Source organism: Rissa tridactyla, chromosome 25 (assembly GCF_028500815.1).
Source record: "Rissa tridactyla isolate bRisTri1 chromosome 25, bRisTri1.patW.cur.20221130, whole genome shotgun sequence".
Lineage (NCBI taxonomy): Eukaryota > Metazoa > Chordata > Aves > Charadriiformes > Laridae > Rissa > Rissa tridactyla.
In genome coordinates, this window is record NC_071490.1 from 1,623,755 (window position 1) to 1,694,492 (window position 70,738).

Sequence of the window (70,738 nt, forward strand, 5' to 3'; positions counted from 1 at the left end):
CACCTCTCTCCATTGGACAATGGTCCCCCTGACAATGTCCTTGAAGAAGAAAATGGACTATTGTTACTGTTTGGGGAAGGGTCCAGTTTCAAAGTCGGTTTCTCCCATCTACTTTCTCTTTCCCTGTGCAGCGGAGCAGAGAGGGATGCAGCCGGGTGGAGTGGCTCTCTGCTGCCTGGAGCTGCCCCTGCCAGGAGCTGCTGCTCTGTGCCCACGTCTCCTCCCTGTCCCTGCTCCCAGAGCCCATCCCACGCGCTGGGGGCTCAGCTCTGCCCTGCAGACCCCTCCTGGCAGCTGGGCACTGCCCAGGGGCACCTCCCTCTTTGTGGCTCCTAAGGAGGAGATGAGAGAAAGCCCGATGCTGGAAGCAAAGGTGCTGCTGGTGCTGTGTGTAGGGAGAGGGGTGGGCGAAGGCACTTTGTGCGGTTTCTGGCAGATCTGCTGATCCTTTAGTGTAAGAGTTTAGTGATTTATTAAAACTAGACAGCTTCTTTCCCTTTTCCCTTCAGAGAAAGCTGTAGCACAGACAATGGAAAGGTCTTCATCTTTAAGGTAGACCTGCCCTGGGCTTCCTCTATAAATGCTGCCTCTGCCAGTGTTCTGGGGGTGATCTGGAGCGGTCGGCAGCCCTGACCCATGCAGCACCCTCTTGAATGCAGTAGGACCCTTCCCTGACAGCAGTTGCTCCTTCCACCCGCAGCTTTTCCCTTCAGAATCTTCATGGAGAGGTCCCTGCGCTGGACGAGAGCTGACCCTGGCAGGAGATATGTCCCTGCCCCAGCACACAGCCCCTGGGTGCAGGGACCCAGCTCGGAAGGACAGCCCTGGGCACCCCTGGCTGCACAGCCGGCTTTACACCCTGCAGATGTCCCTGGAAGAAAGGCAGCCGTCATGCCCTCTCCCTCTGACAGTGCAGCAGAGAATCCCTGCTCAGGAGCACGTCCTCCTCCTCTATGCTATGGAAACTGTGAGAGTTACTCTGACAGATCCTACGAGGGAGGAACCAGCTCTAGGAGGTCCCTCCAGGAACTGCATCTTTACTTCCCTGCAGCTTGAGACTTACCGTGTCAAGGGCTGGGAAGAATCCACCGCCAGCGAACTCTCAGCACCCTCCCGCTGCTGACTGCCTTTAACCTTGCTCTGCCTCACTCCCCTTTGGTGCCCGCAGGCAGCGCCCGCAGCCCTGCTCCTGGGCAGAGCTGTCTCTCTGCAGTGCTGCCCGCTTGCCACGAGCTCCCTCCATGCCAGGAGCCCAGCCCAGCTCAGGCACAGAGGACCAGCCCAAGGCAGCCCTTCTCTGCCCCCTCGGGGCTCCCTCCAGGTGTCTATGGGGCTCCAGGGAACCTGCTGGGAAACAGGATGAAGCAATCACTAAGCTGGGGAGAGGCTCTTCCTTCCTGCGCTGTCATTTCATGTATCAGGAAAACATTGAGTCTCAAGAATCATATTTTCTCATCCCATCATTTGTCAGGACACCCAGACAGGGATAGGGAGTAATCGCATTTATCCCTCCTGCTGAGGGAAGGAATTCAGCTGAGTCAATCAAGGCATCTCATCCCGGCTCTGTAGCCCTGGGGCCAGAAGGGGACTCAGCTCCCTCCCATGCCTGCTACAAACCCACAGGAGGTGGGATTCTTCTTGCCTCAGTTCAGGTGTGCACAAGATGAGCACCTGCAAGTGAGCTGTTTGTGTCCACTCCCTTGCTAATTGATGGAGAGTGAGGGAGTTGTTCAGGTGGGAACACCTGGTGACATTTGAGGTGACACCAGAGTTTGCCCAGGATATGTGCAGGTGACTGCAAGCCCTAATGCAGCAATGCTGAGACACAAGGCAGCATCTGGGGGCAACATCATGGAGCCTGGTGAGGAATTTCTTTGGTAGATGGAAATGAAAGTAGATGTTACATTTTGGACAGATAAAACCTTCAATATTCCTTACATCCACAGCACCTACAGAGGTAGTCATCTGACCAAATGCAGCTAAGTCCCTCTCTTTCTCTTCTCCACCAGCTGTATTTCCTAGATCTCTGCTGACTGTAGTGGCAGGTGTCTCATGGACCTTCCCCCGTTGCTCAACCTAATTCAGGACAGCTCCTCAGTGGCCATATACGGCTTGTTGTGCCACCTGAGATGCCAGCGCCCCCCAGAACAACTGCAGGTTGCTGGCAGGGACAGCAGAGCACCTACGGGAAAGCCATTCCTGATCAGAGCAGGTGCATGACAGAGACCCCAGAGAGCATTGCAGATTTGGTTCCTTTGGGCAAGCCTATGTGGCAGCCCAGGCAGGTTTGGTCTCTGTCGATCAGCAACCGAAACCCACCACTGCAGTGAGGCCCAGTCTGACCCATCTCCACCCAGTTGATGCAGAGCAGGTCATGAACAAGAAGCCCATCACACTGAGGGCTCAACTCATTTGGCTGCTCCCAGACTCTGCTGGGTCTTCTTCCAACAATCCTTTGCTGAGCCCCTCGGTGATATAACCAAGGAAGAGGCAACTGATTGTCACAGTGCTCCTCGATCACAGCATCTCCACACCCAAGGACATTTTCAGCAGCACCTTGTCCTCCTGGAGATCAACTTCCCCTCCAGCACAGCCCTTTGGGAGCAGCAAAGCCTTTTCCTGGCAGGGCTACGGAGCCCAGACCTGCTTTTCTGGCCTCTGGGTGAACAGGATTTTCACTTTTGGTGCTTTCACATTGCTGCCCTTCGTCCACTCCAGCATGTCTCTGGTCTCAAGCAAAGCATTGCACATACTGGGGCTTGGGGACTTGGTACTTAGTGACAAGGCTGAGCGTGGCCCCACTGCTCCAGCCAAAGTGATGCAGTGCACCAAAAGTGCACCAACACCCTCAGCCTGGGGCACAGAGCCGAGGAGCTGGAGTCCCATGTACTACCACAGAGTTTTGATACTGGTGGAAGAAATGGCGAGGAGTGCTGGGAAAGCTCCGGCTGCTAGTTGTAAGAGACGGACTGTAAATTCCCTGCTAAGGGGCAGAATGCCCTCCAAGCCTTCAATGGAAGGCCTCCAACACTCGCAAGGAAATAAATAATGCAGGCCTGGCCTTCAAAGAACTGATAAGGCTCACAGTTCTGGCACCGGAAAGTGTGGGAGAACCGTCTTGTGAAGACAAGATAGCTCTGCCACTCGTGTGGTGAGCTTGCTAGTTCTCAGTTCTCAAGGCCATTGTGTCTGAGACGTGACCTTTGCTTCATTATCCATGAAATACATATGAAAGCGCACACCCTGCATATGCTAATGAAGATTATAGAGATCATGCTAAACATGTATGACTATAGTTCTCTCCCCACCCAAATGATGCTACACATCAGCCGGGAGGGGGAGACGTCTGAGATGGAACTGCCCCATAACAAGTGGGGTGGGCCGTGCTAATTCGGCAAACATAAAAGGGGAGGGAGACGAGTATGATGGGGGTGGATTTACAGAAGGTTGCTCCTACAAGACTTCCCCTGAGTTTTGGCTGGCTCAATGCTGAAACTGGGATTGGTGAACTCTTCATCTTTTCCTGCTGTCTTTTCTTATGGAGCTCCTCTATGGGATGTGCAAGAGGTTGGGTGAGTCCTTTGTGGGTGAGGATCAGAGGAGAGGCCTCTTAGTGTGCCACCCTGGTGGGAGACAAAGCACCCGCAATCAGTATAAGGAAGCGGAGAAAGGCTTATTCAAGAAACCCAAAGAATTGCCAGGTCTTATTGGGGATTTTAATGACCGTGGCACGCACTGGAAGGGGAGCACAGCAAGATGCACACTGTCCAGCAGGTGTCTAACCCTAACCCCACCCTGCCCGAACCATAACCTAACCCTGCTCTGAACATAACCCTGACCTTATCTTAATCCTAACCCTAATCACTGCCTGACCCTAGCTCTACCCCAACCCCAGGTCATAACCCTCAACTCTAACTGTAACCCGCACCCCAACCTTACCCTTACCCTAACCCTAACCAAACCCCAACCTATTTGAAATCTAACCCTAAACCACATGAACTCTAGCTCTAATTTAAGCCTGAACATGAACCTTAACTAACCCTGACCTAACACTTATCTTAACCCAACAGCACGTGTGTAATGAAATCTGTATCATCCTATCAGGCAATGATTACCATAGTAAGTTTGTCACAAAAGAAACAAACTTGAGCATAGTGGGAGCACAACTGGGATGGACAGACAAGCTGGTATCACCTTGTCAGTGCTGTCTCAAGGCCTGAGCAGTCGCCTTTCGCTTCCTCATGATCTGGAGGCTGGAGGCACCACTGTGTGTCACCCAAGTCAGACCCTTGGGTCAGATGAACTGTTTTTCAGTTCTCATATACTGTGTTCCTTGTTTCTCCATTGACCCTGACAAGAGCTGAGTTACCTAGATATCCAGGCTGCAAATGGCATATTCCTCATGCAATGACCACTTGACCCCACCTCAAACTGAGGTTCTTAAACATCTCTCAGCTGAGTCCCTTCTCCATAAGAAGCCACCTGCTGTTGTGGTGCTGCTTGATTGTAGCTGACACCCTTCAGGTGTGCCCAGCAAGAAGCCCTTCTGCTCTGGGAAGGGGGGCAATGTGAAGGGAGGGCTGAGCTCCCCAGGCAGCAAGAGCACTGCTCTGCTTCTGTGAGGGCTTGCAGGGTTGGGATCAGAGCGAATGGGCCCTCGGCTGCATTTGTAAGCTGTCAGAAATCCAAGCGACAGAGCAGCAGGTTTGGGAACGCTGAATGATTCGGGACTTATTCAAAAGTTATAGATGCCTGACCTGTGCGGGAAAATTGGGTGTCATGGGGATATCACACGCTTTTAATCACTTTCTTCTCCGTATGATTGAAACCTGCATAAAGCAGTTTTCTTGCTTGCACAAAAATGTCTTTTAGCACCCTGAAAACTGGTAATTTAAGCATAACCTGCTGCTTCTCTGTCTTGTTTAAATGTGCCATGGATGCATCAGTGTCACTGGATTCTTTGGCAGAGAGAAGCCTGTGTTACTTCTGATGGGATTCACCCTTCACTAGGCAAAAACTGATGATTCAGATCTAAGATAGTCTCCCAGATCTTTGTGTGTGGATGCAGTGTCAGGGGATGAGCTCTCCCATGTGAGGAGAGCTGGGATTAATCTCTCTCACTAAGGTCTAAGAATCAAGTCATACCTTGCCTTGCTTTGGTTTGTTTGCCTCTCCTTGCCTAGCCTTGCCTTGCTTTGTCTTCCCCTTTTTCTTCCTTCCCCCCTTTTAACCCTATTCCTTCTTAATGTTCTTACATTAAATGCACCTCTTATGAGATCTGAACAAGGAACGTAAGTAAGGCTGTCCTTAAAGGCACTAGTATTTGTCTCTTTTCTTCCTTTTCTCTCATCTTTCAATAGGTACTCTATTTAATAAAATCACCTCTAAAAGAGAAAGTCAAGTTTCTTTTACCCATATGACAATAAAACCCCCAGTCATTCAGGCTCAAGGACTCTGGTCTCTCTCTTTACAAACCTCCCCTCCGCAAGCGACCCACGTTAGATTTCCAAACATTCATGCCTATCTTGGTCGAGCTCTCCTAATCCTGCAATGGCGTGTATGCTGATGTTTGTAGTCTTTCTCTAGGCTTGAAGTGTGTGTGATGGTGGACAGGCCACCAGCATCCTCTGAGAGCCTGTTGTTTGAATTGCTCTGTGCAGGAAAAATGCCCCAAAGAAAAGGCCTGGAGAATCACACCGGTGGATCTGGATTCATTCTTCTGGGATTTTCTGACCACTCCAGCCTGCAGGGCTTGTGCTTCACAGCATTCCTGGTCATCTACCTCATGGTCCTCACAGAGAACAGCCTGATTGCACTCATCACAGTGGTGGACTCAAGCCTCCACAGCCCCATGTATTTCTTCCCGAGGAACTTGTCCTTCCTGGAGATCTGCTACACATCAGTCACTCTGCCAAAAATGCTGGTGGTTTTCCTGCTGGAGGATGGCAGGAGCTCCTTCCTTGGCTATGCTGCCCAGCTGTATTTCCTGGTGTTGCTGGGCAGCATCAAGTGCCGCCTTCTGGCTGTCATGGCTACATAGCCATCTGTGACCCCCTGCACTACCCCCTCATCATGAGGAGGGGTCTCTGCATCAGACCGGTGGTGGGGTCGTGGGTGGCTGTCGTACCAGTGCAAGTAGGACAGACCTACCAGGTGTTCACTTTGCCCTCTGTGCATCCCATGACCTTCATCGCTTTTTTTGTGATGTCCCCCCTCTGCTGGAGCTGGCCTGTGCAGACACATTCTGGAACCAAGTGACACTGTACACCATCATCCTGGTATTTGCAATCTTTCCCTTCTCCTTAATAGTTATTTCTTACATTAAAATTATCAGGGCAATTCTGAAAATACCTTCAGTTCTGGGCAGACACAAAGCCTTTTCCACCTGTTCCTCACACCTCGCGGTGGTGACACTCTTCTATGGCTCGGCCACAGTCGTCTACTTAAAGCAACGGTCAAGGGATTCCGTAGACACCGACAAATACCTTGCCCTGTTTTACACAATTTTTACCCCAGTGTTTAACCCTGTCATCTATAGCCTGAGGAATAAGGAAGTGAGAATTGCCTTGAAGAGACTCCTACGGACAAAGTGGTACTACAGAGTACGTAAAATCCTCTCAAATAGTCCCAAAGAAGTCCCACTGGGGTACATGGTTGCCTGAAGAAAGGCATCTCATACCTGCTGAAACAAAACCATGTGTCCGGCCTGGCTTTCATCCTCCTCAAGAAGGGGAAAGGTGTCCTGAGGCATTCCTCCTATGTCGTGTCCCACCTTGATATCTTTGTACTCTAAAGCATCTTCAGCGCCTCTGAGTGGTTTAATTCAAACAGCTACTTCAAGCTGTGCCTGACCAAATAATGTTAAAGGGAAATAGTCAAAGCATGGTCAGTAGCCATTGATGCCCAGAAAGTGAGACAAGTGGTGAAGAGACGACCAGCCTCACGTTTGAGAAATCGCTTGCAAGACCCCATGGGCTATCTTCTACAGCATCCCTGCATGGAATCACCTTAAAAGTGTTCAAAGATATGAAGGGCTTCAAAGCATCTCCCCCTGCTATGATGTCTTGCTCTGAGTTGTGTAATTCTTGACTAACCTGACATAAAAATAAAAGATAAAAAGGTCACCAGGAGGACAGTCCAGCACCGGAATGGGGTCCCAGAGAATGGTGGAGTTTCTGTTTGTTGTGGTTTAACACCAGCCGGCAACTAAGCACTACACAGTCACTCACTCACTTCCCACCAGTGGGATGGGAGAGAGAATCAGAAGGGTAAAAGTGAGCAATCTCCGGGGCTGAGATCAAGCAATTTAATTGGTAAAGCAAAAGCCGCACACTTAAGCGAAGCAAAACAAGGAATAAATTCAGTACTTCCCATTGGCAGGCAGGTGTTCGGCCACCTCCAGGAAGGCAGGGCTCCATACCACATAATGATTACTTGGGAAGACAAAATGCCGTAACTCCAAACATCCCTCCCTTCCTTCTTCTTCCCCCAGATTTATATGGTTGAGCATGATGCTACGTGGTACGGGATATCCCTTTGATCGGGGTCCACTGTCCCAGCTGTGTCCCCTCCCAACTTCTCGTGCACTCCCAGCCTACTTGCTGGTGGGGTGCTGTGAGGAGCAGAAAAGGCTATGGTGCTGTGTAAGCCCTGCTCAGCAATAGTGGAAACATCCCTGTCTTATCAACGCTGTTTCCAGCACAAATCCAAAACACAGCCCCATACCAGCTACTGTGAAGAAAATCAACTCTACCCCAGCAAAAATAAGCATTTATGTGCTGAATCTGCTTTGCCACTCTGAAACTGTCTCTGAAAAACTAGCCCAGTGGGGGTTTTTAGCCCAAATGCATATGCAGCACTGAAGTGTGTTTCCGTATTGCCCTGGTTTAGGCCGAGTTGGCCAATGACGGACGACAGATGCTCTCCCCCAGCTCTCACTCTGAGGAGAGGAAGGAAAGAAAGAGATTTATGAGTTTAGAAGGAACTAATCTACTTTAATGAAATACTTGTAATAAAATAAAAAGGAAATAATGAAATAGATACAATATATAGAAAACTGTATCAAGCTCCCAGGATGATGTCACTGTCAGGCACTGGGGAGGGCCCAGACTGGACTCAATGACAGACAGGAACTGGATTCCAGGTCTGGAGCCAAGAATGCACAGATCGGGGTCAAAGGCAGATTAACACCGAGCATTCCGCCACCTGAGGAACCTGAACGTACACAAGTCCACATGGTGGACAGACAATTCCCTGTCCTCTCTCTGCCTAGCCAAACAAGGTAACTTAGAGGAGAGGGGGCTGTAGGAACATGTTTCTGCCCAGCGAAGCAGGCGTGTCTCCCCACTAACTCCCCCACCTTCCCAGGTACCCTTAAAGATAAGTATGAGGCTCTGCAAGGGGAACTCAATCATGACGAGGAAGATAATTCAGTGTCCACAGAGGTGTCACCAAAGTTAAATCAGACTACACCTCCCATCAAAACATCTTCAGTTAAGGAAAAAAGACCGGTCATTGTTGTAGGTGACTCCCTACAAGGAAGGGAACGGAAGGCCCAATATGCAGAACTGACCCACTTCTCAGGGAAGTCTGCTGCCTCCCTGGGGCCCAGGTTAAAGATATAAAAAGAAAACTTCCCTCCCTGGTAAGACCCTCAGATTATTACCCACTACTAATTTTTCAGACCGGCAGAGGTGATCTGTTAACAAGAAACACAAGTGCGATCAAGAGAGACTTCTGGGCCTTGGGATGACTGGTTAAAGGGTCAGGACTGCAAGTCATGTTCTCCTCGGTCCTCCCAGTCACAGGGAAGGATGAGGAAAGCAACAGGAAGAGCTGGAAGATCAATACTTGGCTCTGAGCCTGGTGCCAGTGGCAGGACTTTGTTTTTTTTTGATCACGGGATGGTTTACACGACACCAGGCCTGCTCGAGACAGATGGGGTACGCCTGTCTCCAAAGGGGAAAAGTATCCTTGCACAGGAGTTGGCAGGGCTCATCAAATGGGCTTTAAACTAGATTTGAAGGGGAAAGGGGATGAATCCAGCAGCAGAGAGGCAAGGGTCTTTGATGGCTTAGAAACTATGGCTGCGCCTGGGAATGGTCAGGTAGAAGTCAAGCCTTCTTCCAGCAAAAAGGTGGCAGGACCAGTAGCCCAGCTGAAGTGCTTCTTGTCCTGGGTTGAGCAACACAGGACTAATTTATCTTCTAATGTCTGGGAAAACGTCACTCTTAGAAGATTCTAGTGTCTGAATTCGTGAAAATATTTGCTTTATAGCCAGCTAAGCTACGTGGGATTCAAGGCCTCGGTGTTTTCAAGCCTTGGCAGGTGCAGGTACGAGGAGGAGCGAGGCCTGGGCATTTGACCCAGGCTGGCCAACAGGATTATTTCATACCATGAACGTCACATTCGATACAAATGAGAAAGTTTGCTGCGTCGTTTCTCTCTCCCTTGATGGCTGTGGTCTAGAGAAAGTCCTTGCCCTGGTGCCGGACCCCTGAGCCCTTCCCTCCCTCCTGAAGCCGTTGCTTTTGCAGTGTCCAACATTTACTCTCCCCTGCTGGGAGTGCACAGCTTCCTACTGATAGAATTGGCTGAGTATAATTCTTGTACATCTTATATTAGTATTGGGATTAATACTGGTGCTTTAACATTATTGTTAATTATTTAGTCTTATCCTATTAAATCTATTTATATTTCAACCCTCATGTTTCCTTGCTTTCCCTGATTCCCCTTTCTGTGTGGGGAGGGGTCACTGGGTGATAGAATAGTTGTCCAAATGACAAGAAATTGTTATGGGTTTTCTGAAAACATAACACGTCTACACTAATGCACGCAGCATGGGCAACAAACAGGAGGAGCTGGAAGCCATTGTGCAGCAGGAAAACTATGATGTAGTCGCCATCACAGAAACGTGGTGGGATGAGTCGCACAACCAGAGTGCTGCATTAGATGGCTACAGACTCTTCAGAAGGGACAGGCAAGGAAGGAGAGGAGGTGGGGTGGCTTTGTATGTGAGGGAGTGTTAGGAATGTCAGGAGCTTAATGATGGTGACAATAGGGTTGAGTGTTTATGGGTGAGAATCAGGGGGAGGGCCAATAAGACAGATATCATGGTGGGAGTCTGTTATACACTGCCCAACCAGGATGCAGAGGTGGATGAAATACCGTACAAGCAGCTGGGAGAAATCTCATGATCGCTGGCCCTTGCCCTGGTGGGAGACTTCAACCTACCCGATATCAGCTGGGAGCACAATACGGCTGAGAGGGAACAGCCTAGGAAGTTCCTGGAGTGTGTTGCGGAGAGCTTCCTGACACAGCTGGTGAGGGAGCTGACAAGGGAAAGAGCCCTGCTGGACCTGTTGTTTGTAACTGGAGAAAGACTTGCGGGGGATGTGACAGCTGGAGGCCATCTTGGGCATAGTGACCATGAAATTATTTTCAATTCTCAGAGGAGCAAGGAGGGTGGTCAGCAGAACTGCCACCATGGACTTCCAGAGGGCAGACTTTGGTCTTTCCAGGAGGCTGCTTGACAGAGCCACTTGGCAGGCAGTCCTGAAGGGCAAAGGAGTCCAGGAAGGCTGGACATTTTTCAAGACGAAAGTCTTAAAAGTGCAGGAGCAGGCTGTCCCCATGTGCTGTAAAATGAGACATCAGGGAAAAAAGACAGCCTGGCTGAACAGAGAGATACGGTTACAACACAGGGAAAAAAGGAGAGTTTATGGTCTTTGGAAGAAGGCCACTCAGGAAGGCTACAAGGATGTTGTAAGGCTATGTAGGGAGAAAATTAGCAGGGCCAAAGCCCAACGAGAACTTAAGCTGAATTTGGATGTTAAGAACAATAAGAAAAGTTCCTATAAACACACTAGTAACAAAAGGAGGACTCGGGAGAATCTCCATCCTTTATCCGATGAAGGCAGTAACATAGTGACAAAGGATGAGGAAAAGGCTGAGGTACTTAGTGCCGCCTTTGACTCCTTCTTTAGTAGTAGAGTGGGTTGTTCCCTGAGTACCCAGACCCCTGAGCTTGTAGACAGGGGCAGGGAGCAGAATGAAGCCGCCATAATCCAAAGGGAGATGGTGAGGGACCTGCTCCAACAGCTAGACATACACAAGTCTATGGGGCTAGGTGGCCTCCACGCGAGGGTACTGAAGGAGCTGGCAGAAGTACTCACCGAGCCACTTTCCATCATTTACCAGCAGTCCTGGTGAACCGTGGAGGTCCCAGTTGACTGGAGGTTAGAAAATGTGATGCCCATCCACAAGAAAGGACGGAAGGAAGATTTGGGGAACTACAGGCCTGTCAGTCTGACCTCAGTGCCTGGGAAGGCCATGGAACAGATCATGCTGAGTGCCATTATGTGGCACATGAAGGACAACCAGGTGATCAGGCCCAGTCAGCATGGGTTCATGAAAGGCAGGTCCTGCCTGACAAACCTGATCTCCTTCTATGTCAGGGTGATCCGCTTGGTGGATGAAGGAAAGGCTGTGGATGTTGTTTCCCTGGAGGCTAGTAAAGCCTTTGACACTGTTTCCCACAGCATTCTCCTGGAGAAACTGGCTGCCCATGGCTTGGACAGGTGTACGCTTTGCTGGGTAAAAACCAGGGCGATGGCCAGGCCCAACGAGTGGTGGTGAATGGAATTCAATCCAGTTGGCAGCTGGTCACAAGTGGTGTTCCCCAGGGCTCGGTATCGGGCCAGTTCTCTTTAATGTCTTTATCAATGATTTGGACGAGGGGATTGAGTGCACCCTCAGTAAGTGTGCAGACGACACCAGGTTGGGTGGGATTGTCGACCTGCTTGAGGGTAGGATGGCTCCAGAGGCAGATCTGGGCAGGCTGTACCGATGGGCCGAGGCTAATGGTATGAGGCTCCTCAAGGCCAAGTGCCAGGTCCCGCACCTGGGTCACAACAACCCCATGCAGCGATACAGGCTGGGGGAAGAGTGTCTGGAGAGCTGCCTGGCAAAAAAGGACGTGGGGGGTGTCAGTTGACAGCTGGCTGGATGTGAGCCAGCAGCATGCCCAGCGTGGCTGAGAAGGACAATAGCATCCTGGCCTGTATCAGGAATAACGTGGCCGGCAGGACTCGAGAGGCTGAGGGCCCTGGGCTCAGTGGTGCAGAGACTGAGGACAGTACAGGAGTAGCCTGAGTGTGCTTGAGGGCTGCTGGTGGAGCCGGTGGAGCTTTCCTTTGTAGTGGAAAACAGCATGAGAAAGAAATAATGCCCCAACATGCAGCTGGGGAGGTGCAGACTGGACACCAGGAGAAAGAAATGTCATTCCAAGGGCAGTGCTGTGGTGCAACACGCCACCCAGAAAGAGTCTGGATCAGCCCAAGGCTTTGTGTTTCGGGGAAGAGCCAGGGAGGATGGAGAGACCTCAGCAAAGGAAGGTGGCAGCAAGGTGGGGCAGCCGGGTGGATGACTGCAGCCTGCAGGGAAAGAGGCAGAGGTGATGGGGCACCGTAGGACAGCCTGTGGTAGAGATGACACAGGGATGCAGCAAAGCTGAAAGGCCCCTAACAGAGTCAACCTCTTCATGTCTTGGGCTATGGCTGTTGTCTCTGCCACTGATGCCTACGAGGAGTCAAGTTATCCTTCCAGCACTGGGGTCTCATTGCCTCCTCGTCCATACTTCAGAGCCTGGGAGGTGTCGTACCATAGTGCTGGCCTTGGCATTGCACATCTCCACACCGCACTGTGCCAGGAAGAGCCCTGAGGAAGGAGTGAGGGACAGGATCTCCCTTCCTGGGGGCTGGGGGTCAGGCCTTGGCCCTTTGGGCGATGGGGTCAGGCCTTGGCCCTTTGCACTAATGAAACACATCCAGGGTTACTCAGCATCAGAGCCACCTTCACCTTGCTTTTCTCGACCTGTCATCACTGCCTCCAGTTTCTGCTCTAACTGGACCCTGGGGACAACATCTCAGTGGTGTCCCTCAGTGGGACCCATTAACACTCCAAGAAACTTTGGAGTTTGAACCTGACTTTGACTTCTTGAGAGGTTTTTTCAGCTTCCTCTCAGTGTCTGAGGTTCGTGGACTCAGCATCAGTCCCACCAGAGGGGTCATTAAAACTCCTTGGGCTGGTGCTCTGCGTCTGAGCTGGGCTGGGCTCCTGGGATGGAGGGAGCTCATGGCAAGCGGGCAGCGCCTCAGCGAGACAGCTCTGCCCAGGAGCAGCTCCTCTGCCAAGCGCAGCAGGTCTGAGGGCACTGCCTGGGTGTCTCAGGGAGATGAGCGAGGCAGAGAGAGAGCTTAAAGGTGTCAGGATTGGGAGGATGACTGAGAGCTCACTGGAGGAGAAATCCTTGCAGCCCTTGGCACGGTAAGCCTCTGGGTGCAGGGCAATGCAGGTGGAGTTCCTGGAGGCATCTCCTAAAGCTGGCACAGCCACAGCTTATGGGATCTGTAAGGAGGCGGAGGGGGAGGAGGGGTCTTGTTATGAAATGTGAATAGCCGTGAAGCCAGGGTGTGCAGGCAGGGGTGCCCAGGGCTGTCCTTGAGCAGGGTCCCTGCACCCCATGGGTCTGTGTGCCGGGGCAGGGACTCTGCCGGCTGCCAGGGTCAGCTCTCAGCCTGCCCAGGGAGACCCCCATGGGCATGTGGGGAGAAGCTTTGGAGAAAGAGCAACCGCTGGCAGGGGAGGGTCCTGCTGTTGAGAGGGTGCTGCGTGGGTGAGGGCTGCTCACAGCTGCAGATCACTGCAGGACGTTCCCTGGAGATTTTTCAAGAAGCACAGCATGGCAGGGGCTACCTGCAAGGGAAGGATCCTGTTCTTCCAATCTTCTACTCCGGGTTGTCTGGGTGGGCGATGGGACAGAGAAATTCATCTCTCAGTTGAGGAGGGGGCACTGAAATTCCAAATCTGTTTCTCTTAGAAGTGAATAATCCAGGGAGGATTGGAAATCAACAACTGAATCTCTGCCCCTGCAACGATACTGCCCTCAGCAGCACAAAGCTGATCTCACAAAAAGATATGAATGAAATTATTCTGAGGAAAGAGAAGTCATTTGGGGGAAAACTTTGGGAAATGGAATAGGATGGGCTCAAAGAAGTCTGCCTTAACTTGCCAAGGTCTTCTCCTCTTTCAACAGTCCCTCATGCCCAGAGTGAACAAATGTCCAATGGCAGCTCCATCACCCAGTTCCTCCTCCTGCCATTGGCAGACACACGGGAGCTGCAGCTCTTGCACTTCGGGCTCTTCCTGGGCACCTACCTGGCTGCCCTCCTGGCCAACGGCCTCATCATCACCACCATCGCCTGTGACCACCACCTCCACACCCCCATGTACTTCTTCCTCCTCAACCTCACCCTCCTTGACCTGGGCTCCATCTCCACCACTGTCCCCAAAGCCATGGCCAATTCTCTCTGGGACATCAGTGATATTTCCTACTTGGGATGTGTTGCACAGGTCTTTTTCTTTGTTTTCTGTGCTGCAACAGAGGTTTATCTTCTCACTGTCATGTCCTATGACCGCTACGTTGCCATCTGCAAACCCCTGCACTACGGGACCCTCCTGGGCAGCAGAGCTTGTGTCCACATGGCAGCAGCTGCCTGGGGCACTGGGTTTCTCAATGCTCTCCTGCACACGGCCAGTACATTTTCCCTACCCCTCTGCCAGGGCAATGCTGTGGACCAGTTCTTCTGTGAAATCCCCCAGATCCTCAAGCTCTCCTGCTCAGATGCCTACCTCAGGGAAGCTGGGCTTCTCATATTAAGTGCTTTGTTAGTTTTTGGGTGTTTTGTGTTCATCGTGCTGTCCTATGTGCAGATCTTCAGGGTCGTGCTGAGGATCCCCTCTGAGCAGGGACGGCACAAAGCCTTTTCCACGTGCCTCCCTCACCTGGCCGTGGTCTCCCTGTTTGTCAGCACAGGCATTTTTGCTTACCTGAAGCCACCCTCCATCTCTTTCCCATCCCTGGATCTGGTGATCACAGTGCTGTACTCAGTGGTGCCTCCAGCAGTGAACCCCCTCATCTACAGCATGAGGAACAAGGAAGTCAAGGATGGAGTTTTGAAACTATTTTAATGGTGTCTACTTCAGATTAATAAGGTGGCCATTATACCACTACGGCTCCAACTGTACATCAGGAAAAAGCAGGACTAACTATTCTTCATATTTGTCTTTCTTATTTCGTTGTGTTTTTTCAATGTTTTGTTGTTGTTGTTTTGTTTGTTTGTTTGCTTTATACCTGTGATTTTCTTCTTGGTCTCCTACATGTTTTTCTCTTGACCCAAATACCTAAGGTATGTATGGATCTGCGCTCCCTGGTTAGATAAACTCAATAAAGAAGCCAGCAGAAAATTATTAGTTTCTGCTTCCATCTCTTCACTTCTCCTCCGGAGCTGGCCGAGCAGCCCCAGCATGCAGGAGGGGTTCAGGAGGAAAATGCCCATCTGCTCCATGGAGGATCTGCCCTGGGGGCCCTTGGGGCTGCCCCGGCTGCCTCGCTGGGCACTCTGCCTCTGCTGTCTGCGAGTCAGGGCTGCTGCTTCCCTGGAGCCATGGCCAAGGACAGCAGCAGGACGTGGCCTTTCCAGTGCTGGTTTCTCCTCACACCCCCACTATCCTGCTGTGCCCTTGCCTTTGTGTTCCCCCTAAGGTCTCGTGTACCTTGTGACCGTCCTGATGTCTCTACAGCGGCATCCCTGTGGCTGCAGGCAGGAACAGGCCATGTGAACCACTGTGTCAGAGGGGGCCTTCCTACTGGCACCACTGTCACTAACGGGACTCCTCAAGGCAGCGGTAGAGGTTGGATGGCTCTTCCAAAGCTGGTATCAGGAACGCACCCAAGGAACTGTTCCATGAAAAGCTCTCTTGGTGTTCTGGGGCTCTCCACAGACTCAGGGGGACAGGGTCAGAGTTGCAGGGGAATCTGTTAGGGACCAAGGGCTGGGCCTAGAATCATAGAATCATGTAATCATAGAATCTTCATGGTTGGAAAGGACCTTTGAGATCATCCAGTCCAACCATACACACACCAAAAAAAAAACCAACCCGCAAACAAACAACCTACAATCTCTGCCCTTCAGAGCATGCCCTGAAGTGCCAAATGTAGACATTTCTTAAATACCTCGAGGGATGGGGACTCAACCGCCTCCCTGGGCAGGCTGTTCCAGTGCCTGACCACTCTTTCAGTAAAGTCATTCTTCCTGATATCTAACCTAAACCTCCCCTGCCGCAGCTTCAGACCATTTCCTCTGGTTCTGCCGTTGTTCCCCTGGGAGAAGAGGCCAACACCCACCTCTCTCCACCCTCCTTTCAGGTAGTTGTAGAGGGCAATGAGGTCTCCCCTCAGCCTCCTCTTCTCCAAGCTAAACATGCCCAGCTCCCTCAGCCTCTCCTCATATGCCCTGGTCTCCAGACCCCTCACCAGCCTGGTAGCTCTCCTCTGGCCACGCTCCAGCACCTCAATGTCCCTCTTGTACAGAGGGGCCCAGAACTGAACACAGCACTCGAGGTGAGGCCTCACCAGAGTACAGAGGCACGATCACTTCCCTACTCCTGCTGGCCACGCTGTTCCTGATACAAGCCAGAATGCTGATGGCCTTCTTGGCCACCTGGGCACGCTGCTGGCTCGTGTTAAGCTGGCCGTCCACCAGCACCCCCAGGTCCTTTTCTGCCGAGCAGCTTTCCAGCCACTCTGCCCCAAGCCTGTAGTGTTGCTTGGGATTGTTGTGACCGAAATGCAGGACCTGGCACTTGGCCTTATTAAACCTCGTACAGTTGGCCTTGGCCCATGGATCCAGCCTGTCCAGGTCCCTCTGTAGAGCCTTCCTACCCTCCAGCAGATCAACACTCCCACCTAGCTTGGTGTCATCTGCAAACTTACTGAGGGTGCACTCAATCCCCTCATTCAGATCTTTGATAAAGATATTGGTGGCACATGTCCAAGAAGAGTGCAAATGGCTTTTGATTGTCCTTCCTGGTACTGTCCCACTTGTGGTGCGGCTGATGGCCAATGCTATCCTAGAGAGGAACTTGGAGTTGCCAGCAGAGCTCAGGGGATCTCCCAGAAAAGCATGTGAGTCTGGGTGAGCAACGAGTGGCACCTCATAAAATGACTGACCATCCAAGGTGGAGTGTCCTTGAAGGAAAGGTGAACCTGAAGAGCCCATGGGCTAATGAGGCCCCTGCAATGCCAGGAGGCAGCAGGCCAAAGGGACATAAGACTAAACAATGGTTCAGTCCACTGTCCTGGAAACCCTGTGGGATTGATCTAGTGCAGCCCTTCCCTGCCCTTTGTGAAACTGAAGACACCCCTTGGTCCTGCCAAGCCCTGTCCTTGGCTACTGAGCAATGAGGGAAGATGGAAGGGGGCTTAGCAGCAGTGATCCCTTTCTGGCAAGTTCTGCTCCTCACCCCGACCAGCATGGCCAGTGCAGGGTCACCCCATGGCCTCAGGGCACCACAGCCCCCTCCCTCTGCAGAGCAGAAACAGCAGCTCAGGGCCCTGCAGGGAGCACGGGGTGGGAACCAGGAATGTCCAGCCAGGCCAGCCTGGACACGCTCACCTGGGGAAAGGCTCTCTGGGGAGAAGGGGTGTCCCTGGAGAAGGGCAAGAGAGCATTTCTGTGCTTGCAGGGAGGAATCCTTGAGAAGGAGAAACCTCTTCCTGCAGGCCCCCACTCTGGACAGGCTGCTCTGTGCCTGGACCAGCACTCCTGTGCTGGCCTGGGGAGAGGGGCTGGCACTGAGGGGACACAGACCATCTGTGGCCCAGGCACTGGGGGAGGCCACCAGAACAGGCGGGCTGAGGGGGACAGAGCCCTGAGGGCTGCCAGGGCACTTTGCCGGGGGGATGTCTCCCCACCCTCGAGCACACCTGTCCCATGCGGTTCCAGCATGGTGGGCCCATCGAACCATTACTGGGGCAGCAGGGCCAGCCTCCCCATTGCTCTCCAGTTTCCCCGTCACTTACTCCTCGCTCAGTCACATCCCTCTAAACTACCCAGGTGCTGCTTTGAGCTTCAGGCAGTTGGAAGAATGCCCTGGTCTTTCAGCAGGCTAAGAATCTCTTCAGCAAAATCCTTCCATGTGTTTATATCTATCCTGTCCCACCCATCTCTCTCCCATACTTCGAGTGAGGTTATCCCTTTTGGATGACGACCCTCACTGGAGGAGGTTCACCAGGTTGAAGAAGCCCATGTCCCTCACCGTCCCCACACAGGGCTTATGTGCTAGGCCCCAATCCTCAAAACCAAGAAATTCCAAGTGAACTCAAGAAAACATGTTTCGGCATCAAGGGCGCATGACCCTGGCACAGGCTGCCCTGAGAGGCTGTGGAGTGTCCATTCGTGGAGATACTTAAAACCAGCCTGGACATCTTCTTACGTGACCTGCTCTGGCTGACTCCCTTTAGGGCAGAGGGATTGATCTAGATGATCTCCAAAGATCCCTTTCAATCTACATGATTCTGTGAGGACATGGCAGTCCAGCAAAAGGCTCTATGATTAGAGTAGATGCTTGTGAGGTCCCTTCTGCCTGAGAACCCCAGTCCAGCAGCAGGCCAAGGTCTGGCATGTTGATTGTGAGGTCACTGCTGGTATAACAGCGGGCATCTGCTTTGGATGCTCATTTTGGGGTCACCCCTGTCTCTGCAGGTGGCAGGCCAACCCCAGGCTCAAGGCTGGGTTCGGTGCCTACGAGGTTCTTTCTCCATGAGTACCTGACAGGCCAGCAGCAGGCACATGGTGTGGATGTTGGTTATGAGGTCAGTGCTGCCAGAATCTCTGATAGACCAGAAACAGGCAGATCTCTCTGATACTGCTTTGGAGGTCACTGCTGTCTGAGTGCCCGATAGGCCAGCACCAGCCTCATGGATGAGCTCGGTGCTTGGGAGGTCACTTCTGCCTGAGTCCTTGATAGCCCCGCAGCAGGCGTATGGCCTGAATGCCAGTTGTGAGGGTGCTGCTGCCTGAGGACCTGAGAGACCATGAGCAAGGTCAGAGGTGTTTGAAGCCCTGTGTTCCAGAGCACCCCTTAGGCCAGCAGAGGGTTGATGACCGGCCTTGGTTCTTGTGAGGTCCCAAGTATGGGACATGCCAGCAGCATGGGTATGAATGCAACACACAGTATGGAACACGCCAGCACGTATGGAACATGCCAGCAGCTAGAGGTTGCTTGTGGGATCACTGCGGCCTGGGCACATGATTGTCCATCAGCAGGCTCACAACTGGGGTCTGTGTGTGTGAAGTCATTTCCTTCTGCATACCTTTTTAGGGCAGGATGAGGCTTGTGGCTGTGTTAGGTGCCTCGGAGGTCTCTTCTTCCTGGAAACTTTCTGGACTCTTCTGTAGGTGGTGGGACGTCCACACTAATGGTCCCAAGGCTTCTGCCAGCTTTTACTTTCTCAGCAGTGAAATGTCTCAGCATTTCTCTTCCCTGGCTTGAGGTTTCTGGGCTCACTGGTAAGGCATCCGACAGAGCCAAGGTGCCTGGTCATGAATAGTGAAATATTTATTAATAGAAAACAGTGATTTAACAAAGTTAGCAGTGAATGCGACAGTGTTTTACGAGATTCGATGACAAGGTACACCTGATTATTTACTGCATAGAGGCCAGGGTCAGACAAGCTCTCAGGAGACCCTCCCGTTGAGTCATGAGGCTCAACTTGCTTTCGAAACTCCTTCTCGGAGAGGAGTCTGGGTGCGGCTGGATCCAATCCTAGTCCCAGCCTTGGTCAACGGTTTATGTCTAAAGGATTATATATGCGCAATCAATCCTTTACATCACTTAGCTAAGATTTCAAAGTTTAGCATGCTATTAGTCACTTACCGAGAATCCATTGCGGCAAGGAATCTCTCAGCCTCGAGGAGACGAACCTTAAGTGAGCGTCCCCGCTCAAGGGGAGGTCCTGTCATGCAGCCCGCTGCCGTGCAGGAGAGCTCCAAGGGCTCTTGCTCTGTCCACTGTTTATAGAGTAAGAGAATTGACCTATCGTCATATTTGCATGGGAGCAAAATATCTAGGCCCCCACTCCAGACAGTGTTTTGACTGTTACCAGCCATCCCCCAAAGTCCAGGTGCAACTCATCACAACTCCCACTGATGGTTATGGCTTGAGCAGGAGCCAGAGGGGCAGGGAAGGGGGAGAGCACAGCACCACAAGATGTGGCATGCAGGGGTGTGGTTTAGTGGTGGACCTGGCAGTGTTAGGTTTACAGTTGGACTCAATGATGTTAAAGATCCTTTCCAACATAATTGATTCTATGCGTCTGTGGTTCTTTTGAGCCTCAGGACTCTGTTTCATCCTCGCCCCTTCTTTGGGAGGCCAGGAGGTGTCACAGAATTTTCCTACACTTCTCATTGCTCCCCCTCACATCCCTCTGTCCCAGGAAGAGCCCTGGGCCACAAGTGAGGGACAGGATCTGCCTTGCCAGGGCCTGGGGCTGAGGGCTTGGCCTTTCTGCTGCATCAAACAAACCAAGGGTTTCTTCAGCTTTACAGCCACCTGCACTCTGCCTTTGCCCACCTGCAATCACAGCCTCCAGCTATCTGCTCTAACGAGTCCCTGGGGAGGCTTTGTCAGGAATGGCCCTCAGTGGGGCTCATTAATGCTTCCAGGTACTTTGAGTTTGGCTTCTGATTTCTTGAGCACTCTGTTCAACCTTCTCTCAGGATCTGAGGCTCATGGACTCAGCAGCAAATACACCATGGGGCTCATTAAAAGACAGAAAGCCTTAACAAGGTATTTCTCCTTTTGTAATTTTCTTCAAGTCTTCAAGACTTGTACAGCTAATTAGAGAGGTTTCATAGCGTAATTAAGTAGGAAGATTTCAAAGATGCATGTTTTATGTTGAAGGATATATTTTATTACTTTTCACTTTAAAGAAGAGGTGATAGAAGCATTCTCTGATTGATATTGATGCAGAGTGTTTCCTCAGGAAGTCTGGGCAGAAAGGAAAAGTAGTCCCTTGACGTCCATTGCTGCATGGACAGCCTTGCTCCTCACCTCCCCAACCTCACCATTTCTGACATTGGCCACCTGGGACTTACATCACTGCTCCTTGCACCAGACTTCTCCACTGATCTCTGCAGCTGGAGGTTACAGCTCCATTGCACCATCTCCCACCTGAGCTCCTTAGAGACATGGCTGCACTCAGGCACAGGAGAGTTTTTCCCATTCTTCAGAAAAGTAAAGCACAATCGGTTTTCATAAATAATAAATCGTATTCTGTAATCACACGCTAAGTACAAGCTACCACTAATGAGGTTGCTTTTCTACAAGGGATAATCTTAGGAGAAATATTTTAGGTAGTTAGATAAAAAAAGATAGATATAAACATAATTAAAGATCTGGATAAGGAGACAATTAGACTGTTGAAAGATAGTCAAGCTGTTCAGTCTCTGAAGGTGAAAGCAGCAGCATAGGTGAGAGGTATCTGAATGAACAAAGAGTAAATGGAGAAGAAAACTGAAGAATTATGGAAAGGGCCTTTGCCTAGACAGTCTGGATCTGAAAAGGTGACTTCAGAAATGGTCACTGTATCAGGACAAATATATGAACAATCAGAGAAACTGACTGCACTGTATAAGAGGGAGAATAGTTGTAATGGCATCACAGGGAAGATCAATATTTCTTCGGAATGTCCTTTCTGAGAGGTCATGGGATTGGCAGAGGTCTCTTGTGAGAGAGGACAAGCAAGTGGTGCACCCGTCTTTGGAAGAATCCAAAAGTGCACGCCAGGGAACCCCAGGCTGCACAGGCTCACATCGGTGAGGAGCGGGCCATCAGTTCGAGTCCTTTTGGGTGATATTTCTGGGCACCAACAACAGAATGTGTCCAAAACCCATCAGCATGGACTTACCAAGGATAAATCATGCCTCGCCAACCTGATTGACTTCACGATGAAGTAACTGCCTTTGTGCATGAGGGCAACTCTCACCACGTTTGTCAATAGCAATAAATTGGGAGGATCGTTTGTTTACCAGTTAATTTACCAATTCTCAACACAGGCAAAACAGGCCCAACTTGGGAAAATTCATTAAATTTATTTCCAATTGATTGTAACAGAATAGGACAGTGAGAAAGAAAACACAACTAAAAACACCTTCCCCCCTCCCTCCCTTCTTCCCAGGCTCAACTTCATTCCTAACTCTTCGTTTCTGAGCTTCCCCAAATGTGGCTCCTTCCCACTGACTGCAGTTCTCCACAAACTGCTCCAGCGTGGATCCTTTCCACGGGGTACAGTCCTTCAGGCATGGACTGCTGCAGTGTGGGTCCCCCACAGGCCACAGGTCCTGCTGCAAAACCTGCTCCAGCATGGGCTCCTCTCCGTGGGCAGCAGGTCCTGCCAGGAGCCTGCTCCACCGGGGTCCTCCATGGGCTGCAGGTCTAACTCTCCTAAAGGAAAAAGGCCAGCCCAGCACGGCTTCTCTTCTGGACCAGACCACAAGAAGTCCCGGAGGATGGCTGTTTCCTACGCCCATGGGACTTGAGAAAACTCAGTGTTGATAATACTCCAGTGTTTTGGGTATTGCTGAACAGAGCTTGCACGGTATCAAGGCCTTCTCTAGTTCTCACTCTGCTCCCTCCAGTGAGTAGGTGGGAGGTGAGAAAGAAGCTGAGAGGGAACCCAGCCAGGACCGCCGATCCAAACTGACCAGAGGCATATTCCATACCATATGACCTCATGCTCAGCAATAAAGGCTTGAGACAGAGGAAGAAGACGGTGAAGTTTTTGTTGTTCAAGGAGTCTGCTGCTTGGAGACTGGCTGGCCATCAGTTTACTTGTGGGAGGTGGTGAGTGATGGCATGTGTTTTGCTTGTTGAGGTTTTCTTAATCTCTTCTCTTCGCTTATTAAACTGTTATTGTGTCAACCCCAAACTTTTCAGACTTCATTTCTTCCTTGTCCCATTCGGGAAGGGGGAAGAAAGTGTGAGTGACTGTGTGGCTGCTGGGCTATTGGCTATTGGCCAGAGTCAACCCACCACAGCAAGGAAATTTCTGATAGCTGGGAGCAAGTTCAGCGGTTGGCCACCAAGATGCTTAGGGGCTGAAGAGGAAGGGCCTTGTTTAGCCTGGAGAAGGGAAGGTCTCGGGGACCTCATACCAGCTGGACTGTCCCCACGGGGAGGTTTTCAGGGCCAAGAAAGGAGTTGAAAATAAGAGTGTTGAACTAGCCTAGCCTTTAAATCATTTCACATGGGATGGTTCTGCTTCCCACTTTCAATCATTGGCACCCAGAAACCTCAAGTGCTTTTCTTCCTCTCCTCCCAAAACCTGACCAAGTGATATGGAGAAAGCAAGCAGAAAGGCCCTAGGCCTCTGTGAATTAGCTGGGGTCTGGCACTCGGAGGGCCGTTCAGTGAATGTCAGTTATTTCATGGTACACCAGGTAAAGAATCAAGCTGGGAAGTCAGCCTGCAAGACCAAACCAACAAGGTCCATGGACAGGCAAGGCTGTGTCTGGAGACCTTTACACCTACAGCATAGATCAAGCTGGGGCTGAACCTCAGGCCTGGGCTTAAAGGGACTCCTGGGCTGATGGACAGAGGTGTGGGTGGAGGCCCCATGTGAAGCTGGTCAGGGCCATGAAGGCCTGTGGATGTTTTCAGGGCCCTGTCACTGTTTCCATGGGAGCCCACCTGCCAGTGCCCTCAGTAGGCCTCCTTCCCTACTGTCCAGGGTCTGTGCTCTGCTGCTCTCCTTCCCTGTTTCCCTGGAGATCTGGGAGACCACAATTTTATGGTCACTACAGCCAAGGCTGAGACTGGTCTTCGCATCTCTGACCAGCTCTTCCTCTTTTGGGAGTACCAGCTCCACTTGTGCCTCAGACTGTGTGGCCCATTTGGCAGCTGTGCTAAGAACCATCAGCATGGACTCACCATGGGTAAATCAAAGAAAAAAGCAGCCTACAGAAGGTGGAAGCAAGGACAGGTAGCCTGGGAGGAATACAGAGAAAGTGTCTAAGCAGCCATGGATCACGTTAGGAAAGCTAAAGCTCAGATAAAGTCAAATCTGGCCAGAGGCATCAAGGGCAACAAGAAAGCTGATTTTCAAAAAGGGAAAAAAGGAAGATCCAGGCAACTACAGGCCAGTCAGTCTCACCTCTGTGCCTGGCAAATCACGGAGCAGATCATCTTGGAAACTATGCTAAGGCACCTGCAAAATAAGGAGGTGATTGGTTACAGCCAACATGGCTTCACCAAGAACAAATTGTGTCTGGCAAATTTGATGGCCTTCAATGACCGGGTTATAGCATTGGTGGATAAGGGAAGAGCAACTAACATCATCTGCCTGGACTTGTGCAAAACATTTGACATTGTCCCGCATGACATCCTGGTCTCTAAATTGGAAAAACATGGGTTTGACCAATGAACCACTTGTTGGACAAAAATCTGGCTAGATGGTTGCACTCAAAGGGTTGCAGTCAATGGCTCGATGTCCAAGTGGTGAGCAGTGACCAGTGGTGTTCCTCAGGGGTTAGTACTGGAACCAGTGCTATTTAACATCTTTGTTGGCAACATGAACATTGGGATTGAGTGCACCCTCAGCAAGGCCGCCGATGACACCAAGCTGTGTGGAGCAGTTGACAAGCTGGAGGGAAGGGATGCCATCCAGGGGGACCTTGACAGGCTTGAGAGATGGACCTGTGTAAACCTCATGAAGTTCAACCAGGCCAAGTGCAAGGTCCTGCACACGGGTCGGGACAATCCCAAGCACAAATACAGGTTGTGTGGAGAATGGCTTGAGAGCAGCCCTGAGGAGAAAGACTTGGGGATGCTGGTGGATGAGAAGCTCAACATGAGCCAGTGATGTGCACTCGCAGCCCTGAGAGCCATCCGCACCCTGGGCTGCGTAAAAAGCATGGCCAGCAGGGGGAGGCGGGGGATTCTGCCCCTCTACTCTGCTCTGGTGAGACCCCACCTGAAGTACTGCGTCCAGCTCTGGAGTCCTCAACACAGGAAGGACATGGACCTGTTGGAATTGGGGTTGTTCAGCCTGGAGAAGAGAAGGCTGTGTGGAGACCTTATAGCAGCCTTCCAGTATCTGAAGTGGGCCTACACGAAAGCTGGAGAGGGACTTTTTACAAGGGCATGAATTGATAGGACGAGGGGTAATGGTTTCAAACTGGAAGAGGGTAGATTTAGATTAGATATCAGGAAGAAACTTTTCACTCTGAGGGTGGTGAGACCCTGGCCCAGTTGCCCAGAGAAGCTGTGGCTGCCCCATCCCTGGAGGGGTTCAAGGCCAGGCTGGACGGGGCTTGGAGCAGCCTGGGCTGGTGGGAGGTGTCCCTGCCCATGGCAGGGGTGTGTGAACTAGATGATCTTTAAGGTCCCTTCCAACTAAAACCATTCTATCATTTTATGAAATCATGCCTTGCCAATCTAATTGCCTTCATGATGACATAACTGCACTTTTGTGTGAGGGGAACTCTCACCATGTTTTTAATTTACCGGTTGCTGTCATGTGCAAAACAGACCCAACTTGGGGAAATTAATTAAAAATGACAGTGAGAAATAAAACACAATTAAAACCACCTTCCCCCCTCCCTCCCTTCTTCCCAGGCTCAACTTCATTCCTAACTCTTCTGCCTTTGCCCCAAGTGGCACAGGGGTTTGTGGAATGGGAGCTGCAGTCAGTTCATAACACTTCGTTTCTGAGCTTCCCCAAATGTGGCTCCTTCCCACTGACTGGAGTTCTCCACAAACTGCTCCAGCGTGGATCTTTTCCACGGAGTACAGTCCTTCAGGCACGGACTGCTCCAGTGTGGGTCCCCCACAAGCCGCACGTCCTACCAGAAAACCTGGAGAGGCATGCTGGAGTGGATGTCAGGTGGACACAAAGTGATGAATGGGGTTCCCACAACTAGAGTAGAAGCTGCAGTCCCTGAGGCCAGAAACAGGCCTTGGCTGCACAGCCCTGGCAGGAGAGGGGTTTGCTGTCCCAGGTTTCTCTGAAGCTCTGTGGGACCTGTGACAGAGGTGGAGCTCATCTCCAAGAAGGCCAAGGTGCTGCTGAGAAAGTCCCTGGGGGAGGACAGCTTGTGATCTAGCCACACAGTGGACATCGTCCTGGGCGCTGACTGGCTAGATAGTGGCTCTGCAGAGAAGGACCCTGGGGTCCTGGAGGACAAGCAGCTGAGCATGAGCCAGCAATGCACCCCTGTGGCAAAGGCCAACAGCCTCCTGGGCTCTTTAGGAAAAGCATTGCTGGCAGATGGAGGGAGGTGACCCTTCCCCTCTACTCGGCTCTGGTGAGGCCACACCTGGAGCGCCCACGCCCTGCACAACTTAGCTCTACACTGATGTTTTCCTCTCCCAGGCTTTTACCAGCCCATCCCAGCTGTTCCTCGGCTCTCCCCAGACCCTTTGCCCCCTCCTCTGCCCAGCCAAGCACAGCTGCCTGGTCTGGGCTGGTCCCATGGCAGTGCCCACCACAGTTGCTGCAGAGCTCTTGGCGCTCATCCCCAGCCCCAGCTCCTCTGAAGGGCACAGCAGCTCCTGTGGGGCAGACAAGGAGCTCAGCCTCCCCATCAGCCCCAGGCCAGTGCTGGCCCCATGGGAACAATTTAAACAGGCTAGTCACTCTCTGCCCCTCCTGCTATCCTATTTAGGTGAACCCACAACCCTGACTGAGTTTGCCCCCTCCTCTGCTCCCATCAGCCCCACTCCCCAGGACAGCACGACACTCCTGGCCCTGGGGGTCCTCAGGCAGCCCCCACACCTCTCCCTTTCCCATGCCTACTGGGTCCCCACTGACTTTCAGGGGACTGCAGAGTTCTTGTTTGTGCATACCTCAATTTAGTGTTTTGCTTGTGGGCGACTTCACCTCTGTGGGTGTTTCACCTTCTGTGTCTTCATTCACCCACAGCTCAGGGCACGGGGCGAGTCCCCATCCTCTCCTCACACATCCAAATTCATTTCCATAGAATCTGCTGTATGCTGTAGGTCCTGACACATATGAAGCACTCTGAGAAGTTAATCAGGAGCTCATGCGCCATCTCCACTACCAGTGGACACAAGAAGAGAGCCTTTAAAACCAGAACATTTGGTCCAACGGAACCCAATAGTACAGTGAGCTTAACCCCAAACACAGGGAGAACACAGGGAGAAGAGACTCTCTGAAAGACCAGTTCCTTGGATGTTTTATTGGCAGCACCTTTGGAGGAAGCACCTAGCCTCCAGGCACTGCACCTGGGAGATGCCTTTTTACTGAAGAGCTGCTATTAGACAGGTCACCTTTGACACAGTGTTGTGCAAGGGTCAGAAACAACTGGATCAAACCTCAAGACAAGTAGTACAAACCCGGAAAATTATATATAAGCAGGATTATTGCAAGAGAAAAAAGCAAGCTTATTGCCTAACATAAAGTCTAGGAAACTTGCGGAGAAGGGAGACAGGTTATTTTTGGAAAAAGAACTTCCATTGAGACAGTTTCCTTAGGGCATCCTTGAGCTCCTGGTTCCTCATGCTGTAGATGAGGGGGTTCACTGCTGGAGGCACCACTGAGTACAGCACAGCCACCACCAGATTTAGAACTGTGGAGAAGATGGAGGGTGGCTTCAGGTAAGCAAAAATGCCTGTGCTGACAAACAGGGAGACCACGGCCAGGTGAGGGAGGCACGTGGAAAAGGCTTTGTGCCGTCCCTGCTCAGAGGGGATCCTCAGCACGACCCTGAAGATCTGCACATAGGACAGCACAATGAAAACAAAACATCCAAAGCCTAAACAGGCACCAACCACAAGAAGCCCAGCTTCCCTGAAGTAGTAGTCTGAACAGGAGAGCTTGAGGATTTGGGGGATTTCACAGAAGAACTGGCCCACAGCATTGCCCTGGCAGAGGGGTAGGGAAAATGTACTGGCCGTGTGCAGGAGAGCATTGAGAAACCCAGTGCCCCAGGCAGCTGCTGCCATGTGGACACAAGCTCTGCTGCCCAGGAGGGTCCCGTAGTGCAGGGGTTTGCAGATGGCAACGTAGCGGTCATAGGACATGACAGTGAGAAGATAAACCTCTGTTGCAGCACAGAAAACAAAGAAAAAGACCTGTGCAACACATCCTGCATAGGAGATGGCCCTTGTGTCCCAGAGAGAATTGGCCATGGCTTTGGGGACAGTGGTGGAGATGGAGCCCAGGTCAAGGAGGGCGAGGTTGAGGAGGAAGAAGTACATGGGGGTGTGGAGGTGGTGGTCACAGGCGATGGTGGTGATGATGAGGCCATTGGCCAGGAGGGCAGCCAGGTAGGTGCCCAGGAAGAGCCCGAAGTGCAAGAGCTGCAGCTCCCGTGTGTCTGCCAATGGCAGGAGGAGGAACTGGGTGATGGAGCTGCCATTGGACATTTGTTCACTCTGGGCATGAGGGACTGTTGAAAGAGGAGAAGACCTTGGCAAGTTAAGGCAGACTTCTTTGGGCCCATCCTATTCCATTTCCCAAAATTTTCCCCCAAATGACTTCTCTTTCCTCAGAATAATTTCATTCATATCTTTTTGTGAGATCAGCTTTGTGCTGCTGAGGGCAGTATCGTTGCAGGGGCAGAGATTCAGTTGTTGATTTCCAATCCTCCCTGGATTATTCACTTCTAAGAGAAACTGATTTGGAATTTCAGTGCCCCCTCCTCAACTGAGAGATGAATTTCTCTGTCCCATCGCCCACCCAGACAACCCGGAGTAGAAGATTGGAAGAACAGGATCCTTCCCTTGCAGGTAGCCCCTGCCGTGCTGTGCTTCTTGAAAAATCTCCAGGGAACGTCCTGCAGTGATCTGCAGCTGTGAGCAGCCCTCACCCACGCAGCACCCTCTCAACAGCAGGACCCTCCCCTGCCAGCGGTTGCTCTTTCTCCAAAGCTTCTCCCCACATGCCCATGGGGGTCTCCCTGGGCAGGCTGAGAGCTGACCCTGGCAGCCGGCAGAGTCCCTGCCCCGGCACACAGACCCACGGGGTGCAGGGACCCTGCTCAAGGACAGCCCTGGGCACCCCTGCCTGCACACCCTGGCTTCACGGCTATTCACATTTCATAACAAGACCCCTCCTCCCCCTCCGCCTCCTTACAGATCCCATAAGCTGTGGTTGTGCCAGCTTTAGGAGATGCCTCCAGGAACTCCACCTGCATTGCCCTGCACCCAGAGGCTTACCGTGCCAAGGGCTGCAAGGATTTCTCCTCCAGTGAGCTCTCAGTCATCCTCCCAATCCTGACACCTTTAAGCAATCTCTCTGCCTCGCTCACCTCCCTGAGACACCCAGGCACTGCCCTCAGCCCTGCTGCGCTTGGCAGAGGAGCTGCTCCGGGGCAGAGCTGTCTCGCTGAGGTGCTGCCCGCTTGCTCTGAGCTCCCTCCATCCCAGGAGCCCAGCCCAGCTCAGACGCAGAGCACCAGCCCAAGGAGTTTTAATGACCCCTCTGGTGGGTTTGATGCCGAGTCCATGAACTTCAGACACTGAGAGGAAGCTGAAAAAACCTCTCAAGAAGTCAAAGTCAGGTTCAAACTCCAAAGTTTCTTGGAGTGTTAATGGGTCCCACTGAGGGACACCACTGAGACGTTGTCCCCAGGGTCCAGTTAGAGCAGAAACTGGAGGCAGTGATGACAGGTTGAGAAAAGCAAGGTGAAGGTGGCTCTGATGCTGAGTAACCCTGGATGTGTTTCATTAGTGCAAAGGGCCAAGGCCTGACCCCATCGCCCAAAGGGCCAAGGCCTGACCCCCAGCCCACATGAAGGGAGATCCTGTCCCTCACTCCTTCCTCAGGGCTCTTCCTGGCACAGTGTGGTGTGGAGATGTGCAATGCCAAGGACAGCATAGAATCATAGAATCATAGAATTGCTGAGGTTGGAAGGGACCTTTAAGATCATCAAGTCCAACCTTTAACCTACCCTGACAAAAGCCACTTCTAAACCATGTCCCTCAGTGCCCCATCTACCCTTTTTTTAAACACCTCCAGGGATGGTGAATCCACCACCTCCCTGGGCAGCCTATTCCAATGTTTAATAACCCTTCCAGTGAAAAAATGTTTCCTAATATCCAATCTAAACCTCCCCTGACATAACTTAACCCATTTTCTCTCGTCCTATCACTTGTCACCAGGGAGAAGAGGTCAGCCCCCATCTCTCTACAACCTCCTTTCAGGTAGTTGTAGAGGGTGATGAGGTCTCCCCTCAGCCTCCTCTTCTCCAGGCTAAACAACCCCAGCTCCCTCAGTCGTTCTTTATAAGGTTTGTCCTCCAGACCTCTCACCAGCTTTGTAGTCCTTCTCTGGACACACTCCAACACCTCAATGTCCCTCTTGTAGCAAGGGGCCCAAAACTGAACGCAGTACTCGAGGTGGGGCCTCACCAGTGCCGAGTACAGGGGGATGATCGCTTCCCTAGTCCGGCTCACCACACTATTCCTGATACAGGCTAGGATGCTGTTGGCCTTCTTGGCCACCTGGGCACACTGCTGGCTCATATTCAGCCGGCTGTCAACCAACACCTCCAGGTCCTTTTCTGCCGGGCTGCTTTCGAGCCACTCTGCCCCAATCCTGTAGCGCTGCATGGGGTTGGTGTGACCCAAGTGCAGGACCTGGCACTTGGCCTTGTTGAACCTCATACCATTGGTCTCAGCCCATCGGTCCAGCCTGTCCAGATCCCTCTGCAGAGCCAACCTACCCTCAAGCAGATCAACACGCCCGCCCAGCTTAGTGTTGTCTGTGAACTGACTGAGGGTGCATTCGACCCCTTCATCCAGATCATTGATAAAGATATTAAAGAGAACCGGCCCCAGCACCGAGCCCTGGGGGACACCACTTGTGACTGGACACCAACTGGATTTAACTCCATTTACCACCACTCTCTGGGCACGGCCATCCAGCCAGTTTTTTACCCAGCGCAGAGTACACCTGTCCAGGCCATGAGCAGCCAGTTTCTCCAGGAGAATGCTGTGGGAAACAGTGTCAAAAGCTTTGCAAAAATCCAAGTAGATAACATCCACAGCTTTTCCCTCATCCACTAAGTGGGTCACCTTATCATAGAAGGATATTAGGTTTGACAGGCATGACCTACCCTTCACAAACCCATGCTGACTGGGCCTGATCACCCTGTTCTCCTGCATGTGCCGTGTAATGGCACTGAGGAGGATCTGTTCCATGACCTTCCCAGGCACCGAGGTCAGACTGACTGGCCTGTAGTTCCCCGGATCCTCCTTCCGGCCCTTCTTGTGGATGGGTGTCACATTTGCTAACCTCCAGTCAGCTGGGACCTCCCCGGTTGTCCAGGACTGCTCATAAATGATGCAAAGTGGCCTGGCGAGCACTTCTGCCAGCTCTTTCAATACCCTTGGGTGGATCCCATCCGGCCCCATAGATTTGTGCACCTCCAGGTGCTGAAGCAGGTCCCTCACCGTTTCCCTTTGGATTACAGGGGCTTCATTCTGCTCCCCATCCCTGTCTTCTAGCTCAGGGGTCTGGGTGCTCAGGGAGCAACTGGTCCTACTGCTGAAGACTGAGGCAAAGACTGCATTAAGTACCTCAGCCTTTTCCTCATCCTTGGTCACTATGTTGGCGGCCCCATCTACTAGAGGACAGACATAATCCTTAGTCCTCTTCTTCTTGCTAATATATTTATAGAAACTTTTTTTGTTGTCCTTGACAACAGAAGCCAGGTTTAGTCCTAGCTGGGCTGTGGCCCTCCTGATTTTTTCCCTACATAGCTTCACTACCTCTTTGTAGTCCTCTTGAGTGGCCTGCCCTTCCTTCCAGAGGCCATAGATCCTCTTTTTTTCCCTAAGTTGCAACACTAGCTCCCTGTTTAGCCAGGCCGGCCTTTTTCCCCGACGGCTTGTCTTCTGGCACATGGGGACAGCCTGCTCCTGTGCCTTTAAGACTTCCTTCTTGAAAATCATCCAGGCCTCCTGGGCTCCTTTGCCCTGGAGGCCTCCCAGGGGACTTTGTCAACCAGGCTCCTGAAAAGCCCAAAGTCCGCCCTCTGGAAGTCCAAGGTAGCAGTTCTGCTGACCCCTCTCCTTGCTTCTCGCAGAATCGAAAACTCTTATCATTTCATGGTCACTGTTCCCAAGACAGCCTCCAACCCTCACATCCCCCACAAGACCTTCCCTGCTTACAAACCACAGATCCAGCAGGGCACCTTCCCTAGTTGGCTCTCTCACCAGCTGTGTCAGGAAGTTATCCCCAGTACATTCCAGGAACCTTCTAGACTGTTCCCTCCCTGCTCTATTGTATTCCCAGCAGATGTCCGGCAAATTGAAGTCCCCCACAAGGACAAGAGCTCGCGATCTTGAGACTTCGCCCAGCCGTTTATAGAATATTTCATCTGCCTCCTCATCCCGATTGGGCGGTCTATAACAGACTCCTACTACGATATCTGCCTTGTTAGCCCTGCCCCTGATTCTTACCCAGAAACACTCAGTCTCATTATCACCATCATTTAGTTCAAAGCATTCATAACACTCCTTAACATACAGGGCCACCCCCCCGCCTCTCCTTGCTTGCCTATCCTTCCTGAAGAGCCTATAGGCATCCATGGCAGCACTACAGCTATGTGAGTCATCCCACCACGTTTCTGTGATGGCGACTACATCATAATGTACACATTATGATGCTGCACAATGGCTTCCAGCTCCTCCTGTTTGTTGCCCATGCTACGTGCATTACTGTATGCCACCCCCAGACTTATTCCTAAGGAGCCTGGTTACGCCCCCTATCTTTTCCAAGTCTAGTGCCAGCATGCCACCTTCAGGCTTTTTGTAGCAAGCTTGGATCTATCCCCATCCCCCTTCGAATCTAGTTTAAAGCCCTGTCAATGAGCCCCGCCAACTCCTGCCCTAAAACCCTTTTCCCCCTCTGAGACAGGCTTTTGCCGTCTCTTGCCAGCAGGCCTGGCGTCCTGAAAAGCAGCCCATAATCAAAGAACCCAAAGTCCTGCCGATGACACCAGTCTCTGAGCCAGGCATTGAACAGCTGGCATTTCCTGTTAATCTTCTCATCAATCTTCGCAACTGCTGGCATAGAAGCAAACACTACTTGTGCTCCTGATCCCCTCACCATCCGTCCCAGGACCCTGAAGTCTTTCTTCATTGCCCTCAGGCTTCTTCCTGAAATTTCATCATTGCCTAACTGAAAAATCAATAAAGGGTAGTAGTCAGTAGGCCTAACTAGGGTAGGGAGTTTCTGCTGGACATCCTTAACTTTGGCCCCAGGGAGACAGCTGACTTCCCTACAGATTGGGTCTGGTCTACATATGGGACCTTCCCCTCCCTTCAGAATCGAGTCCCCCACTACATGGACTCGTCTTTCTTTCATAACCGAGGATGTTGTTATACGAGGCGTAATCCGTCTTGGCCTCAGTGACAACTCCAAGTTCAGCAAGCTGTTGTCCTTCTCATCCTCCGGTTCCCTTTGCAGAACACCATATCTGTTCTGCAAGGGCACCTGGGATGGTGTGGGGGTTACCTGGGTGGCACGCCTGGCACGCCTGCCACGCCGGACAGGGACTTGTTGCCACTGGCCCCTGTCCTCTCAATCTCCACATTCAGCCACGCTGCTAGAGGGTGGGGAGTGCTCTGTATGTGGAGCTCTGTCTGCCTGAGGTGCTTCTTTCAGGGAAGGCAGGATGCGACTCCAGTTATCTATCTCCTGTTCACAATCCCTTATACTTCTCAAACGACTTACCTCCTCACGGAGCTCCATCAGGAGGTGAAGGAGTTCCTCTACCTGGGCACACCTCCCACAGGTCTGCTCACCACTGCCATTCAACACCGGCGCAAGAGCAGGGCACACCCTGCAGCCTGACACCTGGGTGGCAGCATGTTCCCACGCAAGCTCTGTCTGAGTGGCCACATCGGAGCTGCTCGGTGCAGAGCTCAGGGGTAGCATGGCCTTCTGCCGAGTTCTTACCATGACGTCCTGGTCAGGTCGAGAGGTTTCCAGTGACTTACTGTTCAAAGAGCTGCGTCCTGTACGCCCGCTCTCGCCGCGGTGACACCCACCAGCTGCCTGTGTGCTGGGTGTGCAGCGGCCGGCCGCTGCGCTCCGGGACAGTCCGTTTAGAACTGCCGCGTGTGTCGTTGTCTGCACCCCCGCCGCATCAGCAGCCCGTCCCTGAGCTGCCGGTTCCGGCACGAGGCAGCCGCTTTTCCCAGCCACGAAAGCCCTCAAAAGAGCCTTTTTGCCGGCCTTACCTGCCGCAGTCCCCTTCCCCAGTGAGGCCTTACCTGTACTGGAGCTGGTCTCCTCGGCGACTATGGTACGACACCTCCCAGGCTCTGAAGTATGGACGAGGAGGCAATGAGACCCCAGTGCTGGAAGGATAACTTGACTCCTCGTAGGCATCAGTGGCAGAGACAACAGCCATAGCCCAAGACATGAAGAGGTTGACTCTGTTAGGGGCCTTTCAGCTTTGCTGCATCCCTGTGTCATCTCCACCACAGGCTGTCCTATGGTGTGCCATCACCTCTGCCTCTTTCCCTGCAGGCTGCAGTCATCCACCCGGCTGCCCCACCTTGCTGTCACCTTCCTTTGCTGAGATCTCTCCATCCTCCCTGGCTCTTCCCTGAAACACAAAGCCTTGGGCTGATCCAGACTCTTTCTGGGTGGCGTGTTGCACCACAGCACTGCCCTTGGAGTGACATTTCTTTCTCCTGGTGTCCAGTCTGCACCTCCCCAGCTGCATGTTGGGGCATTATTTCTTTCTCATGCTGTTTTCCACTACAAAGGAAAGCTCCACCGGCTCCACCAGCAGCCCTCAAGCACACTCAGGCTACTCCTGTACTGTCCTCAGTCTCTGCACCACTGAGCCCAGGGCCCTCAGCCTCTCGAGTCCTGCCGGCCACGTTATTCCTGATACAGGCCAGGATGCTATTGTCCTTCTCAGCCACGCTGGGCATGCTGCTGGCTCACATCCAGCCAGCTGTCAACTGACACCCCCCAGGTCCTTTTTTGCCAGGCAGCTCTCCAGACACTCTTCCCCCAGCCTGTATCGCTGCATGGGGTTGTTGTGACCCAGGTGCGGGACCTGGCACTTGGCCTTGAGGAGCCTCATACCATTAGCCTCGGCCCATCGGTACAGCCTGCCCAGATCTGCCTCTGGAGCCATCCTACCCTCAAGCAGGTCGACAATCCCACCCAACTTGGTGTCGTCTGCACACTTACTGAGGGTGCACTCAATCCCCTCGTCCAAATCATTGATAAAGACATTAAAGAGAACTGGCCCGATACCGAGCCCTGGGGAACACCACTTGTGACCAGCTGCCAACTGGATTGAATTCCATTCACCACCACTCGTTGGGCCTGGCCATCGCCCTGGTTTTTACCCAGCAAAGCATACACCTGTCCAAGCCATGGGCAGCCAGTTTCTCCAGGAGAATGCTGTGGGAAACAGTGTCAAAGGCTTTATTAGCCTCCAGGGAAACAACATCCACAGCCTTTCCTTCATCCACCAAGCGGGTCACCCTGACATAGAAGGAGATCAGGTTTGTCAGGCAGGACCTGCCTTTCATGAACCCATGCTGACTGGGCCTGATCACCTGGTTGTCCTTCATGTGCCACATAATGGCACTCAGCATGATCTGTTCCATGGCCTTCCCAGGCACTGAGGTCAGACTGACAGGCCTGTACTTCCCCAAATCTTCCTTCCGTCCTTTCTTGTGGATGGGCATCACATTTTCTAACCTCCAGTCAACTGGGACCTCCACGGTTCACCAGGATTGCTGGTAAATGATGGAAAGTGGCTCGGTGAGTACTTCTGCCAGCTCCTTCAGTACCCTCGTGTGGAGGCCACCTAGCCCCATAGACTTGTGTATGTCTAGCTGTTGGAGCAGGTCCCTCACCATCTCCCTTTGGATTATGGCAGCTTCATTCTGCTCCCTGCCCCTGTCTACAAGCTCAGGGGTCTGGGTACTCAGGGAACAACCCACTCTACTACTAAAGAAGGAGTCAAAGGCGGCACTAAGTACCTCAGCCTTTTCCTCATCCTTTGTCACTATGTTACTGCCTTCATCGGATAAAGGATGGAGATTCTCCCGAGTCCTCCTTTTGTTACTAGTGTGTTTATAGGGACTTTTCTTATTGTTCTTAACATCCAAATTCAGCTTAAGTTCTCGTTGGGCTTTAGCCTGTCTAATTTTCTCCCTACATAGCCTTACAACATCCTTGTAGCCTTCCTGAGTAGCCTTCTACCAAAGACCATAAACTCTCCTTTTTTCCCTGAGTTGTAACCGTATCTTTCTGTTCAGCCAGGCTGTCTTTTTTCCCTGATGGCTTGGAATCACGGAATCACAGAATTTTCAGAGTTGGAAGGGACCTCTAGAGATCATCTAGTCCAACCAACTAATCCTGCCAAAGCAGGATTGCCTGGAGCATGTTACTCAGGACTGCATCCAAACAAGTCTTGAAAATCTACAGAGAAGGGGACTCCAGAACCTCCCTGGGCAGCCTGTTCCAGTGCACTGTCACTCTCACCGTACAGAAGTTTTTTTCTCATATTTGATCGGAACTTCCTATGTTCCAGCTTGTGCCTGTTACCCCTCGTCCTGTTACTGGGAACCACTGAAAAGTGTCTGGCTCCATCCTCCTTAAACCCACCCTCTACACACTTGTGAACATTAATAAGGTCTCCCCTCAGCCTTCTCTTCTCCAGGCTAAAGAGTCCCAGCTCTCTCAGCCTTTTCTCCTAAGGGAGATGCTCCAGTCCCTCAGTCATCTTTGTTGCCCTACACCGGACTCTCTCCAGTAGTTCCCTGTCTCTCTTGAACTGGGGAGCCCAGAACTGGACACAGTATTCCAGTTGTGGCCTCACCAGTGCAGAGCAGAGGGGGAGAATGACCTCCCTTGACCTGCTGGCCACACTCTTCCCTGTGCAGCCCACAATTCCACTGGCCTTCTTGGTGACAAGGGCACATTGCTGGCTCATGGATAATTTACTGTCTACCAAGACCCCCAGATCCTTTTCTTCAGAGCTGCTTTCCAGCAGGTCCACCCCTAACCTATACTGGTGCCTGACATTCTTCCTCCCCAGGTGCAGGACCCTACACTTGTCCTTGTTGAACCTCATGAGGTTCTTCTCTGCCCAGTTCTCCCTGGGGCAGAGAAGAAACTAACCCTCTTGAAATTATTCATATAATTAACAAGATCCTCGTATTGTGTTATATCCAAATTCCCTGCGTTTAATTCAGAGAAACTGTACATGTTGTATTTCTCAGACTGGCCATCGGAGTACTGCATTCAATCACAGGAACTAGACACCACCACCTAATTTGTACAAGAACTAAAGAAAAGCCCAGATGACTTGAACTTTTGCTGGTTGTTGATCCCAATTGGGTTTAGACACTTTAACTGTTCTAGCTTTCAGGAGATGCAGATTTGCTGCAAGAAGATTATTCACATCATTGATTTTCATTACCTTAAATTTCATAACAAATTATCATCATTTTTGCAGGACATACTGAAAGGATGAAAAAGACAAGTTGATGACAGAAGTCACTGGCCTCCAGACACAGCTGAGAGCCTCAGAGTTGGAAAAACAGCAATTAAAGGTGAGTTGCATGAATCATCCTAGGCAAGATAATGAGAACAATTATGGTTAGCTAGAGCAAGCTTTTCAATATCTAAACTAATACTTAATGACAAAGTAAATTTCTAAACATTATGTTCATGAAGTCTATTTTGTTGTTAGTGAATATGCTGTTCATGGGTAAATTTTTTAATTTTTGTGTCTCTAGAGAACATGCTTATTCTCTCATCATTCAGCCTCTTAAGAAAAATGCAAAAAAAGCTGTTGTTGGTGTGTATTTCCTAAGTTCTGGATAAAGGTGGTACTCCTTCATTCTTTTCATTATGAAGAAACAAAAAAGCTGGGAACTAGAAAACTTTGCTTTCTTTTCTTCAAAACTTTTTTGAAGAAACTGAGGATCTGAAATATAATTACAGTGAAAAAGTGAAAAAAAAATACTGTCTTAGAAGAGAGATTAAAGCAGTTTTCTGAAGGGTTTAGTGTTCAAGTGGACAGTCCAGGCAACATTTCTGTTGATCTATCGTCAGTATTGATACAAAAATAAATTCTGGGGCAGTTACATAATACTGATTTATTTTTCTGTTTTTATCTCAGAACGATACAAGTCTACTAAAGTTGTAAGAGTTCAGCACATACCTAAAAGAGCAGAACTGGATTAGTCAACACATTATGGTCAGTATTTATATACGCCAGCCAAAATAAAATTGAGTTTTACCTCTCTCAACTGCTTTGCAATGTTATATTTTAGTTCAGAACAGTAATTAAGGTAATACACGGGTGTCAGGTGAAGTCGAAACCTTGGACTTATCCTAAGAGTTGAGAAACTCTTAAAATGTGCTAAGTATGCAAAGTTCCAGATCAATAAGAACGTGTAATTTGTTCTTGCTATCTCGTGCTATCATACTTCTTAATTATGGGCTTGGGGCCAGCGTGCTGGATGTCTGTTCTTACATCCCTAGTTATTTTTACCTCAATTTGAGAAAATCCAAGGACAAAGAAATGAAAATAAAGTTATAGCATTTCAGTCAAACTAATGGTATTTTTGGAGATAAATGATTTTTCATTTTGTATAATTTTATATAGCTGGGTGTATACTTTTATAGCACAGACGAAATAAAGCTAACTCATATGATCATGCATTCTCACCTTTATTATTTATGTGTCATCTTACTTAACATGCCCTTGATGAAGTGTCCTAATTGAAATGAAGTCTGAAAATGGGTATTACTAAGCCGAGTCACGTCTCTCTCTAATTACGAAGGATCTCCAAAACAGAACTAGTATACTTTCGATTATTTACTCTTTTTGTCCCAAAATAGTGGAAGTACCTGTAGGATATGGCTTAATTAGGTTTTCAAGTAATAGGATAATGCTGCAGCTTACCACTTAACACAGTGAAAAGTTTTCCCCCAAAAGAAACTGTTACAACTTTTAAAAAAAGCATCAAATCTCAGGATCAATTCCGGTCCCACCTGAAATATGTCCTTTATTGTCAAGAAACAACTAGATCCTAAATCTGAATCCTACCTGCAACAGTGTCATAATAATCATATTTATAGAAGTGCAACCTATGGGACTTTTAAAGTTGATTGCATTAATTAGATAAGCTATTAGGACCAGCCAGTGTTAGACAACATTCTACACTTAATTATAACAGTTCCCAGAAATTAGTTCAAAAGTTAAGGAATTTTCAGAACTGAAAACAAACACGCTGGAAGCTAGGGCTCTGCTCTGGATGTCAGATCTCTCGTTATATAACGAATTTTACAACCCTTTGAGCTCTGCCGCCCAGCCAGTTCTTCACCCAGCACACCATGAACCCACTCATCCTGCAGCTGGACAACTTGTCCAGAAGGATGCTGTGAGGAACAGTACCAAAAGCCTTACTAAAATCCAGAAAAACTACATCCACTGCCTTCCCTTCATCCATGAGGTGGGGTGACCTTATCATAGAAGGATATCAAATTACTTAGGCAGCACTTTCTCTTTGTGAACCCATGTTGACTGTGCCTGATGATTGCATTATTCTTTAAATGCCTTTCACTAGTATCCAGTATAATCTTCTCCGTAATTTTTCCAGAGACTGAGGTTAGGCTCACAGGTACGTAGTTCTCTGGGTCTTCTCTCATGCCCCTTTTTGCAGACCGAAATAACAGCGGCTAGCTTCCAGTCAGCGGGGACCTCCCCAGACTCCCCAGACTGTTGGTAGATGATTGAGAGGGGTCCTGCCATGAGATCCACTAACTCCTTCAGTGCTCTTGGGATGAATCCCATCAGGCCCCATGGACTTGTGAACATTAATCTGATACAGCTGATCCCTGACAATTTCAGCATCCACAAATGGAAAGTCACTGTTCCCACAACTCCTGTCCCTCCGACTCACGGGACTGGGCAGCCCGAGGTCTATCAAGTACTATTAAAGACTGAGGCAAAAAATGTATTGAATGCCTCTGCTTTTTCTTCATCCCTGTTAGACCATCTTCAACAAGTATCAGTCCAATATTTCCTTTAGACCTCCTCTTGCTATTAACATACTTAAGAAAGACCTCCTTGTTATCTGAAACAACACTGGCCAGTTTCAACTCTAATTGAGCTTTGGCTTTTCATGTCTTCTCCCTGCATATACGAACCACAGCTTGGTAATCTTCCCACGAAACCTGACCTTGCTTACAGAGACCATAAAGTTTCTTTTTCTTCTTGAGCTCCATGAGTTCTCTGTTCAGCCGAGCTGGTCTTCTGCCCCGATTGCTTGACTTAACGGCACAGTGGAATTGCCTGTTCCTGTGCTTCTAAAAGGTAGTTGTCAAAGACTGACCAGCACTCACGGACTCCTAAGCCCTCAGAAGCAGATTTCCAGCTCCCTGAATAGCTTAAAGTTTGCTCTCCTGAAGTCCAGTCTTATTACGCTGAAAATTTTAAATTCAACCATTTCATGATCACTGTGGACAAGGCAACCACTTACCATCACATCCCCCATGAGTCCTTCTCCATTCACAACTAGCAAGTCTAGGAGGGCATCTTTCCTAGTTGGCTCACTGAGTACCTGTGACAAGGTATCTCCTACAAACTTCAAGAATTTCCAAGACTTGATTGTCACAGCAGTATGATATTCCCAGTTGATATCTGGAAAGTTGAAATCTCCCATAAGGACAAGGGCTACTGATCCAGAAATTTCTCCTCATTGCCAACAGAATAACTCATCAGTGCTTACATCCTGGCTGGGTGATCAGTAGTAGACACCCATTACAACATCTCTTTTGTTTTCCATTCCTCAAATCCTTATCCAGAGGCTGTCAACTACATCATCACTGACTGTAAGGGCTGTATGACCAAACCTCTCCCTTACGTCCACTGCAACACCTCCACCTCGCCTGCCCTTTCCAGCCTTCCTGAACAGCCTGTAGCCCTCTGTCGCAGCACCCCAGTTGTGGAACTCATTCCACCAAGTCTCACTAAAACAAATATCATAGCTCTGGGAGCCGACAAATACTTCCAGTTCACCCTGCTCGTTTCTCATACTGCGTGCGTTGGTGTACAAGCATTTCAGATACGCTCCTGAGCCCTCTGTGCTCCCAGGAACAGCATAAATGTTCCCACTAGCACTGCCACCCTCCCACGATCCCTGACAGCCCTTGGCTTACCTACTGCAATCCTGTTGGTATCCCCATCCAGCACTGATTCTGGTTTAAAGCTCTCTCAAAGTAAAGTTAAGAGTGACATCAAAAAAATTGGAGAAGGATCACTGACATATACTGTGTTAGATTAGAGGCATTCTTCCAACTGGATAACTTACATAGCCAAAAGGGAAGAAATCTTCACTAAACTTTGCGATCTTCCAGTGAATACAGGAATCGTTTAAACCTTTTTTTCAGGTTGTTTGTTGGGTTTTCAATCCAGCCTGGCCCATAGATAGGATGGCCCCAGAGCTTCCAGGGGGATAAAATCAGCAGTTTACTGAGGTAATCATACCCTGTAGAGCATGGAAATCAACTGTGTAAAAACTAGTGCTTATGGGCCAGAAGTCAGAAACGAGTCGGACTGCACCAGAAGTGGCACTGCCCCACCTGCAGTAGACACACTGGACCAGAAATGATGATTTCAAGACAGAAAACACAACACAATCCATCAAAACAGAAAAAAAAAAAACAACAGACAAAACATTGTACACAAAACAAAGACCCCTGTCTAAGCCCTAAAATGGTAAACAAGCTGAAAAAGAGGACTCTCCACAAAAAAAGACCATGCAGAACATGAGATAACGTAAAAATAACATAACCCCTGGAAGCCAGGGCCAACACACCCCGACCCTGTACATAACAGTAAAACCTGGGTTAAACACTCCTGGGGAGAAAGGCTGAGGCTCTCGGAGACTTTGAACTGGCCAGCCATGGCCACCGGGCTTCAGCTCATCACTTCTGTGTCAGATGACCCTGTCCTCCCTGCGAGACCCCTCAGAGCAGCTGTACCCAGCTCCAGGGGGGCGGATACGGCCTCGGCATTATGGCGAGGTGCTTCCTGGGAGCAAGATCTCTCACGGGGGCACTGGGAAACCCTCCTCAGGCCTGGATGCCCCAGAAACATCTCTGCACTGCTCCATATCTCACCAAAACCAGGGACAGAGGAAGGCTGCTGTGGTGGCCTCCAAGAGAACCAGCTCACCCTCTTCCCTCTGGGCCTCCATCCCACTCCCCGTCCCCTTTTGCTCTTCCTCCACCTCAGCCCTGGAGGCCGTCGCTGTTCCGTCCTTCTCCACCTCCTCGTCCTGACCCTGTCCCCTGCCCTCCATCTCTTTCCCGCTCTCCCCCTGCTCCTCACCGGGATTTCTCCTCCCTCCACTCCCTGCCCGGCTCCCCCCTGCTCTCCCCGTTGTCCCTCTGTCCCTTCCCACTCCTCTCCGCCGCTCTCTCCCTCTCCACCCTCCTCTTCCCGGCTCCACCGGGGCTCCGGGGCCTGGCTCTGGGCCGGGGCAGCCCCGGGGAGGCGGCCCTGGTTCCTGCGGGGGTCAGAGGGCGGGAAGGGGCACCCCGGGGCACGCTGGGAGCTGTAGTCCCGGCACCGGGCTCCTGGCGGCCATCTTGTGTCGGGCGCTGCAGCCTCTGCTCCCGCTGCGGCCCGGTCGTGTAATTGCTGTGATTTTCGCTCTCTAGAGATCACACATGCTCTTATTTTTCTGACCACCAGTCTTAAATAACACACACAAAACCTACACTAAGCCCATCATGAATCAGCTAAAAATTCTGAGTCGTAAATTGTAGCCCGATCCTTTAGCACCATCAGTGCTGCTCACCTTTCCTTTCTGAAGGGGGAGATTACTGACCTTAATGGTTTATGTCCCTTCAGCACTGACCCTTCAGCCGAAGTCTGCTGAAATTTACAGAGACAGGCTTGCTATGGCTGGGTAACTATAGAATGAAATAATTACCTCGGCGTCGTTCCTCCTTCTTAGAGACCTGATTTATAGAAGGTTCCTGCATCAGCTGAAAAGGCAATGGATGTTTTGGAATCTTCTTCAGAGAATCAAATGGCCTAAAGACAATCATAAATGAGCCGAAAAAGGCTAACGTGAAGACTGTGTATTAAGTGTATTTTTATTAACGGAGCTCTCTACCCATTAGAGTACAAACCACCTCATGATGCCTGCAATATCAATTCACAGTGTCAAGGGAAAGTGGTTGGAACAGCATTCATGCATACATTTACATCTCATAATCCCATCTTGAACAACCACCTAAACTAAAACTAATACAGTCCAGTAACTGAGTCATGAACATCAGAGGAAATGGATGACTTTTCCACAGTGAAAGTAAGCTCTCCAGTGAGGGCATCTCTACTTTTCTCCAAGCATCCTTAGCCTTTATTTTACCTACAGCAAATTCTCTAATGACAAACTTGCTTACAGACAGTTGCAGCTCTGCAGGGGTAAACCAGCCTGATGCACTAAAGTGCAGTTCGTCACACCTTGTCTCTGCCACTCCTTCATCCTCACAGCCTTCCCCTGCTCCAGCGTGGGGTCCCTTACTGTCTGCAGGGCTGCTTCTCTCACGTTTTCTCAATCTTCTCTCCAGCTGCTGTGGCCTAACAGTTTTTTCCCCTTCTTAAATATAATGTCACAGCGGCACTACCACTGTTGCTGATGGGCTCAGCCTTGGCCAGCAGTGGGTCCGTCCTGGAGCTCTATCAGACATGGGGGAAGCTTAAGCAGCTTCTCACAGAAGCCGCTCCTGGAGCCCCCACACTACCAAAACCTTGCCACGCAAACCAAATACAGAATTCATTCTTCCTGACCATACCTACCTCATTTAGGCACAGCTGTACAGCTACAAAGAGCCCTCGTTTGCATAGCTCTTGGCAGTGTTAGCACTTTCCTACTCTGGCTGCTCGTGCCCACTGGCAGTCGTTACCCACGCTTTCCTGAGCTTTCCCTCCCCTGTGTGCCCCAGTCAGTTGTTGGGCTTACGCAACTGTGGGAGCCTTTTCACATCGTTTGTCTGTTCACAGCTCTTGCCAGTGCTCCCCACCTTGATCCCAGTTAGCAGTTTCATTCTGCACTTAGTTGAAGTCATCCCTGTCGAAATCACTTTATTCCAGTGCCAAAGTCCAAGTGGTCAGGCATGCGGTATTTTCCTTTGCAGTTAGTCTTCGGGCCATCCGCTGATACTCGAGTTACAAGCAAGCTGATAGGCTCCTAGTGAGACGAGAAGACTTCGAGTCATTTCAATGCCTTCATACTTCTTCCCCAGCTTGGGTGTCACCACCACTGAGCCAGCCTTGTACTGTTTGTGCCCATGGAGTCGCTGGCACCTGCTTTTCATGTACACATCTGCCACCCTTCCCACTGGCAGACCCATGGTGTACAGTACAGGTGATTAGTCCATCCAGTCCAGTGGTTGTGGGTTTTGTTCTTTTTTTTCCCCAAGGAACCACCAGTCACATGACCTTCTAGTCCTCTCTCTTGAATTCTGTCTTGTATCTGCCTCCCTTCTCTTTGGCTTCATCTGTACCCTTAGTACTCTTTGAGGGATGGCATCCTTCTATTTTAAGGTTGCGTCTCCTTTTCCTTTCTGTGCTTCCTTTTCTGCTTTACTCCTAAGTTCCCAGGTTTTGGTCTATCAGTGTGTAATAAATAGAATCATGTTTGTTAATCAAATCATGCTTTCTTAAAGGCTGGTGAAAACTTACACTGTTTCGACTCTTCACATACTTGAATCGCAGGCATCCAGCGTGTTATCTGGTGCACTTTGATACCTAAAGGCCTAAATCACAGGCATCCGGTGTGCTGTCTGGGGCACTTTGACACTTCAAGGCCTAAATCACAGGCATCTGGTGTGTTTTAACACTTCAAAGGGAAGAGCTAATTTGTGAGATAAGCTGAAAAGAGTCTCCCCAAGGACACTGATAAAGATGAGGAGCCTTCAGTCTCACGACCATCAGGAGGCGGGACAAGACCGACCCCCTAGCAACACGTCGCTTAGACACGGAATATACCAGGATTGACACATATACGGGAACCAGAAGAGTATATAATCAACTACTTTCGGGGAGTGGGTGTGCGCCGTTGGCGGAGCAAAGACTCCCCGGCCGCCCAGCGCTGTTTTGCTTGTTGCCGCTTGCTTAATAAACTAATTTGATTAATTGGACTGGTTCCTGTCAATTATTGGGCCTCAATCTATAACAAGTGCTCCGAAGTGTTCATCTCCAAGTCACTGATGTCACTCAGTGTTGTACCCGCGACCCCATGTCCCGGGGATAACAGTATGCTTGACTGTTTTCCAGGACTGAAACTTAATTTCCCCCCTATTTTTGTTCAGGGCAGCCTGGGACCTGAATGAGAAGGGAGGTGTTCATTAGGGACACAAGTGTAGACTGTTCTTTCTGCTTGAGCTGTGGCAGTGGACATCATGGAAGCAAGAAAAAGCAAGGAAACCCGTGTAACGAGGGTGACCCATGTGAGCAGTTAACGGTGAACAGTGTACTAACAGGAAGCAGCACGTTTCTCCATCCAAAGACAGAGGCACAGTAAGAAACACACTGGGCACAAGGATTTTGGTTAAAAAACAGTCAAAGAACAAGGCCTGTCTTTGTGTTATCAAAGACCACAGTTCCCATGGAAAGAAGCTGGGTACTATCTAAGCCCCGCCATTTGGTTTTTTCCATTTTACATCAAGGAAGCGGCAGAATGGGAGATTCTTTGAAAGGGTCAGAATTTCCGTACTACATTCTGAAGCGATGGAGACAAAGGAAGATATTCAAGCCGGACAGGTCCCAAAGCACCATGTCGCTGATCTCACAAGCTGGAGGAGCGGCTGGCAGCCATGGAACCTATAGTGGCTGGCAACTGCCCTCGTCGGTTCAACAAGCCCGGAGCAGGTACCACCTCCTTCGTTTGAGTGTATTTCACTGCCAGTTGGAGTTTTGTTTGAAAAAAGAAGCAGAGCTAAGGTTCTGAAGGTGTACTTTTTGAAAGAAAACTACTGGATAAGAATACAATTTGCCTCAATGTTGATAGCTTTAACATTTTAATGTATGTTCTGTTGGTATTAAGCGAGTGGAGGTTGGAAGCAAGAGGTGAGGCACAAGAGCTGAAAATGGCTGCAACTGGGAATGACCACTATTTCCATTTTTATCCCCCCGACGCAAAGCTAAGTGCTGTAGATTTTAGAGTGATTTGTATCCTTGATGTACTTGATATATCCGTATTGAAAGGGAGGTTTATTATGTAAAGTTAGAAGTTGGTATGTCATGCTGCCTGGTTATGGCAGCATCTGTAGGTCAAATATCTGATTTTTGGAAGCAGTGAGAAGAGCTAACGGTCATCTAAACTATGGAAAATTTCTCCCATGAACTGGGCTCAGATATTAAGGAACACACAAGTTAAAAACCATGCATAAAGATCACTCATGACTTTCTTATTCAACTGACATTATATTGATTCTGAATAAATAGACCATGTTTGTAATTTCTGCTTACAGCGACTACCTGACTTTCTGCAAAATCAGTTATCTAAAACAGAGCCCTTCAAAATGGGTTTATTCTTCAAAGAAATATTTATATTCCACCTGGTGAAGATCCAGGGGTGAGTGTCGGGCTCTTTGTTATTGCCTCCATCTCAGCACTAGGGATTTAGGTGTTAATGCCTGGGCGATGGGCTTTGGCTCCAGACCCCACCATGTCTCAGAGGATGGCCCAGTCATACTGACTATGGTCCAAAAGCAGCATGTTTTTCAGATGCTGCTCCTCGACCCGTCTGATAATGTCTGGAACTGGGTGAAACTTGCCTTCAACTATTCAAATATTTTCAAGTGTGACTTTGTTTTCCTCTAAAACATTACTCCAAAACTCATTAAGAAATAACCGGCAAACTGGCATTTACAGCTCTCAGCCGGGATGTCTTTCATATCCAGGATATAAACCCCAGTTTGTATTTGTTGCTGTACTGTTATACCCGGACTACTGAATCATAGAATCATAGAATCACAGGGTTGGAAGGGACCTCTGGAGATCATCTAGTCCAACCCCCCTGCCAGAGCAGGGTCACCCAGAGCAGGTGGCACAGGAACGCGTCCAGGTGGGTTTGGAATGTCTCCAGAGTTGGAGACTCCACCACCTCTCTGGGCAGCCTGTTCCAGTGCTCTGCCACCCTCAGGGTAAAGAAGTTCCTCCTCATGTTTAGGTGGAACTTCCTATGTTCAAGTTTGTGCCCATTGCCTCTTGTCCTGTCCCCGGGCACCACTGAAAAGAGCCTGGCCCCATCCTCCTGACACCCACCCTTTAAGTATTTATAAGTGTTGATAAGGTCCCCCCTCTGCCGTCTTTTTTCCAGACTGAAGAGACCCAAATCCCTCAGCCTTTCCTCATAAGAGAGGTGTTCCAGTCCCCTAATCATCTTTGTAGCTCTCTGCTGCACCCTTTCCAGCAGTTCCCTGTCCCTCTTGAACCGGGGAGCCCAGAACTGGACACAGTACTCCAGGTGCAGCCTCACCAAGGCAGAGTAGAGGGGGAGGATGACCTCCCTTGAGCTGCTGGCCACGCTCTTCTTGATGCACCCCAGGATGCCATTGGCCTTTTTGACCACAAGGGCACATTGCTGACTCATGGTCATCCTGTTGTCCACCAGGACTCCCAGGTATCTTTTCACAGAGCTGCTCTCCAGCAGGTCAGCACCCAACCTGTACTGGTGCATGGGGTTGTTCCTCCCCAGGTGCAGCACCCTACACTTGCCCTTGTTGAACTTCATAAGGTTTCTCTCTGCCCAGATCTCCAACCTGTCCAGGTCTCTCTGTATGGTGGCACAGCCTTCCGGTGTGTCAGCCACCCCACCCAGCTTGGTGTCATCAGCAAACTTGCTGAGGGTGCACTCTATCCCCTCATCCAGGTCATTGATGAATATATTGAACAGGACTGGACCCAGTACTGACCCCTGGGGAACACCACTCGTCACTGGTCTCCAACTAGACTCTGTGCCCCTAATCACAACCCTCTGAGCTCTGTCTTTCAACCAGTTTTCTATCCACCCCACTGTCCATTCATCTAACCCACACTTCCTAAGCTTCCCTATGAGGATGCTGTGGGAGACCGTGTCAAACGCCTTGCCTAAGTCAAGGTAGACCACATCTACCGCCCTCCCCTCATCTATCCATCTAGTCATGCCATCGTAGAAGGCTATCAGATTAGTCAGACATGATTTCCCCTTGGAGAATCCATGCTGAGTACTTCTGATAGCTTTCCTTTCCTCCACGTGCCTTGAGATGACACCCAGAATGAGCTGTTCCATCATCTTTCCAGGGATGGAGGTGAGGCTGACCGGCCTGTAGTTCCCCGGCTCTTCCTTCTTGCCCTTTCTTGAAGACTGGAGTGACATTGGCTTTCCTCCAGTCCCCAGGCACCTCGCCTGTTCTCCAGGACTTTTCAAAGACGATGGAGAGCGGCCCAGCAATGACTTCTGCCAGCTCCCTCAGCCCTCTCGGGTGCATCCCATCAGGGCCCATGGACTTGTGAATATCTAGATGATCTAATTGGTCCCTCACTCGCTCCTCCTCAACCCAAGGGAAGTCTTCTTCTTTCCCTGTTACTTTATTCAATGCCTGGGACTCCTGAGGGCTGGGCCGAGCAGAAAAGACCGAAGCAAAGAAGGCATTCAGTAACTCTGCCTTCTCCACATCCTCCGTCACCATGACTCCTGCCTCATTCAGCAGTGGGCCTACAACTTCTCTGGTCTTCCTTTTGCTTCCAATATACTTGTAGAAGCTCTTTTTGTTGTGCTTGATGTCCCTAGCCAGGTCTAATTCCAAGGCGGCCTTGGCTTTCCTTGTTTCATCCCTGCACACTCTGGTGGCATTCTTGTAATCCTCCCAAGGGGTCAGTCCCTTCTTCCACTTATTATAAACTTCCTTCTTCCACTTGAGCTTTTTCTGAAGCTCCCTGCTCAACCATGCAGGTCTCCTGCGTCCCTTGGCCGATTTCTTTCTCTTAGGGATGCACCGATCCTGAGCTTGGAGGAAGTGGTCTTTGAATACCAACCAGCTTTCTTGAGCCCCTTTGCCTTCCAGAGCCCTAGCCCACGGGATCTCTCCAAGCAGTTTCTTGAAGAGGTCAAAGTTAGCCCTCCTGAAATCCAAGGTTGTAATTTTACTTCTTGTTGTTGTTTTGTGCGTAGTACCCATGATCCTGAACTCAATCATTTCATGATCACTACAACCTAGGGTGCCCCCAACCTTAATGTCCCCCACCAATCCCTCTGTGTTTGTCAGTACCAGGTCTAGAAGTGCTCCTCTCCTTGTTGGCTCCTGTACCACCTGTGTCAAAAAGTTGTCGTCAATGCACTGGAGGAGCCTCCTGGACTGTGCATGCCTGGCTGTGTGGTCTTCCCAGCAGATATCGGGGTGATTGAAGTCCCCCATGAGAACCAGGGCCTGCGATTGCGAGGCTACCTTCAGCTGTCTGTTGAAAGCCTCATCAGTTTCTCCATCCTGATCAGGTGGCCTGTAATAAACACCCACAACAGTGTCCCTCATATTTGCCTGTCCCTTAATCCTCACCCATAAGCTCTCGACCCGCTCTTCATCCGCCCCTAGTGAGAGCCCGATGCATTCCAAATGCTCTCTCACATAGAGTGCAATTCCACCACCACGCCTTGCTGGTCTGTCTTTCCTGAAAAGGACATAGCCATCCATGACAGCATTCCAGTCATGCGAGTTGTCCCACCACGTCTCAGTAATTGCAATGAGATCATGGCCCCGCAACCGCACACAGATCTCCAGCTCTTCCTGCTTATTCCCCATGCTGCGTGCATTGGTGTATAAGCATTTCAGAGAGGGAGTTGTGTGTGTAGTTTTGACCCTTGAGATGTGGTGTGCCTTCTGGCTTTCAGAAATACTGGCACACTGGCCCACGAGCGCTGAGCAACTACACCCTGGCACCTCACCAGCAAGCCCAGTACCATCCCCACCCCCCTTCAAATCTAGTTTAAAGCCCTCTCAATGAGCCCCGATAACTCTTGTCCTAGAACCCTTTTTCCCCTAGAGGTCAAGGTATTCCTGCCTGTTACCAGCAGGCCAGGCGTTTTGTAGATCAGGCCATGATCAAAGAACCCAAAGTCCTGCCGGCAGCACCAAGCTCGAAGCCAGGCATTGATCTGCTGGCTCCTTCTATTTAGCCCCTCATCATTCCCCGCAACTGGGGGAATAGACGAGAACACAACTTGTGCTCCTGATCCCTTGGCCAGGCGTCCCAGGGTCTTGAAATCTTTCTTCATTGCCCTTGGACTTCTTCTTGTTACCTCATCGCTGCCTACCTGAAAGAGCAAAAGTGGATAGTAGTCTGAGGGCCATACCAGGGAAGGAGGCATCCTCTTCACATCCTTGACCCGGGCCCCAGGGAGGCAGCAGACCTCCCTATGTACCGGGTCCGGCCTGCGTATTGGACCTTCTCTTCCCTTCAGTAATGAGTCACCTATGACAAGGACCCGTCTTTTCTTCTTTACCGCAGAGGTTTTGATGCAGGGGGAGGTCTGACTAGACCTTGCTGACGGCTCCAGGGTAGGAGAAATAGGAGAAATATTGTGCTCGTCATCATCCAGGTTCCTCTGTAGAGCACTGTACCTGTTAAGTAATGGCACCTGGGAAGATGGGGTAGTCATCGGGCAGTCTCGAGTGCAGCGCCTGTTGCGCCGCGCAGGAACTTCCTGCCATTGCCCCCTGTCCTCCAGGTTACCGCCTTCAGTTGAGGTGAGAGAGGATATGGAGCTCTCTGTTGCAGGGGTTCTATCTGCCTGCTGGGTTTCTGTCATGGGATGCAGGATTCTACTCCAGGAATCTATCTCCCTCTCGCATTCCCTGATGCTCCTCAACCTACTTACCTCCTCCCTGAGCTCCATGACTAATTGGAGAAGATCCTCTACCTGAGCACATCTCCTACAGGTATGCCCATCATTGCCATCCGACACTGGCGTAAGAGCAGGGCATACCCTACAGCCCGATGTCTATGTGGTAGCATGTTCCCACAAGAGCTCCGTCTGAGAGGCGGCATCAGACCTGGTGGTTGTGGAGCTCATGGACACCACAGTCATCTTGCGAGTAGTTACCATCACTACCTAGCCGGGTTAGCAGTCTTTCAGCTCTATCCTGCACGAACTGCTGTGCAGACCGCTGTGATTGGACTGGTGTGTCACACCCTGCTTGGCCGCCCCCTTCTCCAGCCCAGGAAGTACACTCTCGTTGTGGTGCACCTGGGTGATACCTCAGGTCACACCCAGAGAACACCCACTTGCAGCTCATTTGCCCAGTCACTGCACTCCCAAATGGTTTCTTTTATGAGGGGGGAGAGTGGTCCCACCCTCTGCTCGTTAACACCTGCCGCCGGGGGTGGTGGCTCCGCCCTCGACTCCTCAGCTGTCCCCGCCCCCCAGAAGGGCCCGGTACCGGCTCGGGCTGGCCCCTTTTCCTGGCTTTAAAAGCCTCAAAAACGAGCCCCTGGCCGTTTCTTTGCTGCGATTTCCTTCCCCAGCACAGACTTACCTGCACTGGGCAACCTGGGCCGGTGTCTCACTGCCCTCAGAGTAAGGAATTTCTTCCAAATATCTAATCTAAATTTCCCCTCTTTCAGTTTAAAATCATTACCCCTCGTCCTATTGCTACACTCCCTCATAAAGAATCCCTCCCCATCTCTCCTGGAGCCCCTTTGGGTACTGGAAGGCTGCTATAAGGTCTTCCCAGAGCCTTCTCTTCTCCAGGCTGAACCCCCCCAACTCTCTCAGCCTGTGCTCACAGCAGAGGTGCTCCAGCCCCCTTATCATTTTGGTGGCCCTCCGCTGGACCCGTTCCAACAGGTCCTTGTCCTTCCTGTACTGAGGACTCCAAAGTTGGACGCAGTACTCCAGATGGGGCCTCAGCAGAGTGGAGCAGAGGGGGAGAATTACCTCCTTCAACCTGCTGGACACTTGTCTTTTGATGCCGCCCAGGATGCAGTTGGCTTTCTGGGCTGCGAGCTCACATTGCTGGCTCATATTGAGCTTCTTGTCCACCAGCACCCCCAAGTCCTTCTCCTCAGAGCTGCTCTTCAGCCATTCTCCACCCAGTCTGGATTTGTGCTTGGGATGGCTGTGACCCAGGTGCAGGACCTTGCACTTGGCCTGGTTGAACTTCATGAGGTTTGCACGGGCCCACCTCTCCAGCCTGTCCAGCTCCCTCTAGATGGCGTCCCTTCCCTCCAGCATGTTAACCGTGCCACACAGCTTGGTGTCATCGACCAATTGGCTGAGGGTGCACTCAATCCCCCTGTCCATGTCACCATTTAGTCTGTTTTTATTGTTGTACTTGCAATATCTGAAAACTGTTTTCTCCTGCAGTAAAAGTATAGCAACATCTCCTGTTTCTGGGAGAGACAACCTTTAGGCTGCGTGAGGATCAGTTGTGCCTTCCATCATAGCAATCCTTGTTATATTAATGGACTTTTTTTGCCACCTAGTAACAGTGAGTAAAAATATTTTCTCAACAAGTTGTTCATGAGAGTAAGTAAATACAGGAAAATGTCCTTCTGATGCTTACTGCCCACGCTTACCTCGTATGCATCAAGGTCAAGAAATGTAGCATGGCAAATCCACCAGGTATGATCTGCTATCCCAGCAAGTTGAAGGCAAAGAAAGGAACTGTAGTGGCATTTGAATAGGGTTGCCATATGAATTTTTTTTAGCGTTCATGTTACAGATCATCTTTCCTATCAGTGACGTGAAAGATAAAGTCACAAATGGCAATTTAGGTTGCTAAGATCCGCAGAGCAAAAGCGGTGCTTTACCTGGGTATTTGCTAGATTACATCTCTCCAGTAGTCAAAAGTGGTGAGCAGGCAGGTAACCATTTCAGAGAAATGAAAAGTAGCGTGTGTGGAGCGGGGAGGAGGTTGGTAGGGCTCTATCAACAGATATTGTTGATAGAGCACAACATGTTAGGTGGATGAGACCCCCCCTTGTATAGGAAACATCAGATTACAGTGCTGTGTGTGCAGGTGTATTTCCAGTTCATCGTTTTGAATACAGTTTTCAGGCTAGAACATTGGATGCAAGCTATTAAGTAGAGTAACAGCGTACAAGGCAGTACGATATCTGAAAATCAGAGTATTTATGGAAAAAACCACCATGTTATAAATTGGGTTTTTTTCCTCAGTCCTTTCTAAGAGGAGCTCTTGTTTACCAAGAGTCCGACCTGGGACAGGGTAAGAGTCCAGGGCAGGGAACCAAGACACATGTCAGAAATCGGGCGGAAGCCAGAGTGAGAGCAAGTCAGCATGACTTGTCATAGACGCAGGAACAAGTGGACTAAACCAGAGTTGTTCCTGGGCCTTATCTCCAGAGCTGTAGACAGATGTTGTAAGAGAAGCCCAGAAAGACCACTAGTCAGAAGCAAACACCTTGCGTTCCTGAAATTCCCCCAGGATAAGGTAGCCTGTCGTATCTGGGCATGTTGAGCCGAACTAATCACAGAGGACCAAGGCAAGAGCTTGAGTGCCCTTCCTGCGAGTGTCCATACCGCTTGTAGTGCAGTTCCCACCCCCAGAGCATCGGCGCCTGGTACTTTGTGCTGTCGTGCACACCAAGCACCACGCTTTTGGGTCTGGTGTGAGTCAGAGACTATGTCCAAGAGGCACTGTGGACAAGGGCGTGCTGTAGAAGAGCAACGTCCAATGAGAAAATGGACCCAAGCCTTTTTCTTTATACTGCAGTATGTATAAATTCAAAGTCCGCATGCTCCACAATACTATTGTAAATATTAGAAGTGCATTTATTCATTTTAATAGTTAGAAATCTTGTTCAGCTAATCTAAGTTTGATTTGGCTTACACTGCCAGGAACTAATAACACCCTATTTTGGACACTGAAAAAAGGCTCTATCAAGTTAAAGTGCTTTCTCTGGCATGTGATACAACAAATCTGTTCTGCCGGCATGTTGTTAAAATGGGTTTACTATGATACACATGCTCCTCGTAGGCAAGCAAGAGATGCACAAGAATAACAGCAACTGGAATAAAAGACAATGCCCATGCTTCATCTCATTTCTTTAAAAACATACCCAACTCTGATATTTTTAATATAATGCACAGAATCCTGATTGTATCTATAGCTGCAAATTGGTCAGCTCGAACAATACAAATAGACTCACCATTTTTCATCATTTTTATTTTCAGTCCATTGTGTTTCCTGGCTCTCAGAAAATGCCACCCCCATACTGAAATAGTTTTGTTGCAAATATTATGGGTAGGTATAAATTCCTAAGGAAAATTTTTTTCTGATGTTCTTTGAACTTCAGTGTAAATTACTTTAATGAACTTCATATTCTTTCTCAAAATCTACATTTTGTACTTAGTGAAGAGAGTTGTGATGCAGAAAATTGATAGAAAAAAAATATCTACAAGCTAAAAAAAGGTAATCCTGTGCTTAGCATTGCTAACTTCTTCAAAATTGATGCCATGAGGAGTGACAGAGGCCTGCCTATTATTCAGCCTGTTTAAAATAGTTTCGCAGGTGGGGTCTTATACTCGCCTACTGACTTCAGCCCAGCTATTACTAATCACGTTTCCCTGTGTTGTAAATATCTTAAAAGGGCTTGGAAAAAAGCAGGTTTCTGCCTCAGATAAATCTATCCACCACCTGGAAGGGATAGACAGCTTTTTTCAAATAGTGTAGAATGATCAAAATGATCCTCTTTCCAAAAGGCTTTATTCAGCAGTGCCTCATCTGTCCATTCAAAGGAGCGAGTACCCATCATTTTTCCTCCTCTCTGTAGCTGGTGGATGCTCTTTTGTCAGCCTTCACAGAAGATTTTTCCTAAAAGGCGCAATCTGTCTATTTAATGATTGCTTCAACATGATAATGATTTAAAAACTATACCTGCTGGTCTGAACTTGGACATGATATTCTTGTTCCCTCCTAATAAAATAAATATACTGTTCTTATCTGCAGAGGCCCCATTGCAACAGGGTGTACAAGAACGGATGATGCATCCAGCCCATCATCAAGAATCACTCAGAAATCAAAAGAATATTTTATTACCAATTCACCCTCCCCTGATTATAAACCTCAATGACAAAGAGGATGAAGAGGACGATGAAGACAGGACAACAGAAAAAGTTTTCATAAATACATCAACAAAAAGAGAGCCAGGGAGAATCTCCATCCCTTACTGGATGCGGGGGGGGGGAAGTTGCAACCAAGGATGAGGAGAAGGCTGAGATACTTAATGCCTTCTTTGCCTCTGTCTTCAATAGTCAGACCAGCTATCCCCAGGGTGCTCAGCCTCCTGAGCTGGAGGATAAGGATGGAGAGCAGAACAACCCACCCATAACCCAGGAGGAAGTAGTCAGTGATCTGCTTCTGCACCTAGATGCACATAAGTCTATGGGGCCAGATGGGATTCACCCAAGAGTACTCAGGGAGCTGGCGGGAGAGCTCACCAAGCCTCTCTCCATCATTTATCAACAGTCTTGGTCAACAGGGGAGGTGCCAGATGACTGGCGGGTGGCTAATGTGACGCTCATCTACAAGAAGGGTCGGAAGGAGGATCCGGGGAACTACAGGCCTGTCAGCCTGACCTCGGTACCAGGAAAGATCATGGAGAGGATCATCTTGAGTGAGCTCTCACGGCAAGCGCAGGGCAGCCAAGGGATCGGGGCCAGCCAGCAGGGGTTTAGGAAAGGGAGGTCCTGCTTAACAAACCTGATCTCTTTCTATGACCATGTGACCTGCCTTCTGGCTGCGGGGAAGGCGGTGGACGTTGTCTGTCTGGACTTTGGCAAGGCCTTTGACACCGTCCCCCACAACATTCTCCTGGAGAAGCTGGTGAATCATGGCATGGACAAGTGTACTCTTTGCTGGATTAAAAACTGGCTGGATGGCCGTGCCCAGAGAGTTGTGATTAATGGAGTGAAATCCTCTTGGCGGCCCGTCACCAGTGGTGTCCCTCAGGGCTCAGTTTTGGGGCCAGTTTTGTTTAATATCTTTATCAATGATGTAGATGAGGGGATTGAGTGCACCCTCAGTAAGTTTGCAGATGACACCAAACTAGGTGGGAGTGTTGATCTGCTGGAGGGTAGGAAGGCTCTACAGAGGGACCTGGACAGGCTGGATCCATGGGCCAAGGCCAACTGTACGAGGTTTAATAAGGCCAAGTGCCAGGTCCTGCATTTCGGTCACAACAACCCCAAGCAACGCTACAGGCTTGGGGCAGAGTGGCTGGAAAGCTGCCCAGCAGAAAAGGACCTGGGGGGGGCTGGTGGATGGCCAGCTTAACACGAGCCAGCAGTGTGCCCAGGTGGCCAAGAAGGCCAACAGCATTCTGGCTTGTATCAGGAACAGCGTGGCCAGCAGGAGTAGGGAAGTGATCGTGCCTCTGTACTGGGCACTGGTGAGGCCTCACCTCGAGTGTTGTGTTCAGTTCTGGGCCCCTCTGTACAAGAGGGACATTGAGGTGCTGGAGCGTGGCCAGAGGAGAGCTACCAGGCTGGTGAGGGGTCTGGAGACCAGGGCATATGAGGAGAGGCTGAGGGAGCTGGGCATGTTTAGCTTGGAGAAGAGGAGGCTGAGGGGAGACCTCATTGCCCTCTACAACTACCTGAAAGGAGGGTGTAGAGAGGGGGGTGTTGGCCTCTTCTCCCAGGTGAATAACGACAGAACCAGAGGAAATGGTCTGAAGCTGCAGCAGGGGAGGTTTAGATTAGATATCAGGAAGAATGACTTTACTGAAAGAGTGGTCAGGCACTGGAACAGCCTGCCCAGGGAGGCGGTTGAGTCCCCATCCCTCGAGGTATTTAAGAAATGTCTACATTTGGCACTTCAGGGCATGCTCTGAAGGGCAGAGGTTGTAGGTTGGTGGTTTTTTCTTTTCTTTTTTTTTTTGGTGTGTGTATGGTTGGACTTGATGATCTCAAAGGTCCTTTCCAACCATGAAGATCCTATGATTTCTATGATTTCTGTGATTGTCTGCAGTGGGCAGGGAGTGAGACGGGACTGCTCCCAGAAATGCCATGGGAGGGGAGGTGCATTTCTCAGGGAAAGAGGGATGAAGGGTGGACATTCAGGGTTACGATGTTCCTCTTCCCATGTCACCATTATGTGTGACGAAGCTCTGCTTCCCTAGAAGTGGCCAAACATCTGCCTGCCAATGGGCAGCACAACATCACTTTGCACGTGCAGCTTTGCTCCACTTATTAAACTCCCTTTGTCTTGACCCATGAGTTGTTCTCACTTTGCCCTTCCAATGCTCTCCCCCATCCTGCTCTGGGGGAGTGAGCGAGCAGCTGGGTGGGGGCTTTGCTGCCAGCTGGGGTCAGCCCACCATGCAATTTGCCTTATTTCTACTTTCACTAAAACCAGTAAGAGTGACTCGCTCTACAAGAGCTTCTTCCTCTTCTTCTTGATGATGGTAAACTTTATTTCTTTAAAACCATTCCATTCATTCATTCTTCCTTGACAAGACAGTTACAATTTCTCAGACTTGTATTCTGGCATGATGGTTTTAGAGCAGTATTATTCCTCTCCTTTCAAACTCTCCTTTCATTTAATGGCAACACCTCTCAGACAGTATTGTCCCTAAATCATTTCTACTATCTTTTATTCTCGTTTTTTAGTGCTTGCATGTGGAGTTGTTTATCCTGATTATCACATCTCTGACTAGCTCTTCCTTGTTTGCCAGTACCGGATCCAGGTGAGCATCCAGAGCCCTTGTTGTCCCATTGGGCAGCTGTATTAAGAAGTTGTCCCTAGATCCTCCTATCTCTTTGCACCCTCTTTTACCTGGACTGTGAATGCCAGGACAATTACAGTCCCCCACAGGAACTGGCTCATTGACCTGGAGACTTCCTTTTCTTGCTGACAGAAGGCTGTTCCTGCTTCCTCACCCTCATGGAACGGTTCATAACTGCCAATGTGACGTCACCCTTCCTGGCTCCTCTAATCCTCAATGACAGAAGCTAACCGTCCTGGAAGAGCTGCATCCCTCGGAGCTGCCTCTTCACACTGGGGGCATCCCCCATCCTCACCCTCCCTCACACTCTCTTCTGCAGAGCCTCTATCCCTCCACTGCAGCACCCCAGGTGAGCAAGCTGGCCCACCACATCTCATTTCATCCAAACTGTCCCAGTGCTGTGAGGCTCCAGCTCCTCCTGCCTGTTCTCCAGCTCCTCCTGCCCGTCCATGTTTGGGCTGCAGCATGTCAGGAGTGGCACCAGGGCTGAGGACAGGCTTGTTACAGGCAAAGGCGGTAACAGGGAGCCAGGACCCCGTTCTGCTTCACACGGTGGAGTGCTTGGCAAATGGTAATGTAACAAGGAAATGAGGTGCCCAGAGACTGCCCTGCAGTCTCCAAGGCCAGAGAAACAAGAGACCTGGCATGGTACCGGAGGCTTTTTTGTTTTAAAGTAATGGAATAAATGCAAATAAATAAGGTGTCACCAGTGCAGGGATGTGGAGCTATCTTAGCTTTGCAGTGACTGGTGCTCTAGTAAATGCAGGGGATAGAGAGAGAGCTTGGAGCTCTGCATGCTCCAGGGATATATGTGACAAGGTGCATTCAGGTGCCCCAAACATAGAGGACTGCTGCCATTTGGGATGGCCAAGGAATGCCCCCTTCCCCCTCTGGACCTCAGCTGATGCTTGGGAAGGATGTGGGTGTTCCCAGAGATTTTGCATCAGAGCTTGCAAACACTTGTACAAGTCATGGACCACCCATGGCCCCTCTGTCATCCCCAGGCTTATGTGGGTGAGCAACGGAGTGCCCAGAGAAGAAAGGGCAGGGGCTGAGAGCAGGGGCTCACCTGCCAGCAACACTTTTGTGCAGCCCTGGACTGAAGCCAGAGGAATCCCAGCTCCTGTGGCTGTGGGGGGTGCATGGCGGGAGAAGAATCCTGCTTCTTCCAGCTGGGGATGAGATGTCTGCCTTGCCTCAGCTGAACCACAGCCCCAGCTGAAACACGGCCCAGCTGAACCACCTCCCCTTTTCCCTGTCTCCATGTCCTTTTTGTGATGGGTCAGGAACAGTGGTGTCCAGAGGGGAACTTTGACACCTCTCACAGAAAACCTCACTCTGGTAGGACAACTTCTGTTGCAGGAATCAGTCCCTCTCCACTGTTTAGAGAGGGACCCTTAGTGATTATTTTGTTGGCTCCGAAGTACATTCCCAGGGATGATCCTGCTGCCTTTCAGGCTCCGTCAGCCCTGGACCCCCAGGGACACCTCAAGGGAGCCCCAGAGGGGAGAGAGAAGGTGATGCCTTGAGCTGGTCCTCTGCTGCTGAGCTGTGCTGGGCTCCTGGGATGGAGGGAGCTCATGGCAAGCGGGCAGCGCTGCAGAGAGACAGCTCTGCCCAGGAGCAGCTCCTCTGCCAAGCACAGCAGGGCTGAGGGCACTGAAGCAACGGAGATGTTACAGGCGATGTGGAATGGGAGGATGCTGAGAGCTCACTTGGAGGGGGGATCTTCACAGCCCTTAAGAGAGTGAGTCTCTGGCTGCAGAGCAATGTACATGAGTGTCCTGGAGGGGTCTCCTAGAGCTGGCACATCCCAGAGCAGTTAGGATGTGGCAGGATGGCTCACAGGGTTTCTTTCATGTGGAGAAGGATGTGCTGCAGAGCGGGGCTTCCCTGTGCCCCCGCACAGTGACAGGGCATCGCAGCTCCCTTCTTCCAGGGAGGGCTGCAGGGCTGCGAAGCCAGGTGTGCAGCCAGGGGTGCCCAGAGCTGTCCCCGAGAGCAGGGTCCCTGCACCCCAGGGTGCTGTGTGCTGGGACACTCGGCGCTCAGCATTCAGCCTGCCCGGGGAGCTCCTCGCAGTGCTGTGGGGAGAAGCTGTGGGTGGAAGGAGGACCCGCAGCAGGGCAGGTCAAGAGGGCGCTGCGGGAGTCAGGGCTGCTCACAGCTCCACATCACCCCCAGGACATTTGCGGAGGGTCCTTTTCAAGGACACTAAGGCCACCATTCCTTGAAAGGGAAGGTATCTGTGCTTTGAGGTTTCTCCTGTTGGTTTTCGGGGTGGGCTGTGGGAGATGGGAACTAATTTCTCTGTTCTGGAGAAGGCACTGAGACCAGCTCTCATTAGGACATTTCTGAGCTGCTCCTCAGGCCCTGCACACACAGAGATGTCCCTGGGCAGTGCCCTGCTGCCAGGAGGGGTCTGCAGGGCAGAGCTGAGCCCCCAGCCGGTGGGATGGGGTCTGTGAACACGGGCAGGGAGCAGATATGGGGACAGATATCAGCTCCGGTCCTCCAACGTGGTACACAACACCACATCTAAAAGCACCTGCCGTGGGACGTCACTCTGTGCGGTGGTCACTACAGGGCAGTAAGAAGAGGGCTTCACTGCATGCCCACCTCTTTCTCTTTTTGTTTCATCTAGTGGGAGCATTGTGACTTTCTTCCTTGTTTCTCCACAGGTACATGTTGCTCTTGCTCTCTGGGGTTTGGGTGGGGGAACAGGTCAGCTTCTTTTTTGACACTGACTCTGGGGGACCTGCCCTGGATCTGTGTCTCAAACCTTCTCGCCATCTTTTCCCTCTTAAACAGGCCCCGATGCCCTCAGGCAGCAAAAGTCCAACAGCAAATGACCAGTGGTGGCTCCGTCCCTGAGTTCCTCCTCCTGGCCTTCACAAAAACGCAGGAGCTGCAGCTCTGGCATTTCTGGTTCCTTCAGGACACCACATCTTTCCGCTAATTCGCTGGGAGGTCTTTCTGGGCTGCAGGCTGCTCTCCAGAAGAGCTCTCCCGTAGCGTCTCTCTGTTATCTAGGAGGCCCGTGGAGAAGACACCTTGGTGCCGAAGCCATCGAAATGCCACTGGATGGCTGTAGGTGGGCAGCTGCAATGAGCCCTCTGTATCCCTGGCTGGAAGGGGAGAGCTGAGATTGTGCTCAGGTATGGTGGGACGGGATGGGAAGCTGGAGATCTGCACGTTGAAACTGGGTTCCTCTGCTGGTAGCAGTGCCCAATTTTCAGTGTGATCTTAGTCCAGCTCAGAGAGGTGTCGGCACAGGGCAGCTAAGTACAGGGCTGAAGGACAGACTGGCTCTCCTCACTCTGAACAAAGGGACGGCCTCTTTGCAACTCAGCACCCACAGGGTTTCACTTGGAGTGCAGCCGAAATACCAAGGACTTCTGCCTTGAAACACTGCTCAGGTGTGGTTGGGCTACAAGGACAAAATAAACGAAACAAAATCCCCAAAGCTCTGCGCTGCAGTTGGGTGATTTGGGAGGGCCAATGCTGAAAAGCTTTTTGATATCAGGAGAGGATTTAATCCGAGATCTCACCGTGTTCCTGTTTACCTCTTGCTGCAAGGCAGGACTGACTCCTCCTAAGCCAACAGCAGAGCCCCCTGCTCCCAGTGACACCCTCGGCTGGCCCCAGAGAAAGCTCAAGAAGGGACCTGGCAAAGGTATTCCTGAAAAGCAGAGAAACACTTCAAGGGATTTCTATGAGGAACAGAGTAGGTTTTGCCCGGAGAAATCTCCCCTAACTTCTCCATGCCTTTTCTTCCATGGACAGTCATCCATGCCTAGAAGGACCAAATGTCCAACGGCAGTTCCATCACTGAGTTCCTCCTCCTGGCATTCACAAACACGCGGGAGCTGCAGCTCTTGCACTTTGGGCTCTTCCTGGCCATCTACCTGGCTACCCTCCTGGGCAACGGCCTCATCATCATCGCCATCGCCTGTGACCACCACCTCCACACCCCCATGTACTTCTTCCTGTTCAACCTCTCCCTCCTCGACCTTGGGTCCATCTCCACCACTGTCCCCAAATCCATGGCCAATTCCCTCTGGGACACCAGCGTTATTTCCTATGGAGGATGTGCTGCCCAGGTCTTTGTCTTTTCCTTTTTGATGTCAGCAGAACTGTACCTTCTCACCGTCATGGCCTATGACCGCTACGTTGCCATCTGCAAACCCCTGCACTACGGGACCCTCCTGGGCAGCAGAGCTTGTGTCCACATGGCAGCAGCTGCCTGGGGCAGTGGTTTGTTCCACGCTCTGCTGCAAACTGCCAACACATTTTCACTACCGCTGTGCCAAGGCAATGCCATAAACCAGTTCTTCTGTGAAATCCCCCAGATCCTCAAGCTCTCCTGCTCCAACTCCTGCCTCAGGGCAGTTGGGCTTCTTGTGGTTGGTGTCTTTGTGGACTTTGCATGTTTCCTTTTCGTTCTTTTCTCCTATGTGCAGATCTTCAGGGCCGTGCTGAGGTTCCCCTCTGAGCAGGGACGGCACAAAGCCTTTTCCACGTGCCTCCCTCACCTGGCCGTGGTCTCCCTGTTTGTCAGCACTGGTATGTTTGCCTACCTGAAGCCTCCCTCCATCTCCTTGCCATCACTGGAGCTGATGATGGCTGTTCTGTACTCGGTGGTACCTCCAACTTTGAACCCCGTCATCTACAGCATGAGGAACAAGGAGCTCAAGGATGCAATTAGGAAAATGATTTCTTGGATGCTTTTCAGTTGTTATGAACTTCCCTTCTCTCTGCACAAATGACTCCCCGGGTATCCCATCCCAGGCCTGTACTATGAGTTTTTTAGTTATCATGCTCATCATTAGGATTACATAGGCCTACAGGAAAGCTGGGGAGGGACTTGTTATCAGGGAGAGGAGCAATAGGATGAGGGGTATCGGTTTTAAACTGAAAGAGGGGAGATCTAGATTAGATATTAGGAAGAAATTCTTTACTCTGAGGGTGGTGAGGGACTGGCCCAGGTTGCCCAGGGAAGTTGTGTATTCCCCATCCCTGGAGGTGTTCAAGGCCAGGCTGGATGGGGCTTTGAGCATCCTGGTCTAGTGGGAGATGTCCCTGCCCAGGGCAGGGGCGTTAGAACTAGGTCCCTTCTAACCTGAGCCATTCTATGATTCTATGATTCTGTGATTATCATCACCAGTATTCTTCTCGTTATCATCACAATAGTTGCTGTCATTATCATTTTGTGGTAATTTGTGATTATTTTCTCCCTACACAAATGTTTAGACTCAACCTACTTCTACCGAGGAATGAACGTGTGCTCTCTCACTTGGAGCCCATATAAATGTACATCCAAGAGTGAGTCAAAGCTGGCTCCCATATAGCATCACCGTAATAAAGTGTGACCTCCTCAGTGCACTGCCCCAAATTGGGCTCTTCTTCCAACGATGGTGCTAAGAATACGCATAAGCAAGCGCTCCCGCAAAGGGACTGTTTCTTCACTGATTAATGAGCAAAGAGCTCGCTGTCACATTGTGACTTAGATACTGAGGGCTGGATTTAGGACTAACCCCATCTACTTACAATGGAGATGGTGAGTCATCACAGAGGTACATACCCCGGACTTTCCCACGCAGATGATGGCGTTAAGGAAGGGAATCTGGAGCGGCCTTGGCCGGTGTGTGCCTGGGGTGAGCAGTGACTGCAGCCCCATAAAGTGAGAGATCGCCCAAGGTGGGGCCATTCAAAGGACAAGTTCTAAACCCAGGCACCTGCAGGGAAACAAGGACTCTGCTGTCCCAGAGGAGGAAATGGTGGCCCAGCAGACACAAGGAAGGGAGGCAGGGGAGTCATTCATGTCCCCCTCAATCAGGACTGAGCATCTACTCTCCTCTGAAATGCATCAGAGGCCCTTCAAGCACCTGCCACATCCACAGGATGTAGCTTAGCAGCAATGATGCCCACCCAGCTCCCATGAGACAGTGGGGAGCACAAGGAGAGGTTCAGGAATGACCAGGAAGGTCAGATGAGGGAGGGAGAGAGATGAGATGAGAGCTGACCTGGGTTAGATATTGCACTGGAGAAAATGCCCGTGTTCAGCTCATTCAAAACTGTTTCCAGACCGTGGATACCCTGAAGCATGCTCACAGTGCAGAGTCAGAAGTTCTTGCTGTCCTGGTGCTCCACCAGGCCTGGGAAGGGGCTGAAGAAGGACTGGTGTCTTCCGCTCCCCATCCCTTTGTGCCCTTGTCCCTCATGAAGAGTGACATCGAGACAGTGGCTGGCAGCCTGTGGCAGGGCTTGCACCAATGGAAGCATGACCCGGCAGCCGTGTGAGTTTGCTGCTGTGCCTCACTCAGTCCCTGTGCCTAGCACGTGGCCTTGAGACAGCTTCCCCCACCCTACGTGCTGGCTCTCACCCCCAAAAGCCACCCCTGTCCCGGCCAGTCCAGGGAAGGGCTGATCATTGCAATGTGGCCAGCCCCATCCATACTGGGGGAAGATACAGCCGTCCCCAGGCTCACACATTCCCAGACCCTGGCAGATCCCGGACTTGGGCTGTCTGCAAACTCTTGCGCACCAAGATGTGTTGTGCAGACCACGTCAGGGGGATGTTTCCCCACCCCTGAATGCACCCTGCACAGTGTGGTGCCCCCTCATAAAAAAAGCCCTTCGGCCGCACAGCAACCAGGTCGCTGCGCACTGAGCAAACAAGCAGGGAGCGGGTGTTCCCTGGGTGTGACCCACGGAACCACCCGGGAGCACCACGACGAGGGTGTAATTCCTGGGCTGGGGAAGCGGGCGGCCAAACAGGGCACGACACAACAGTCCAGTCACAGCGGTTCGTGCGGGAGAGGGCTGAGACACTGCCAACCCGGCCAGGTAGCGATGGTAACTACTCGCCAGAAGACCGTGGCATCCATGATCTCCACAACCACCAGGTCTGATGCAGCCTCTCAGACAGAGCTCCTGTGGGAACACGCTGCCACACAGACACCAGGCTGCAGGGTGTGCCCTGCTCTCACGCCGGTTTCGGGTAGAGGATCTCCTCCGATTAGTGATGGAGCTCAGGGAGGAGGTAAGCAGGTTGAGGAGCATCAGGTAATGCGAGCGGGAGAGACATGCTTAGAGTAGAATCCTGCATCCCACGACAGAAACCCAGCTGGCAGACAGAACCCCTGCAGCAGGGAACTCCCTGTCCTCTCTCCCCCTGACTGAAGGTGGTGACTCAGAGGACAGCGGGCAACGTCAGGAAGTTCCTGCCCAGTGCAACAGGTGCCGCGCTCGGGACTGCCCGGTGACTACCCCATCTTCCCGGGTGCCATTGTGTAACGGGTACAGTGCTCTGCAAGGGAACATGGACGATGACAAGCAGGATAGTTCTCCTATCTTGGAGGTGTCAGCGAGGTCCAGTCAGACCTCCCCCCGCATCAAAACCTCTGCAGTAAAGAAGAGAAGACGGGTCCTTGTCACAGGTGACTCGCTGTTGAAGGGAGCAGAAGGCCCAATACGCAGGCCGGACCCGGTGCATAGGGAGGTCTGCTGCCTCCCTGGGGCCTGGGTCCAGGACGTGAAGAGGAAGCTTCCTTCCCTGGTACGGCCCTCAGAATATTACCTGTTTTTGATCTTTTGGGTAGGCAGCGACGAGGTAGCAAAAAGAAGTCCAAGGGCAATGAAGAGAGTTTTCAAGACCCTGGGACGCCTGGTCAAGGGATCGGGAGCACAACTCGTGTTCTCTGTCCCCACAGCTGCAGGGAGCGATGAGGGGGTAAATAGGAGGAGCCAGCAGATCAATGCCTGGCTCCGAGCCTGGTGCTGCCAGCAGGACTTTGGGCTCCTTGACCATGGCCTGATTTATAAGATGCCAGGCCTGCTGGTAACGGGCGGGAACAGCTTATCTTGCAGGGGGAAAAGGGTTCTAGGTTTAAACTAGATTTGAAGGGGGGTGGGGATGGTACTGGGCTTGCCGGTGAGGTGCCTGGGCGTAGTTGCTCGGCACTTGTTGGGGAGTGTGTCAGTATTTCTGGGAGCCAGAAGGCACACCACATCTCACACCACATCTCACCGCATCTACACACACGACTCCCTCTCTGAAATGCTTATACACCAGTGCACGTGGCGTGGGGAATAAGCAGGAAGAGCTGGAGATCTGTGTGCGGTTGCAGGGCCACGATCTCATTGCAATTACTGAGACGTGGTGGGACAGCTCGCATGACTGGAATGCTGTCATGGATGGCTATGTCCTTTTCAGGAAAGACTGTCCAGCGAGGCGTGGTGGTGGAGTTGCTCTTTATGTGAGAGAGGAACTGGAATGCATGAAGCTCCCACTTGGGGTGGATGAAGAGGGGGTTGAGAGCCTACGGGTGAGGATTAAGGGGTAGGCAAATATGAGGGACACTGTTGTGGGTGTTTATTACAGGCCACCTGATCAGGATGGGGAAGCTGATGAGGCTTTCTAGAGACAGCTGAAGGTAGCCTCGCAATCGCAGGCCTTGGTTCTCATGGGGGACTTCAATCACCCCGATATCTGCTGGGAAGACCACACAGCCAGGCACGCACAGGCCAGGAAGCTCCTCCAGTGCATTGATAATAACTTTTTGACTCAGGTGGTGCAGGAGCCAACAAGGAGAGGAGCGCTACTGGACCTAGTACGGACAAACACAGAGGGACTGGTGGAGGACATTAAGGTTGGGGGCAGCCTTGGCTGTAGTGATCATGAAAAGATAGAGTTCAGGATCGTGGGCGGGATTCACAAAACGACAAGAAGTAAAATCGCAACCTTGGACTTCAGGAGGGCTAACTCCGACATCTTCAAGAAACTGCTTGGAGAGATCCTGTGGGCTCGGGCTCTGGAAGGCAAAGGGGCTCAAGAAAGCTGGTTGGTATTCAAAGACCACTTCCTCCAAGCTCAGGATCGGTGCATCCCTAAGAGCAAGAAATCGGGCAAGGGATGCAGGAGACCTGCATGTTTGAGCAGGGAGCTTCTGAAAAAGCTCAAGTGGAAGAAGGAAGTTTACAGTAAGTGGAAGAAGGGACTGACCCCTTGGGAGGATTACAAGAACGCTGCCAGAGCGTGCAGGGATGAAACAAGGAAAGCCAAGGCCTCCTTGGAATTAAACCTGGCTAGGGATGTCAAGGTTAACAGGAAGGGCTTCGTCAAGTATACTGGAAAGAAAAGGGAAACTAGAGAAGTTGTGGGCCCACTGTTGAATGAGACAGGAGCCATGATGACGGAGGATGCAGAGAAGGCGGAGTTACTGAATGCCTTCTTTGCTTCAGTCTTTACTGCTTGGCCCAGCCCTCAGGAGTCCCAGACTTTGGAGAAAGTAACAGGAAAAGAGGAAGATTTCCCCTTGGTTGAGGAGGATCAAGTGAGAGACCAATTAGATCAATTAGACCAATTAGACGTCCACAAGTCCATGGGTCCTGATGGGATGCACCCGAGAGGGCTGAGGGAGCTGGCGGAAGTCATTGCTGGGCCGCTCTCCCTCATCTTTGAAAGGTCCTGGAGAACTGGCGAGGTGCCTGAGGACTGGAGGAAAGCCAACGTCACTCCAGTCTTCAAAAAGGGCAAGAAGGAGGAGCCGGGGAACTACAGGCCGGTCAGCCTCACCACCGTCCCTGGATAGATGATGGAACAGCTCGTTCTGGGCATCATCTCAAGGCATGTGGAGGAAAAGAAAGCTATCAGAAGTACTCAACACGGATTCATGTTGACTAATCATGAATCACGTCTGACTAATCTGATAGCCTTCTATGATGGCATGACTGGACGGATAGATGAGGGGAGGGCAGTGGATGTTGTCTACCTTGACTTCAGCAAGGCTTTCGACACAGTCTCCCACAGCATCCTCATAGGGAAGATTAGGAAGTGTGGGTTTGATGAATGGACAGTGGGGTGGATAGAAAACTGGTTGAAAGACAGAGCTCAGAGGGTTGTGATTAGGGGCACAGAGTCTAGTTGGAGGTCAGTGATGAGTGGTGTTCCCCAGGGGTCAGTACTGGGTCCAGTCCTGTTCAGTATATTCATCAATGACCTGGATGAGGGGATAGAGTGCACCCTCAGCAAGTTTGCTGATGACACCAAGCTGGGTGGGGTGGCTGACACACCGGAAGGCTGTGCCACCATACAGAGAGACCTGGACAGGCTGGAGAGCTGGGTGGAGTGGAACCTTATGAAATTCAACAAGGGCAAGTGTAGGGTGCTGCACCTGGGGAGGAATAACCCCCCGCACCAGGACAGGTTGGGGGTGATCTGGTGAGGAGCAGCTCTGTGGAAAGAGACCTGGGAGTCTGGTAGACAACAGGATGACCGTGAGCCAATGGCATCCTGGGGTGCCTGAAGAAGAGTGTGGCCAGCAGCTCAAGGGAGATCATCCTCCCCCTCTGCTCTGCCCTGGGGAGGCCGCACCTGGAGTGCTGTGTCCAGTTCTGGGCTCCCCGGTTCAAGAAGGACGGGGAAATGCTGGAGAAGGGACAGCAAAGCGTTACCAAGATGATTAGGGGACTGGAACACCTCTCTTATGAAGAAAGGCTGAGGGATTTGGGTCTCTTCAGTCTGGAAAAAAGACACCTGAGAGGGGACCTTATCAATGCTTATAAATATTTAAAGGGTGGGTGTCAGGAGGATGGGGCCAGGCTCTTTTCAGTGGTGCCCGGGGACAGGCCAAGAGGTAATAGGCACGAACTTGAACATAGAAAGTTCCACCTAAACATGAGGAGGAACTTCTTTCCTTTGAGGGTGGCAGAGCCCTGGCAGAGGCTGCCCAGAGAGGTGGTGGAGTCTCCAACTCTGGAGACATTCAAACCACCTGGACGCGTTCCTGTGCCACCTGCTCTGGGCGACCCTGCTCTGGCAGGCGTTTGGACTAGATGATCTCCAGAGGGCCCTTCCCACCCCTGTCGTTCTGTGATTGTGTGATTCTGTGAAATCCTCCTCCTTATTGATGCGGAGGTCACTTCATGGAGGCCTTTGCTCTGACGTCACCTTTGCCACAGCAATGTTTCTGTTTGGCCCATTTGGCATGAGGTGGGAGAGGAAGGAAAAAGCTCCAGTGGTTTCTCAGGCTTTCCCTTCTCCCTTAATGGAAGATGTTGGGGGATGCCAGGTCTTGCCAAAAAGAGAAGCTCAGCTGACTGGGGAGCTGGGACAGTTGTGAAGATTCCCCTTGAGAAACCTGAGTGTGGATTTATGGCCCTGATGTGCTGTGGGCCTAGAGTGGAGAGCTGCATTGGTCAGAAGAGCTTGAGAGAGGAAGAATTCAATGCCAGCTCCCCTGAGCTAGGTCAATAGTCTGGGGAGGCACACAGTCATGGTTTAACATCGCCCGCCACTCGCTCACTCCCCCTCACTGAAATGGAGAATCGGAAGAGGGAAAGTGGGCAAACTGGGTTGAGACAAAGGCAGTTTAATAGGTGAAGGAAAAGCCACGCGTGCGAGCAAAGCAAAATAGGGAATTCATTCACGACTTTCTGCCAGCAGGCAGATGCTCCAGGAAAGCTCCGCCACACAGAATGGTGACTTGGGCAGGCAAACACCATCACTCCAAACACTCCCCTCTTCCTTCTTCTTTCCAAAGCTGTTATTGCTGAGCATGACGTCCTATGGAATGGAATGGAATATCCCTTTGGCCAGCTGGGGTCAGCTGTCCCAGCCGTGTCCCCTCCCAACTCCTCGTGCACCCCCAGCCTACTCCCTGGTGGGGTGGTGTGAGGAGCAGAAAAGGCCTTGGTGCTGTGTAAGCGCTGCTCAGCAATAACGGAAACATCCCTGTCTTATCAACGCTGTTTTCATCACAAATCCAAAACACAGCCCCATACAGGCTACTATGAAGAAATTTCACTCTATCCCAGCTGATTCCGGAACACGCAGACATCTTTTGTCTAGCTGGAATTCAAAATGCTTTGCAGTCCAGTTGGCACATGACTCCATTTGGCCAGCTGACTATCTCTGTAGGTTTTCCAGAAAATAATGAGGAGGGGTAGGTTTTGTTGTCCTAAATGTGGGACTCTGCTATCATTTCAGCGGGCCAAAGGAATTCCTCACCAGGCAAAAAAATGACGCTCTCAGATGCTGTCCTGCCTCTTGGCATTGCCGCATTGGAGCTTGCAGTGGCCTGCACAGGACCACCTCTGGCACGGGGTGTTGCCATTTGAATAGCTCGCTGCTGGCGCCCACCTCTATTAATTCCCATGGGAGGTGAGACAAGCAGCTCACATGCAGGCACCTATTTTAGGCACACCTGAACGGAGGCAAGAGGAATCCCACCCGCTGAGGGCTTGTGGCAGGCATGGGAGGGCGCTGAGTCCTCTTCTAGCCCCAGGACTGCAAACCCAGGTTGAGATACCACTCAGTTGAATCCCTTGTCTCAGCAGGACTGAAGGAGATCTCTGCCTGTCACTGACTAGGTGTCCTGCCTAAAAATGGGACAAGAAATCACGTGTTTTAGACCTAAATCTGACTCTGTAAGAGAAATTATATTCCTGGAAGTAAGTGTCTCTCCCCAGCTGAGGGAGAAAATATCAGTCATTACTTCAGCCCCAGAACACCCAGAGGGAGCCCCAAGGGGACAGAAAAAGTGACACCTGGGGCTGGTGTTCTGCATCTGAGCTGGGCTGGGCTCCTGGGATGGAGGGAGCTCATGGCAAGCGGGCAGCGCTGCAGAGAGACAGCTCTGCCCAGGAGCAGCTCCTCTGCCAAGCGTGGCAGGGCTGGGGTCACAAGAGGAGACAAGTGAGACAGAGAGAACTTAAAGGCAGCCTGGGGAGGGAGGATGCTGAGAGCTCACCACGGGAGAAATCTTTACGGCCTTTCCCATGGTAAGTCTCTGGCTGCAGGGCAGTGCAGCTGCAGCTCCTGGAGCGATCTCTTAAAGCTGGTACGTCCAATAGCCCGTGGTATCTTCCAGGAAGGCTCTCACAGCTTCTCCAGTGCAGAGGAGGAGGATGTGCTCCAGAGCAGGGCTTCCCTTCTGCACCCTCAGAGGCACAGGGCATGATGGCTGCCTTCTCCTGGGCAGAGTTGGAGGGGTATAAGTGCGGGTTTGCAGCCAGGGGTGCCCAGGGCGGTCCTTCAGAGCAGGGTCCCTGCACCCCCGGGG

General features: G+C 51.0%; 3 protein-coding genes and 1 pseudogene across 3 annotated transcripts; 3 read left to right on the forward strand and 1 right to left on the reverse strand.

Moving 5' to 3' along the window:
• The first annotated feature begins 5,665 nt into the window (after nucleotides 1-5,665).
• LOC128901393 (olfactory receptor 10AG1-like) lies at nucleotides 5,666-6,662 on the forward strand (annotated as a pseudogene).
• Nucleotides 6,663-14,499: 7,837 nt separating this feature from the next.
• LOC128901395 (olfactory receptor 14A16-like) lies at nucleotides 14,500-15,622 on the forward strand (the record flags this gene model as incomplete). Its single annotated transcript, XM_054183352.1, has 2 exons — nucleotides 14,500-14,961; nucleotides 15,605-15,622. Coding segments are annotated over 2 exons (480 nt in total), but the record flags the coding sequence as incomplete, so codon positions are not given.
• Nucleotides 15,623-19,636: 4,014 nt separating this feature from the next.
• LOC128901432 (olfactory receptor 14J1-like) lies at nucleotides 19,637-28,272 on the reverse strand (the record flags this gene model as incomplete). Its single annotated transcript, XM_054183435.1, has 2 exons — nucleotides 19,637-19,646; nucleotides 27,386-28,272. Coding segments are annotated over 2 exons (897 nt in total), but the record flags the coding sequence as incomplete, so codon positions are not given.
• A 33,208-nt stretch (nucleotides 28,273-61,480) lies between these two features.
• LOC128901498 (olfactory receptor 14A16-like) lies at nucleotides 61,481-62,440 on the forward strand. Its single transcript, XM_054183542.1, has one exon. It carries the CDS (start codon nucleotides 61,481-61,483, stop codon nucleotides 62,438-62,440), a length of 960 nt encoding a protein of 319 aa, XP_054039517.1.
• The last annotated feature ends 8,298 nt before the right edge of the window (nucleotides 62,441-70,738 follow it).

Coding starts and splice junctions, on each gene's coding strand:
- LOC128901498 (XM_054183542.1), top strand. CDS start 61,481: ATGTCCAACGGCAGTTCCATCACTGAGTTCCTCCTCCTGGCATTCACA.